The following is a 60,948-nucleotide window of genomic DNA, read 5'->3' as shown; positions in this document are numbered from 1 at the left end:
AGTCTCTAGACCTGATTTTGTGTGTGTGTGTGTGTGTGTGTGTGTGTGAATGGATGAATGGAACAGCTTTGGCTCTGGAAGCACAGCCAAGCAACCAGCCTCAGGCTCTACTCAGGAAGTAACTGCCTGGCCCCAGGAACCCTGTGTCCTAGCTGGACTAGGAAGACAGGCGAGGAGGACCTAAGAGGGATTCAGAGTCCCTAAGGAAGGGAGGTGAGAACTAGGCTGCAATTCTTCAGTTAGAATCTGAGGACAAAGGCAGATGCTGCTGTGACCACTCTGTGACCTTAAGTGGAAAGGTACAACACAGCCACGTGGTGGGTGGTGGTGGTCTATCTGAGCTCCAGAGGTGTCTGTGAATGGCTAACCACACAGTAGGTCCTCAATAAACTGTCTTTATCTTAGCAAAAAAGCCCTTGCTTACATTCTGAGCAGAGAGATCATCAGGGGCATACATACAAAGCTAGTCCTTTCACACAGTGTCATTCATATCTTCTGGAGTCCTTTGCTCCAGCATTCAAAAGTTTCTTAGCAGGGAAAGTCTAGAAGGAGCCTCTGCGAGGCGGCTCCTGTCGCCCCCTCTCCTGGCTGGCCACAGTGAGCAGCTGAAGGACCTGCTCCACTGGAACCTTTCTTTTCCCCTCCCAGGCGACGACGTCCCTCCGACTGATGGGTGTGTCTGTCGGGCGGGAGGTGATTCTTGAACAGCTGCGGGCGCCCGCAGGCGAGTGCCGCGGAGTACAGACGCCAGCATAGGTGACAGCATGGCCTCCCGTGACACACCGCCGGCCACCAGCTACGCCCCGCCCGATGTGCCCTCGGGGGTCGTCGCCTTGTTCCTCACCATCCCCTTTGCCTTCTTTCTTCCGGAGCTGGTGAGTGTGGCTGCCCCCACCTGCGGGGAGGGAGGGGCGGAAATCTCAGTAACCTCTCTGCAAACAGGGATAGGGACCAGGGACCAACAGCTAGCTACAACAGGCTCCCATCTTCCAGCTGTCCACTTGACCCCTGGCTGGGTTCTTCTAGAGCAAATTTTCCTTTCCCAAAGGATGAGGAGCCATCCCCAGGCCACTTTGCCGACTGAGGAGTCCAGCCACCTTCTAGACTACCCAGACCCCAAAGAAAATTCTATTACCTGGTCCCCCCCCTGGCCCCGCGCGCCCCCCCTCTAGCGGTTTGTACTTTCCCAAAGCTCAAAGAACTAGGGAACTCTCTAAAGGGCCGTCTGAAAGAAGGTCTCCCAGTATTTTCTCAAATCACATCAGCTGACTTTGAACTTTGATTTATGTGAGTTCCCTGCCAAAGGGAGCTCAAGACAGCATCGTCTATAAAAACAATCTGAACCGCCCAGGTTACTTTGGAAAACTTGTTGCTGCCCGACTCTGGGATACCACACAGCAGAACTGGGCGCTAATCCCTGCAAACACTCAGTAGTGCAATCAGTAGAAAGCAGGTTGGGTCCTTCGACTGGCTCCTGCTATCATCCACCGCCCCCACGCCCCCCCCTCCCCCCCCCGCCAAGCGTCGCGTAAAATCTAGTTTGTGGGTGAAATTTTCTTCTTAGCCCTGAATTTGACCATGCTGCCTCTGGGCTGGGAGGAAGACTTGGAGAAATGACTGGTTACATAAAATGGGTGTGGCCAGCCCTTTCCCTTCTGGTCTTCGTGGAAGGTTAGGTCCCATTGAGTGACCTTTAGGCAAATTGGTTAAACAACAGCCATTCTTGTCAATCAAGAAAGGGAAGCCAGGCTTGTGGGTCCCACAGGCGGGTGGCCTTGATAGAGACTCCACCTAAGAGGCAGGTTTCTTCCAATGCCAATCCCCACAAACGTGGGCATCCTGCCAGACTAATCACGTCCTGAGCTCTGTGTGCCAGGCCCTGGGTGTGGGCCTCACTTTGGAACAGCCGCATGGATGACAGGGATGGCCCTGGATGACAGGGATGGCCCTGACACATTCTATGGAGCAAATGCTTGTCAGTCACCAATTCATCATCGGAGGCGTGGCTAACTCCCAGGTCCCGCCCAGATGAGGGAGGGGTCCAGGCCTGCCACTCACTGGAAGAAGGTTGGATGAACCAGGCAGGAAAGCAGCCAGGTAGAGAGTTATCACTAGAAGTGCTGTAAGGTGTCCCCACCTGTCCTCCTGGAGCCAGATACCTGGAAAAGTACTTTTCATGGTGTCCTGGGACTTTGAGAGGATGAGATCATTGTCATTTATTTGATTTTCTTGACTTATTTTTAAGTAATTTTAGGTTTCTCCTAAAGCCATGGTGGCAGTGCAGGAAGTCGACTCCTCATTCTGAACCCCACAGGTCTCTCCAAACCAGGAAGTTAACATTAGCACTTTGCCACTGACCATTGTTCTATTTACTCATTTCCCTACTAATATCCTTTCCCTAGCCCAGGATCCAGGTCAAAACTCCCGATTGTGTTGGCTGTCCTTTCCCCTTCAATCGGGGCGGTTCCTCTGCCTCCGTCTCGGTATTCGGGCCAGCTATGATGGACTTTGTTGTAGTTAGCCCTATCCTACGTTTGCTTGCCATAGCTCTAGTTTTAATTTGCAAAACATCTTCATTCACTGATGAAAACTTTAAAAATGCAGAAATGTGTTCACAGACAGAGCTAGTGTATCATATCTGTGTATATGTGTGTGCATGTGAGGGTGTGTGTGAGTCTGTGTGCATATATGTATGAGCATATATGTATATGTGTGTGCATGTGTGCGAGTGTGTATGAGTGTGTATGTGTGTGAGTGTGTGTCTGTATCCCAGTGTATATCTGCATCTGAGTGTGTATGTGTGTGTGCATGTGTTTATGCATGCATATATGTGTGCATGTGTATGTGAGTGTATGCGTGTGAGTGTGTTTATCTGTATCTGTATCTGAGTGTATGTGAGTATGTGTGTGCATGTGTGTGTTGAGTGCATTATTCTGCACATGTTTCTTGTACCTGCTATTAGTATGCTTAGAAGAACTGCAGAATAATATGTGCCTGTATGGAGGGCAGAGAAGGGAGGGAAAAGTTCAGATTTTGATGTCATGGGCAGAAGAAGCTGGAAAGATATTGTGTGTGCTGAATCAGTTTGTCCCGGGCCCTTCTTTGGCTCTGGTGATCTGATGTATTTTCCCTCTGCTGTCCACTGGGGCAGTGTAAAAGCACCATGCCTCCAGGTACCCCTGACCCCTTAGTCTTCTGGTCTGAGACAAAAGGTTATATAGAGTGCATTAGAAAGCAGGGAGGCCAGGACACTTCTGCAGGGCACAGAAAGCAGAACCCATGAACTAGGGTGCAGTGATTCCACAGTGGGGTAGCTCCAGGTGACATAGACACATGGTGTCTACAGTGACCTCTCCTAACCACCATGCGCATGTGAGTATATGTGTGAGTGTATGTGAGTGTGTGTGCATGTGTATGCGTGTGTGGAGCACCACATGGAAACCAAGAGTGGGCAGATTCATTGTCAGACAAGCGCTCCCTTGCTAGCCGTGAGGCACCTTGGAGACGGCTCCAGCTCTTTGTGGTTCTCGAAGATGACAGCAAAGGTAGCTCAGACTCCCAGTAGCCTGCTCTAGTGACCTTTGACCTTACCTACAGCGCTTTATCTCCCAATCTTCAGCATTCAAATTCACATGTAAAATGTTTTATTTTGTGACAGTGACGGTTCTAACAGGAACATGCATTCCCTGTATCTTTCCTTACCAGCATTGTTTTCAAACCGGGAAACTGTGGTTGGGAAGACAAAGCTCCCATTTGTCCCATTTGGAGTAGATTTATCTGAGAGCAACCGAGGTTCAGGACAGTCCCGCCACACCAAAGCCTTCCCCAACCACCCCACTTCCTCACTATTCCAAACAGTCTCTTAGAAATCACATTTTTACACGGTGGTTGTTTTAGTTCTAGAAAGTTATATACAGAAATGTAACTGAGCAGCATACATACAACCTTGGGGAGCCGCTCATCCCGCGAAGTGTGATGTTCACATTTCTGAGTTGTCTGAGCTTGTTCCTTTTTATTGCTGAATGCTCTCCCTGGTAAGGATTTAGCATAATCTGACCCAGCTCGATCGAATGTTTCCTGTTCTAGGCAGTTTCCAATAGAACTGCTATTGGCCTCTTGCTCAGGCTTCTGTTGGGGGCATTTTTACTTCTCTGAGGGGAAATGCTGAAGAGTAACTGGCTAGGCAGAACAGTAGATGTCTATTTTGTTATTATTAAGACGCTAAGAAGTTGTTTTGCAGGGTGGCTGGGAAATGTTTGTCTGTTTTGCGTTTTTACTTCTTTCACTAGCATGGCATGAAACTTTAACACACCCGAGGTTTCATTCAGTGCAGTGGTGAATTGAGATTTCTTATTTGAAAGTACAACTTGACATTAACATCTCAAGGGTGAGGAACCTTTCACTCAGTGGGTTTTAAGATGAGTTGTTTTATAAATGAAGGTCTGAGGGAGTCATCTGAACTTTACCCTTCTCGTTAGTTGACTCTTTAATTAGATTTTTGCCTAATTAAAAAGCATGTGAGAAAATTCTTAGAAGGTCAGCTAGTTAAAAGGGGAGGAGGCCTGGGCTCACTGCTTTATGCTGGGAGCCTTTCCTCCTTCCAGTCCATCCCCACCCTGGGAGGTTCATCTTTATATGTCAACCCAAATTCCAGTTTCACCCTGACTCTAATCTGCTTGATTTTTTTCTATTTAGCCATATTAAAGAGTTTGTTTGAAATGGCATAGCCTAGCTAGAGCCAACCTTGCTGGGACCGAAAGTGACAGGGTGGCCAAGGAAGGATTAGGGGCTTTCCTTAGAGGTTGGGTTTTCTATCCTGGCTGTCCCCTCTCCCCTTCCAAAGGCCCTGGCTCATATAAGCAGCTCAAGCGAAGCCTGTTCCTCACAGACTGACTTTATCACTTCTCCTGTGACCTCAGCTTGAGCTCCAGGCTCTGTTCTATGGTGGCTAAAAACAAGAAGGGAGACTGGGGGATGGATCGGTGGGCAAAATGGCCACTGTGAAAGCATGAAGACCTGAATTCAGATCAATCGTCAGCACTCAAGTAAAAACTGAGAGGAACAGCACCTGCAACCCCAGCACTGAGGGGCATGCATGGAGCTGGGGACTCACCAGCCAGCTACCATAGCCAAAGCATCAGGCTGCAGGTTCAAGGAGAGATTCTTATCTCAAGAGAAAGAAGGAACGAAAGAAAGAAAGAAAGAAGAAAGAAAGAAAGAAAGAAAGAAAGAAAGAAAGAAAGAAAGAAAGAAAGAAAGAAAGAAAGAAAGAAAGAAAGGAAGGAAGGAAGGAAGGAAGGAAGAAAGAAAGAAAGAAAGAAAGAGCAAATGAACCAGGGATATCTCAAAATTAATTCTAAAAAGCCATTGAGGAACATGTCCCTGTGTCAAACATCTGGCTTCCAAATGGATGCACACTAGAATGAACATGTGTAGGTAAACACACACAAACATGCATACACACAAACATGCACGTACACATCATGCACGTACACACACACACACACACACATACACACATCCGAGAGCACCCCAAGGCTATAAAAGCAATACACACACACACACACACACAGCCGAGAGCACCCAAGGCTATAAAAGCAATACAGAGAAGGTAAGCACAGGAAGAGACCACTGTCTCCACCCTCAGGTTAGGGGAACAAAAGCGGAGCAGTGTCTGGTGTTTAAACCCTGAAAGAAGTGCCTGGCTTGCTGATGTCCAGATCCATGCCTAGAGGGGCTCCCGTGAAACAGCCGTCATCCAGCCAGGGGCCACAGGTGCCTAGGGGTGAACCAGATGCTTATGGAAAGAAAGGGACAGGACTGGAAAAGGACACAGAAAGAGCCCACCCCCTGCTTCTCACCAGTCTCTGTCCAACACCCCAGCACCAGACCCTGACAAGGATGTCGCAGGAAGTCCATGTCCTGAAAAAAGATGGAGCAGGAACTGAGCAGAGACACACTGAGAAGCTGCCTGTTCCGTCCTGCCTCCCCCCCTCCTCCCTGCCTACTCGTTGGAAACCTCCAGGTCTGTTCTGGCCACATGACTCAACAAAAGCACCAGCAACTTTCTTTAAATAAATGTTCTGTCTGTCTGTCCAAGCAAGACAGACAGCTGTGGTCAGTTCTGGAAGGTCAGCAGATTCCAGTGACTTCATGTGCATATCAGGCTTGAAGGAGAAAGCCTAGGACCAGGATCAGAGGGCCCAGAATGGAGTCTCACAGGTAAAAAGGGCTAGCCTGGACACTCAATTCATTCCACCATTTCCGGGTTTTTTTTCCCCAAGTAAGGGAGAGTCACGAGAGTTTCCTGAAGGTTGTCCAGGTCGGTGAGTGGAGCAAGGAGGAAGTCCAAGATCTTTGGCCACTGTCCCCAACCGCACTCTGGTCACTGCCTCTGCCAGTCTTCCTTTTCGCCCCCACCCCATCCCTGCCAGCCAGCCTCACACCTGTAACCCCTTGGGTCCTTCCCCATTTGGATTCCAGATTCCCACTGCCTGGCCACAGCAAAAATACCCCCAGATGGGCCCCCAGAGGGAAGTCTCCAGGGCTTCCCATCCAGATGTCTAGACTCCAGACTCTAGAGTCTAGAGCACTGGCTCTCAAGCTGTGGGTCGCAATCCCCTTGGGAATTGAATGACCCTTTCACAGTGGTCACCTAAGACTATCAGAACACACAGAAATTTACATTACAACCCATAACAGTAACAAACTCAGAGTCACGAAATAGCAACGAAAATAATTTTATGGTAAGGCATCGCCACGACCTGAAGAACGGTCTTAAAGAGTCACACGTTCCGAAGGTGGCGAGCCGCCTCTCTGCAGTGTTCAGGTGTTTTCGACAAGCCTGACTAAGCTTCCTGCTGTGGGTGGGCTTTCTGAGCTTTCCTCTTCGGTTCTGCCTCTGGAGGGTTTAGAACCCTCAACCCCTACCCATCTAGATGCCCTCCCTGCCCAAGCAATTTCTCTAAACATCACCTTGAATAACACGGTTTCGTGCCAGGGCTTTGGGTCAGCCTAGGATGGAGAGGGATGTGAGGAATGGCCGAGGAAGAGGCGGCGGGGAGGGAGAGTCCCAACAGAGTGTCCTACCCTCTCTCTGAAAGCGTCAGGGACCAGAGGGGGGGCGCAGATGAGAAGGAAGAGAATGAGCCTTGGTCCTCATCAACTAGGCTCCTGGGCGATGGTCCCCTCACAGCGGGGCCACAGTGGCAGGCGCGGGGTGGTGGTGGTGACAGGGGGCACTGCCTGATAAGCCTTTCCAGAGACCTGTCTTTCTCAGGTAGCTATCCTGCTGGGCATCGGACTTCTGCTCTTTGCTAGGGACGTGAAGACCTCAGGACCCATTCCTGCCTCAGAAACTCAGGGCCCACACAGCAAGCAAGGAAGAGACACAAAGTAGAGGATGGCAGTGAAGGCGTGCCAGGCTTTGGTAGGGTGGCTTCCTGGAGGAGGTGACATTAGTCTGGTCCCTGCCCTGTAAGGTCTGGTCACAGCTGAGCTGAGGTGGTCTCGGGGGCACTAGAGGAATCAGTAGGAAGCCTTGGGGAGCCTGGGTTCCCGGAGACTGTGGGTGCCCAGAGCCACATTGAGGATTTACACAGAGACATGAAATTCATCATAGAGCCTGAGCCAAAGGGAGAGAAGGAATCAGCGTGTGTGTGTGTGTGTGTGTGTGTGTGTGTGTGTGTGTGTGTGAAGCCTACATTTAACGTTCTAAAATCCACAAACGGAGAAGAAAAACAGAAAAACAGCTCCCCCGCCCTACCCCGTTAACACCTAGCGTTTTAATTTTTAAGAACGAGGAAAGAAAGTACCTTTAGCCTTTGGGTAGATAAGAATTTTATTTATCATTCTGTTTTATGTTACATTGTAAATCTGTGCAGTTCGATCAATAAAACTCGGGTCAGTCTGAGTCTGAATGGGAGGGTGTGGCCCAGGAGCAGGAAGCCCCCAGAGCAGGGAGGAAGTGCAGTCCAGTTTGTTCAGAAAGGGCACCAGCTCCAGGTTCCCTGGGCTTGCTGCCAGGTCTGGAGAGCACTTACAGGGCCCTTCTGTGACTGTCCTGTAAGGAGCAGTGGCCCGTGGGGATCCAGCCCACACGTTCTGGCTATCTGGAGAGGCCAGAATAAGACATGGCCTTATAGGAGGCCTGGGCAGTCTGGGCAGGCAATTTCCTGCTAGCCTTAAAGCCACAAAGAAAAAAATGTTTTCCCCATGCATCAGGGTGGAATGACTCAGAATTTGTAAGAGTCCTGGGTGTATTTATTGAACATAGAAGTGCCATGCAATGATTGATGTGTTGGGGTTTGGATAGAGGTAGTTGAGGGAATTCCTTGACTTATCAGAACTGTGTCCCTCCTAGACCCAGAAGCTTCAGAAAGGCTTCCTAGCCAGTTCACAGCACCCTGTGGGAGCTAATGTCTCTGAATTATCCACAGAGGCCGGCAGTAGAAAGCCTGCCCAAGAACACCCAGATACTCTGGAGATGGCCAGCACTGCCTGTGGGCCTCTGGCCTCCACTAAGGGCCATCCCTAGCCAGAGTCTGCATTGAATGCAGTTCTTGTGTTAGTGACTAAGCAAGTCGGTTGAGCATGCTCAGAGGCCTTCCTGGCCATCGCTTTAATCTTTGCTTGCATATTCTGCCATCTTGAGCTAAACACTATCTGCCTCAGCATAATGCATAGACTCTTTTCTTTTTAAATTCTGACCTTAAAATAAGCATGCTCATAAATGGACCCACCCCATATGAATATATGTAAGTCCCCCGGACTAAAATCCCCGGCTTTTTGGCTCAGACGGAGCTTTAGATACGACTCCCAGTGTTCCCCTTGCCTGTTGCACTTGTAACTCTCCACTTTTATATCTTGGCTGTAATGCTTATGGCTTATGGCATTTGACAAGGCAGCATGTATAGAGATGACACAGTCCAGGGCCCCTCCCACTGCTCTGGCTTTCCCTCAGCTGTGTCCCCTTTACCACCCTATGCCTGGCTCATATTTGCCATCCTGGTCCCAGCGTTTCTCCTCCTCCTCCCACCAGCCTCTCTACCCCCAGGCTCAGTGCCATGAAGCAGCCTTGAAGTCCTCCTCACAGGATTACTGCTGCAAAGAGGAGCCATCCAGGGTATACAGGCTGGGGCAGGATACTACAAAAGTCTGTGGCTGAGAGTCAGGGAGGCGTGCCAGAGGATGGTCTTCTTCCACAATAGGCTGTTTTAACACACACACACACACACACACACACACACACACACACACGCGCGCGCACACACACAAAGAGACATTTTCATTGTAACTGCTCTCTCTCTCTCTCTCTGTCTCTCTGTCTCTGTCTCTGTCTCTGTCTCTGTCTCTCTCTCTCTCTCTCTCTCTCTCTCTCTCGTGTGTGTGTGTGTGTGTGTGTGTGTGTGTGTGTGTGCTGAAACAAAAGACTCAGGAAATATTTCCTTTTCCTCGAACACTGAGCTTTCTTTTGGTTTCTTCAGGCTGGTCAATGACCCACTTACATCAAGTCATAACCTACAAACAGGTCCATATTTGAAAGCTCTGGTGGAGCCGGGCACTTGGGAGGCAGAGGCAGGTTGATCTCTGAGCTTGAGGCCAGCCTGGTCTACAGAGCAAGTTCCAGTACAACCAGGGTTACACAGAGAAACCCTGTCTTGAAAACAAACAAAAAAACAAACAAAAAAGTTTAAAAAGGAAGAAAAGAAAGCAAGCTGCCACGGAGGGGGGGAGGTGCTGAGGACTGGGGAGCCCGCCCTGCCTGGATGGGCTCTGCAATCAGGGGTCTGAAGAGAGGGCTCAGCACTTAGGAATTTGCGTTGCTCTTGCAGAGACCCTGAATTCTGTTCCCAGTACACACACTGGGCAGCTCACAACTGTCTATAACTCCAGTGCCAGGATATTTCACACCTTCTTTTGGACCCCTTGGTCCCATGAACTCACATGTGTGCCTACCTTACCCTCTACACACACAGACACACACACTTACACACACACACACACACACAGCATAATTAAATATAAAATAAGTCTTTTTAATGGGAGATGGGCTGGGTACATAGCTCAGAGCACTGCCTGAATACACAAGGCCCTGCACTCCCTCTCTAGCACTGAGAAAGAAATATTTATATAAATTGTGCCACGGAAGGAATAAGGCATGATGAAAAAAATCCCTATACTGTTCACACTGTTTTACGATCAGCTTAAAATCTCAGAATAATTCTTGCCATTTGCATTTATTAAAATCTCCTTGGAATTGAGGCATTTCAACAGGACGGCACAAATCGTCAAGCAGTGACCACAGCGACAGGAATGCCTGTGTGATCGGTTACCATTCTCCAGGCCTTTTACAGGAGAAGTACTAGACACAGCCCAGGGTCAGTGGCATCTCGTTCTTCTGCTGAAGGAATATTTGCCCATCCTTGTATGCAGCAGTATTGTTCCCCATAGACAAAAGGTGGAAGCAACCCACACAGGAGAGACAACGAACAAAGAGAAATACTCCTGCCTCTGGTGTGTGAGGGGATTTTGCCCTGATGAGCCCACTGCAAGCTCAAACTCTCTTCAGTTGAAATCGCACTGAATACACATCACTTGCGCAGAGTCTAACTTAACAGCACGGGTCCCCAGTTTCCCCAGTTTCCATCCGTGAGATCCCAGCCTTGCTCACATTGCTCCTGGAGGAAAAGAAGACGTAGGACCCACCTCAACACAGAGCACTAGGCTGGAGAGAGACAAAGTTGCAAAACTGAAAGTTTCTCCCGAATGCTTGTCATGTTTGCCTGTTACAAAGTCAAGAAATCATAAGTTTCAAACTCCTCCGAGGCAAGGACTACTTTATGCTGTGGAACACTGGTTGGCCTTAAAACAAAGCAACATTCTGACACATGCTAAACACAAACCTTGGAACCAACCTACTGAGTGGGATCGGTTGCAGAAGAGAAATTCTGCGTGACTTATCTTTATCTGAGGTACCTTGAGTTGTCAGGGGCTCAGGGAAGGGAGAGTAAAGGAAAGCTGCAGAAGGCGGAAACGGGAGGTGAGAGTTTCTGTTTTGTGATGGGGAGCGGGACCTCAGCAATGGCTACACACTATGCATGTGTGTGATTTCGCTGAACTGTATGTCTGTGAAGTGGTTAAGATGGGAATTTTGAGTACTTTAGTGCCATTTTTATACTACGTCTTAACCTAAAGGCTGAGAATCAGCATGTCTTAGTACAATTTTTCAAAAGAGGAAAGGTATACAATGTTCCAAACAACTTTGATTCCATCAGCCTGAACTCGGAGGGACAATAGTTTTGAGGCATCAGAGCGACACAGGGAGCTTTCAGGGCATTGGAGTTCCCACCATGACCGCACCTGAACAAGTCCTGTGTTGGATTCACTCCTTCCTCGATGTTGGTAGCTCTAGGAGCCAGGGCTCAGTTTCACTTCTGACTTTATGAGCCCCACCCATCTTTTGACTTGGTCTTTGCCTCTTAGTTCCTGGGGATTCCAGGTACTCTCTGTTGTCACCTGAGAACCAAGAAAGGGAGGAATCTCATGAAAACAAAGAGGCAGGAAAGACAGGAATGTGGTATTGGCAGGGGGTGAGACCTGCCCTGCTGAAATGTCACCCAGCTATGCAGAGAAACCTGTCACCAGTGTCTCCACCTTCTGCATGCCTCCAATTCTCAGCTCTTTGTCTGTCCCATGATGAACCCACCCCTGGCTTGGAGCCCCACCGTGCAGAGTTGAGGTACGCATATACTTCCCACCTCCTGGGCCATCCATCACTCAGACAGCCTTTCTCTGAACCTCTGGGCACACCACACCAGATCCTGGTCAACACCATCATGTCTGCTACATTGCCTAGAAAAGCAGGTCTCATCCGGGACACTTCAGGACCCTCCTTGTTAGTCTCTTCTTGGTCTTTTAAATTTTTTTGTGTTGCTTGTTTTGGATCATTTTAAACGTGACCATTGTCCCACATTGAAAACTCTGTCCCCTGCTGGTTGTGGTAAGAGGGAGAGAACTTCGTCCTCAAGCCGCCGACCAGTCTCCCTGAAGCTAAGCCAGGGTCCTGGTCTGGAAATACTAGGTTCATTTTAATACTTGGTTCATTTTTTTTTCCTGCTCTGCATAAATCGCAGCCTGCTGGCATGCTGCTATCTGCTGGGACTTGTTCTGTTTTGGGAAATAAGCACCTTTCTTCTATCTGAAGGCTGCAGAAGATCCCATGCTGGTAGGCACAGCTGGTTTGATTGGTGTCCTCTACAAGATCATTTTGGGTCAATCTGTCTTTTCTTTTTTTTCTTTTTTTCTTTTTTCTTTTTTTGGTTTGTCAAGACAGGGTTTCTCTGCATAGCCTTGGCTGTCCTGGAACTCACTCTGTAGACCAGGCTGGCCTCAAACTCAGAAATCCACCTGCCTCTGCCTCCCAAGTGCTGGGATTAAAGGCGTGTGCCACCACTGCCCAGCCAATCTGTCTTTTCTTTTCTGCATCTTTTAAAATCTTGCACCCCTGTACGTTCCTTATTGTGTCCACACCTTCTGTGTGAAGGACAATTTGGAAAGCGAAGTTACTGAGTAAAGCATCTTAATTTAATGTGTTGAGCAGTATTTTCAAAATAGCCGGGTGGTTAGTAACGCAGGTATTCTCCAGGTGTGGTGGTGCAGATTTAATCCCTAGCGCTCCTCAGAGTCCTGTGGGTCTCTGTGAACCTGAGGCCAGCCTGGTTTACATGGTAAGTTCCAGGACAGTTAGGGCTAAGAGCCCTAATGTCGTGGACCAGAGAGCCCCTCCCCTGTTTATGGACACAGAGGCACAGGTAGGTGGCTTGCATACCTCCCTACTGCCCTCCCCCCCACCCCCCCACACACCTAGAGCTGGCTGGGATTCAAACCCAGAGGCGGTGATGCACAGACCTGAATGGGCGAAATAGAAGCAAGTGAAACTGGCTGAGGGATTTTGGTTTCAGTGGCACCATCTGGAGAGCTTCCAACAATGCAGCTTCCCTGGCCACTCTGGGCAGCATCTCTGGGGCCCAGTCCAGACCACTGAGCTGTCTCTAAGTCCACAGAGAGTTCCAGGAACCCACAGGACTCCGTGCTCTGCCCTAAGGTGGTGCCAAGCTTTCCTGAGTTCCTGTTTGGTTTTTGTTTTCTGTTTTGTCTTGCAGTATTGGGAACCGAACCCAGGGTACAGCTGAGGCCAGGCAAAAAGTCCATCATCAAGTCACACCCCTGCCCCCCATGTATATTAAAAGGTCTTTACTGCTGTGCCATACTTGGGTTCTTTTCCTTCATTAATCATTTTCCTTCATTCAAAGACAGCAAGGATGAGCCAAAAGTTCTTTTTTAAGTTCCTTTTTAAAAAAAAAAAAAAACCTCCTGTATTTCAACTTAACTGATGCTAGTACTTGCAGTTATTGTGCCCAGTAGAGGCCTAAAGGGCAGGATTTTTTTTCTTTATATATATATATATATATAAAGAAAAATATATATAATATATATATAAAGAAAAATATATATAATATATATACATACATATTCTGTATCTGTATTAGATGCAACAAGCACCCCTGTACATTTTTACATTCTTTATTGTGTTCATACCTTCTTCATGGTATATATATACATATATTTATATATGTGTATATATATATACATATATATGTATATACATATATAATGTTCAGTCTGCAAACATCACCCACTCCACCCACTCCTTGACATCTCCCAGTGTGTATATATGTAGGTAGGTTGGAGTGCCTATGGAGGTGTGGGTTCCCCCTAGAGCTGGAGTAGCAACAGTACGAGAGGGGCTGGAGAGATGTCTCAGCGGTTTGAGTACTGCTGCTCTTCCAGAGGTTCTGAACAAACAGCAAACACCTGACGGCTCACAGCCATCGGTAACAGGATCTGATGCCTTCTTCTGGTGTGTCTGAAGAGAGCAATGGTGTACTTGTATACATAAAATAAATGAATAAATCTTTAAAAAAAAAAAACAAGCAAACGGTATGTGCTACCCAACATGCTGGGTACTGAACTCAGGTCCTCTGCAAGAGCTGTATTATGCTGTAACTGGCCTTTGCTATTTTCTGGGTTCTTTTTCTCACCCTTTATCCCTGCCCCCCCCCATCTGGTTTCATCCCCTATCACTAGATAGGAGAGAAAGAAGAAGAAGGAGGAGGAGGAGGAGGAGGAGGAGGAGGAGGAGGAGGAGGAGGAGGAGGAGGAGGAGGAGGAGGAGAAGAAGAAGAAGAAGAAGAAGAAGAAGAAGAAGAAGAAGAAGAAGAAGAAGAAGAAGAAGAAGAAGAAGAAGAAGAAGAAGAAGAAGAAGAAAGAGAGAGAGAGAGAGAGAGAGAGAGCCCTGAATCTAATTTCTTGCTTGTGGCTGGTCTTTGCTACTTTGTGGGTTCTTTTTCCCACCCTATACTCTCCCGGTTTCACCCCCTATCACTAGATAGGAAAGGAAGGACAGAGGGGAGAGAGATTCTTGAATCCAATTTCCTTCTTGTTTCTTCTTTAAGCATGATTACTAATAAGCCACAATACCCCTTCCCCCCCCCCCAAAAAAAAACAACCACCAACCCCACCTCTCAGGGCTCTAATTTATACACCCTCTGAAAAGTTCTCAGAATTCCAAATGTCACACAATCACAGAAACTATCTGCCCCTGGCAAAAACCTATGCCCCTGCCAGAGCATGAGGCAAACCATGGCTAGCTACTGCAGTCTGAAGCGGCCCTGCATCCCCACAGCTGGGGTTAAAATGAAAACATATTCTTATAATATATCTGTGGTTTAAAAACAAAAACAAAGCAGAATTCTCACTACAGTATGCATTCTTAACCACTGAGCCACCTTGCCAGCACCCAACAAGTGAGTTATGGTCTAAGATACATGACCAACCTTTTGGTTCAACTCTGTTCTACTTTTCTTTTCTTTTCTTTTCTTTTCTTTTCTTTTCTTTTCTTTTCTTTTCTTTTCTTTTCTTTTCTTTTCTTTTCTTTTCTTTTCTTTTCTTTTCTTTCTTTCCTTTCCTTTCCCTTCCCTTTCTTTTCTTTTCTTTTCTTTTCTTTTCTTTTCTTTTCTTTTTGATAGGGCCTTAACTGCACAGCATGCTATATAGACCAGGTCTTAAACTCAAAGAGGTCCACTAATGCCTACTTCCTGAGCGCTAGCTTGAGCTACCCTGCAGGGCCCTCCAGTCTACCTTAAGGGATGTTTTGAGTTTAGTCCTTGGGAAGTATATCCACGAGCAATGTGCAGTTCTTCAAAGAAAAAGACTCTGCTAAAGTCATATTTGATGTACACTTGCTCTAAACGTCTGACTGCAGCAGATACCCCTCCCCCCCCCCAATGGGGTAAGAAGCACACCACTGAGACATGCCCTGCTCCTCAGAGATTGCAAAGGGGGGCTAAGATAGGGGAACTGTAAGCAGCCAGGAGAATCTGTAAAGTTAAACCTGAGCTTTTAAAAGGAACTTGAAACCCAGTTCCCAACCCAGACTACTTGAGGTAGAGGTGTAGACACAAACAACACTGGTTTTAATTCACCTGGACTTGACCTCTGGCCCCAGGGCCATCTACTGTTTAGAAAGCAGAGGGGGTGTGGACGTAAAAACCAAACAACATTCCTCTGTACGACAGTTATTCAGCAGGGCTATTTAAAAAAAAAAATTCATGTAATTTGAGTAGATTCCCCAGGCTCAGGGGTCTTTGGGTAGAGTGGGAGTGGCCATTCAGAAACAGCTGGAAAACAGACAACAAAGATCCGAATGAGCCGGCCCTCTGGTACTGGGGGCTTGTCAGTAACTGTCCCAGGCTTTTGCTGTGGTTCTAGCAGACCAATTCCAGGCACTTTCTAGGAGCATCTGGATCCCCTGCCCATGGCATGAAATCTGCTTCAGAGGACAGCCACCCAAATGTCCTCTCCTGTGTTCAGGCCCCATTCCATACTGCCTGTGCAAACTCAGGCCTTGGTGCCCTCCAGGGGCACTGGTAGTGTCTAAATTCACAAAGACAATTAATAATGTACACACAACAGTAATGATCAGGGTAGCTGTATATGGCAGGAAAGCAGGGGGGTGGGGGAGTGGGGGATGGGGGGGTGGGAGTGTGGGGGTGTGGTGGGTGGTGGTGATGTGGGGGGGAGCGGGGGAGGGGTGGTCCTTTTCAGCTCTGACAAGGACTAGAAGGACAGAAGTGTGTGGCTGGTGGCCGAGCCTGACACAAGTGGGCTGAACACAGCAAGAGAAAGAACCTGTGGTTCTCTGGTCTCTCGGAGCAAACTAGAGTCGCACAGCAGATTGACTGAGGCAGTGTGAGTGGATAGATCTTTTACAAACTGAAGTTCCTGGTGAGTGTGAAGAAGAGACGATTTTCTTAGAGAGTTTTTTTCAAACCGTGGACCCCAACACTCCTCGCCCGTTTATCTGTTTTGCTCCAGGGCCTTTTCTGGGCTTATAGTCGATAACACAGACCACTCTCTGCCCTCTGAGGTCTGGTGTGTGTCCTGGGGTAAGCACCAGTTTTGCAGGCCCCAGCTGGGCATTCCCACTAACAGCTAGCACTGTCCGGGATTGCCCTGGGCCAGCACCTGCGTGCACTTCCTACGGCCTGTCAGGAAAGACACTTAGCAAGTGCATTGGAGCACCATCTTCTCCCTGTGATATCAGCAAGGGAGGGTTGGGGGTGGGGCAGAGGACAGGCCTCCCACCCCAGATACCCTTTCCCTAGAACAAGATAGATATTTCCTAATAGAACCTAGATCTTCCAAAACCTTTCTTAGAAATTGACTGTTTAAAGTGATTGTTTCCAGTAGACCTAGTGGGCCTTTTAAATTAAAATTGAGAATGTAGAAAACTTTCATGCGCATATGCAATGTCTCTTAACCACATCCACCCTTCACTGCCCTCCTTCTTGTCCCCCTCCCTTCCCACTGGCCATCTTTGCAACCAGTACCCCTTCAACATTTTATCTAGTTCCTTATTTCTGGGTTACCAATTGAGTTTAATTAAGGCTGCTTGCAGAAGCATGTAGGGATTAGTTACATGGGCTACACCCCCGATGATGCCACCCCATCCCCCAGCACCATTGTCTGCTAGTGGCTGCACAGGGAAGAACCGAACATCATGAGTCCTTCCCGCATCCATGACAGAACGCCGATGGGCTGATCGTTTGTGGGTCTTGTGCAGTCATAACCGTTATGAATTCACGAGTGAAATGGCCATGCAGTGTCTGGAAGAGAGCACCCCTCCCCCTCCTTCCAGCTCCTACATCTTTTCCTGTACTCCTCATCTATATTCTTTAGGCCTTGGAGTGGGTAGTGTACATGTCTCATTTAGGGCTGAACACAACAGTCCCTTGTTCTTGGCATCCTAACGAAGGACTTGTGCTTTAAGAGGAGGCCAGGATGCTGGAGCTGGGTCCACCCGAGAAAGCCGGGATTTCACTCCTAGCCTGCGGTTAGCTAGGGAGCTACTTAGCCCCTCTTCTCATTTTCTCCTTAAGAACCTAGGATTCTCCAGAAAGGCAAAAGAACTTTTCTTCAAAGCAACAGTTAGGGAAGTCTTACAAGGGACAGACAGAGTAGCAGTACCTGTGTATCTGTATGCTGGTTAGTTGAAAGCTGAGCTAGTTCCTGAAGGGGGGAGAAGGGTGCTGGGGCAGGTGGAGCCCGAAGGCAGGTGCCTTTCCGCTCAGCTAGACAGATGTGAGTCCAGTCTCTACTGAGGGATTTCCAAAACCAGATATCCAGTGGGCAGGTGCATGTGTGTGGTTGAAAGTCACGGAGAAAAAGGGACAGAGACAAATTCTTGCTATCACAACTCAATGTTGTCCTTAAAAGCACCGTTTAGGGCAGGAGAGATGCTCATGGCTTCTTCAGGAGAGCCTGGGTTTGGTTGTTAGCACCCATAATGACAAGTAAGAGCAGTTCCAGAGGATCCACAGACTTGGCTGTGATCCAGAGAGGTCAGCTTCTTCTGTGTGCACACATACACGTGTTACTGTGCTTATGTGCAGATCAGGGAACAGCTTGAGAGAGTGGGTTTTCTCTGTGGGTTCAGGAGATCGAACTCCAGTTGTCTGAGTTGGCAACATGCTCCGGTGCCCGCTGTCTGACCTTCGGCTGAGCTGTTAGCCAGGGATGCTCTGCCAGGGGTCCCCTCCCCCTGACACACAGCAAGCGAAGCCCTTCTGTGTTTTTCTCTTGCAGGTGTTTGGGTTCTGGGTGTGGACCCTGGTGGCTGCTACGCACGTCGCATACCCCTTGCTGCACGGATGGGTGCTGTATGTCTCCCTCACCTCATTTCTCATCTCCCTGATGTTCCTGATGTCCTACTTGCTTGGGTTTTACAAACGATTTGAGTCCTGGAGAGTCCTGGTAAGAGTTAGGGGGTGGCGCCTTCTGGGCCGGAGTCCTGGGTTTGTAAGGATGATGGGCTTACCTAGGTAGGGAGGGAGAATGAAAGACTGGGGTTAGAGACCCTGGGAAGAGATTCCTATGAAGTGGATGATTCTTATTTCAGTGTATTGATTACTAAGCCCAAGTGAAAACATCTAAATCTTTCCTTGTATTTCCCTCCATTGCCTTCCTTGTTGGGACTGTAGGTACCCACTCTCCTGAAGTTAAGAATATTATCTGGAGCAATAGTTCAGCTGTAAAGGGCACTCATTGCTCTTGCAAAGGTCCCAGGTTTAGTTCCTAGCACCCATATGGATGCTCACTGTAACTTCAGGTCTAAGATATCTGTCACCCACAGACACTCATGCATGTGGTACACAGAAGTAAATAAATAAATATACACATGTATGCATCTGTATTGTAGGCATATATATGTACATATACATATATACATGTCGGCAAAACACTCATACACTTATACTAAAAAAAATATTGTAAGGCTAAGCATGGTGGTTTGTACCTAGAGTTTCCCAGGAACGCAGAAGTCTGAGACAGGAGGATGGATATATTGAACCCAGGTGTTGAAGGCCAGTCTGGACAACAAAGAAATGCCCTGTCTCTTAAAAATAATTCTGGGCTGGAGAAACGACTTAGTAAGTAAAGTGTTGAGGAGCGGGGCGTGAATCCCACAACCCACATAGAGCCCCGTGCGGTAGGTCACACATCTGGAACACCAGTATTCCCACAGTGAAGTAGGCAACAGGCACAGGCACAGGAGAGTGTGGCTCCAAAGGCACACCATGGCGTGTGTGAGCTACTCTTCCCTAGAAGCTGCAAAATGCAGATTGATCCATTACTGCCTTCTCCCAAGAGCTAATGAGCATTTTAGTGGCTGCAGGACATTCCTGTCCAGTTGACAGTGTAGCACAGAAAATCAAAACTAAAATCAAGGGCTAGTTAGATGGCTCAGCAAGTGAAAGAAAGGGCTTGCGGCCAAGCCTGGTGACCTGGGTTCAATCCCTGGAACTCGCATGGTAGAAGGAAAACACCAACTCCCACCAGTTATCCTCTAACTTTTGCATGTGCACTGTGCCCTGATCCCAACATACATACATACATGCATACATACATGTAAAATATATTTTTATGACAACTAAACTCAGAAGCCAGATTCTCCTGACCCTAACATTATCTGAGTCTAAGTTTCCTTCTCTATAAATTGGGAATATTGAAAGCAATCCCATGAAGTCGACTGTGAACATTACAGAAGATAATTGTCCAAGCAGTGACAAGCCCATAGTGGGTCTTCATCAACCTGACACATAATTACCAGTTAGCTGTATAAGGATGGTAAAAGAAGTCACCAAAGCAGGGAAAGGCAGAAGTACATTTCAGCTGGTTTTGGTATTTTTACACTTGTATATATTACAACTTTTTATTTATCCATTCTCGTATGCTCTATGGATAGTCCATTAAAAGCACTGCAAAGAAAGGCTGGGGAAATGGCCTAGCTGGCAAAGCGCTTGATATATAGGCATGAGGACCTGAGTTCATGTCCCCAGCATCTAAAAGAAGCCAAGCCTGGTGCTGCACATCTGTGACTCCAGAACGTGGTGGAGGTGAAGGGTGGAGCTGTGGATTTGCTTCTCAACTGGTCTACCTAGATGTGTCTCAAAAAATAAGATGCTAAGGGACTGGCTGGGGAGGTGGCCCAGTGGTTAAGGGCTTTTACTTCTCTTGCAGAGAATCTGGGTTCAGTTCCCAGCACCTACATCAGATAGCTCACAATTGCTTCTAATTCCAGCTCCAGAGGCCATAGAGGATCCAATGCCCTTTTCTGACCTTCACAAACACTATATGCCAGTATGATACACATACAGACAAGCAGGCACATACATAAAAATTAATTTTAAAGCCTTTAATCCCAGCACTCAGAAGGCAGGCAAATCTCTGTGAATCTGAAGCCAGCCTGGTCGACATAGCCAGTTCCAGGGCAGCTGATCCTGAGAGCTCTTATCTCTATAGTGAAAACTTGTCTCAAAAAAAAAAAAAAGCTAATATAAAAAAGAGAGAGAGAAAGCAATAGAGGAAGACTTCTGAAGCTGACCTCTCTCACACACATACATGTGCATACAGAATACACATGTACACACCCACACACAACACTCTAAAAGAGCAATAGGAGACACACACGTGCATACAAAATATACATGATGAACACACACACACACACACACACACAGAGAGAGAGAGAGAGAGAGAGAGAGAGAGAGAGAGAGAGAGAGAGAGAACACACATGCACTGGGGAACACTGTAACCAAAGAACAGTAGGGAACCAGCCTGCCTGCCTGCCCCACCCCTGCTGTGTCCGTAGAGGGGAGAGTAACTCACTTGAGTATCACTGACCCAGCCTCTGCTCTGCATTCATTCCCAGGACAGCCTGTACCACGGCACCACAGGCATTCTGTACATGAGTGCCGCTGTCCTGCAAGCTCATGCCACCATCATTTCTGAGCACCAGGACCTGAACCACTACTACATCAATGTTGCAGCCTCGGTGAGTGGCTGCAAGGCTACTGGGCAGTGACACAGACAAGCACATATGGAGGGCACTGATGACTTGCAGCCCAGTGCTGTCTTGGGTGTTTTGGACAACAAGAGACTAAAGGAGGGGACAGTGTGTGTGTTTGTGCATGCCTGTGTGTACACAAGTGTGCATGTGTGTCTCTGTGTCTGTGTGTCTGTGTGTGTGCGTGTGTGTGTGCGCGCGCGCACGCGCGCGTAAGCACGAGTGTGTGTCCTAATTTCAAGGGCTACTTCTTGTGTTTGTCCCACTCACCCTTGCTCTCCTCAGCCTTGCAGGGCTTTCTCAGATCTCCATTGAAGTTAAGACATGGAGGCATCTGTATAGTTTAAAGCTGTCGGCCTTTTGCTGGGACCAATACTAGTAGCTAGTTATCCTGACTTCTGCACCGTCCGCCATCCTACAGTCCTGCTACCCCTCCTTCTCTGCCCCCCTTCTCCAGGTTCCCACAGCCTGATTCCAGCTCCCCTCTATCCCTCTTGTCCCCTACAGCGCCTCCCTCCCTCTGTTTTCCTCCACCCCTGCCTGCCTGCCCAGTAGTTCCCAGCACTTCCTGCCCCACCCAGCTCTTTATAATGCATAAAGCCACATTCTTTATTCTTCTGGTAGGCTCGGGAGGGCCACCTTCCCCAAGGCCGCTTGTCTGTGACTTTACTGATCCTTCTAACCTTGTGCTGCCAGCTCCAAGCAATTATTGAAAACACAAAAATATTCTTCTTCATAGCCAGAAAATACAGTATTTGTGGAACACCCCAACACCACAGTCTTCAGAATTTTGTTCTTTCCCCAAATAAACAAAACCACATTTCACTTTTCTTACTTAATCTGCTAAGAGCTCCTGCTGCCTCGCGATGGTGCCTGAATTGCTGGGCACAGGCAACTGTTATGAGTCTTTTTGTTTCAATGACACACATCCAAGGAGATGGCATTACTAGGTAATGGAAGGAGGGCTATGTGGGCCCTGTAAACTGTGGAAGGAGCCTGATGCCCAGGTGGTAGCACCCAGGTAGTGATGGGCTTCTGAACCCACCTCTTTCTCTACTGTGAAATGGAGCCCTCTTGTGGCTGTAAGCTCACCTACCACAAGCTTGGTGACCGACCACACCTTGAGTGTCAAACAGCCTGACCCTTGTCAATGGCTTCCAAAGGCTGTCACACCAAGGCAGGGGCAAAGGCTACATTAGAGGACACTGTCCCCAGAATAGGAACAGGGTACCAGACAAACACCACGGGCCTCTGGAAAGACCACAGCATTTCCCAGCATCCTTTTAGCCTCCTCCATCCCTTTCCTCTTCCACACAGCTCCTGGACTTCCTTAAACTCATACTCCCAGAGATGAGTTTTGGTCGCCTCTCCACCGCTGTTGGCTACCAATCAACCCCCAACCACACAGATACACACAATTTCTCACTCTGGACCTGGGCAGGGTTGTCCACATCTCACATCAGCAAGGTATCTATTTCCTTTTCCCAAACTCCAGCCTATCTTTGTTGAATGTTCTTCTGGCCTTATTCCTGTCTGGACTATATGTATAGGACCTGCTGGCTCAGCTCTTGCTGGAAAATGCAACCTGTCTATCGCAGGTGTTATTTATTTACTTATTTTCTTATTTGTGACAGGGTCTCACAGGCTAGCCTCAAACTTCTCACTCTCTTGACTCAGTTGTCTGGGTGCTAGCATTGAAGTACAACAGGTGCTTCAGAGTTATTGGATGGATGGATGGTTGGATGGATGGATGGATGGATGGTGGGTGGGTGGGTACATGGGTTAATGACGGATGGATAAGTGGGCAGTGGGTGAGTAGATAGATGGGTGGGTGATGGATGAGTGGGTGGGTGGATTAATGGATTGAAGAGTAGATGGAAGGTGGTGGATATATGGATGGATGGATAGATGGATGGATGGATGGATGGACAGATGGGTAGGTAGATGGGTTGATGGTGGATGGATAAGTGGGTGGGTGATGGATGAGTGGGTGGGTGGATTAATGGATAATGAGTGAATGGGTAGGTGAGTGGATGGAACGGAGGTGAGTGGACAAAAGGACACTGAGGCTAGAGTGGCTTCCATCCTAAGGAGAGCCAGTGTATCATTTTAAACTCAATTTTAATTATGGTCATGTTTTCCTGTTGGAACAGAATAGAAGAGGCAGAGTAGACAGCAGATAAACTGAGGCCCCAGAAGTCCTAGAGAGGGATGATGGCATCCAAGACAAAGGAGATGGATGCACCAAGAGCTGCCAGGATAGCAGACTGTGCAGCTGGCTTCATCCTCGACAGTTAGATGGAAGGAGACTGAGAGAGATCCCAGGTTACTGTCACTGGACGCTGGAGGGGATGTGAATCCTGGGGCTGACTGAGCTGAGAGGCTTTAGGGGACCAGCTTGGGTTGTTAAGAGCTTGAGAAGAACCCAAGAGAGTCACAGACAAGGTTCTCCAAGCAGACTTCTGAGCATAGCTGTGGGGATGGCCAAAACAGAGACATATCGAAATGGGCCCAGGGAGACAGCTCAGCATGACCCAGGGCCCAGCTCACGGAGGGAGAAGAGTAGCTTTGAAGCCAGGGAAGGCCCTGGTTGCAGTTGGAGGAAGTCCTCACAATGCCCAAGGAGGAAGCATCCCTAGAGGGTGGAGTAGCCGCCCTGTGCTTACACTGCGCTACCCTGACGCTCCATTTCCTTCCAGTTCTTCGCCTTCCTCACCACGCTGCTCTATATTCTGCACGCCTTCAGCATCTATTACCACTGAAGTGCAGGGAGAACCGAACCCAGTGAGACCCTGGAGGCCGTGTGATTAGCCCTCAAAGCTGGTCTTCCCATTTGCCAACTGGATTATAAATTCACCAAGCCACCCGAGGGGCCAACAGACCATCTCTCTGGAATGATGAAGAGACTCACTTTGAACATTTATGTTCTTTGTGGTGACTATGAGAAAACTATCTCCCTGACCAAAGATGACTGCCCCTCCTTCTCCCCCCAAAGACGACTGACTTTTGATGTTCCCCCAACCGTGAACTCAGCTGAGCTCGGCTTTTCTAGAAAACTAACCCTGAACCCCTCAGACACTGTTTCAAGATGCCTCCCCTGCTGTGTTGCCTGTTAGGATCTTTTTGTTAATGGTGCTCTCTACGATAGGTTTAGAAAACAGTTAATCTTATTTTCTTAGATAGGCGAGGCTCCACAAAGGCTTGACAGTCTACTGGCCCTGCACACACCTTGCTTGTAGCTTGTGCTATGGCCCTGGAGCAGCTGTCGAGATCTGCCTTCCTCCCTCATCACACCCCACTTCCTATATATTAAGGGCCCAAGGAAAATGTACATAAACCCAACGTTGAGGGTAAATTTGTGGAAGAACTAAGCTGCCGGGTTTGGGGAGTCGGAATGGGAAAGATGCACATGCTGTATCCTTCAGAAACTGCAGGGCTTGGTGTGCCTGTGTGGAGCCTCCAGGACCAACCTTGGGAGGACCAGAGGCATCCTTGTCTTTTAGAAAAGACTTCAGCAAAGGAGATTGGAACATCACAACCCTAGATTTATCTTCAGGCTCCTCCCAGAAACCCTGGGGAAGCAGCAGCTGCTCTATTGTTCTAGGGTCTGTGAAAGGACCCAGATGGAGGTCTACACTCATTTCCATGCGCTCTCAACTCTTCCTGGGGACCCTGTGGGTGGGGCCAGACTGCAGGATTCATCATGGAAGGGTGTTTACAGTTTGGAGGCCTTTGGGCTTTTTCCAAGGACAGGCCTTGTGGAAAGAAAAGCAGGAAGTTCAATGAACACGCTCCAGAGTTAGCTGGGCTCTTCGACCCATCACCATCTGGGCGTGTCTCAGCCCCATGCCAAGGGTCCCTGCATGCCAAGGGTCCTCACCCGACAGTCCAACCATCTAATTACCAAAGGGACTTCACTAAATCTAACTTTTCTCCATTTGTGTGTGTGGTGGTGGGGGGCGGGGTGAGACGTGGCGGGGCTGGGACATGGGTTTATGTGTGCAGGCTTAGCTTCGCCACTGTTTACCAGTCACTAATTGCCCCAACATCTTGAAAAGCCACCACTTATCTCTGTTTTTGTAGCCTGGGATCTATCTGTGATCTTCACCATTGAGTAGTTGCTAAATGACCTCGAGCAAATAAAAGATGGTTGGGCAGTGGGAAGTGTGGAGTCTATCCCTCTGATATTGCTGGCCCATGCATTGGGCCATCTTTTTGTTGACTCTATCATGAAATGTCAAAACTACCCCTGGGATGGTTTTAAGCCTTGATAGCTAAGCCCAAGTCATAGTGTTCTATTGCTGTGAAAAGATATCATGACCAAGGCAATGGGAGGAGGGAAGAAGGGAGAGAGGGAGGGGAGAAACTGGTCCTGGCATGGGCTTTTGAAACCTAAAGGCCACCCCAAGTGGTACACCTCCTCCAACAGGGCCACAATTACTCCAACATGGCCACACACCTTCCCACTTGGCTTCCTAGGGTACCACACTCAGGTCCCATCTCACAGTTGGCTTAGGAGGGAATGTAGACTCTGACACTGTCCCCAGTCTGTGTTTCCTGAGCATTAGAGACACAGGGTTTTATAAGTCATACCCAGGTACCCTGCACTGAACAAGCTTTCAGAGACAGCCAGGGAGGAGGAAATAAAATGTTAAAATCTAAAAGGCAACTGTCTCTGGGGCCAGCAGAGGGACTAGAAGGAATCTAAGCTGTTGTGAGGTATTGGTTCCTCCATCCCCAAGTCTATTGACCATCCCGTTTGGAATCTAAGGTGAAACATCTCAGGACAAACAGGGCCCTGCAGGTGGAGGGCCATATGCAGGCTCTTGTTCAACGTGATATACTGTGACTATCACCAATTTCTCTGCAAAATGCACAGCTCAGAACCCAAGACGTGTGTCTTAGGATTTATTACTGTGAAGAGATACCATGACCAAGGCAATGCTTATAAAAACATTTAATCAGGGTTGGATTGCAGTTTTAGAGGTTCACTACATCATGTCAGGAAGCATGGCAGCATGTAGGCAGACATGGGGCTGCATTTCCATTCAAAGGCAACCAGGAGGAGGCTCTTCTACACCGGGCAGAGCAGACCTCAAAGCCCACGCCCCACAGTGCCACACTTCCTTAACAGGGCCACATCTACTAACAGTGAATGCCACTTCCCACGGGCCAAGTACATTCAAACCACCACAGTAAGTGTTGTTAAGCGTCTGACTTAGAACTGGGTGGTGATGGTGCATGTTTTTGACCCTAGGAGGCAGAGGCAGGCAGATCTCTGGGAGTTCGAGGCCAGCCTGGTCTACAGAGTGAGTTCCAGGACAGCCAGGGCTACACTGAGAAACCCTTTCTCAGAAACAAACCAAAAACAAACAAAAAAAGAGGCTTCCTTAGTCACAGCTGGTCCTCTCTGGAGCACATCAATGCCCTGGCCCTTGACTCCCCCTGGTGCCTCTCTGCTCTCTCATATCTTCCATCCACCACTTCCCAGTCGTCAGCTCAGAGAGGGAAAGATGCACTTTGTAAAGGAGGGCTGAGTCCTGCTCCATCTGGAACAGGCTTGTGTGCTAGTACACACAGCTGAGCATGCGGGGGCCCTGCCTGAGTGTCTCTCCCATCTCCTCCCTGCAGCCTGGCATCCTGTTAGCTATGGAGAAGCTGCAGTTTAACTTTGTCCTGCACTTTGCAGAGTGAGCAGCACCCAGTACCTGGTCTGGCCCTGGATAGTTCGTTATAACTAGTTATAAGGAAAGCAGTCCTGCTGAGGAAGCTGGACCCTCCTCACTGCCCAGCCTAGACTCCTGTTCTAGCCACATGGCATAGTAGGGCTGGCTAGTACAAATGCACTGCATGATGGGTAGTACCACGTGAGCCCATTTAAGGAAGTCGCCCAAATCATGGTTCTCAACCTATGTGTCAAGACCCCTTGGGAGGGAGGGTCACATATCAGATATCCTGTATATCTGATATTTACATTATGATTCATTACAGCAGCAAGATTAGTTATGAAGTAGCTAGCAATGAAGTAATCTTATGGTTGGTGTGTGTGTAACCATACCATGAGGAACTATATTCAAAAGTCACAGAATCAGGAAGGTTGAGATCGCTGGCCTAAATGATGACTCTAAGAACCCTCAAATTCAAGAGGCAGGTAGATAAGGAAGCCCCAGGGCCAAGACAACTATCTTCTTAAGAAATGAAGAGTCAAAGAGACATATATGGAGCAGGAGACAGAGACAGCATGGAGTTCTGCTACCCTACCGCAGCTCCGGAAATACCTGGATCATGTCAGAGGTTGGAGATGGCAAAGCATGCATTCTCCTGCAGGGCTGTCAGAGGAAATGGGGCTGACAGTGGAGTTATAAAAGAATGATTCCTCCTGGGCTTGTGGTATTTTGTTGCAAGTAGCCTCAGGATGCTGATACAGCAGGAAAACATTCATGTCTACCATCTGAACTGCGTTCATTTGCTGCTGTTCCCAGATATTTTGATTTCCCATCATCCCGTTTCTTTACTTCTATTTACAGTTGAGCAAAGAAACCTTCCTTTTATCTCCCCTCCTTTTGGTGCCCCCACTTCTCTCTTCCCCTCTCCCCCCTTCATTCTCCCCCCCGCCACACACACACTAACCTCCACACATCAGGATACTGGCTTACAGTTCTCTGGTGAGTGGGTCATAGTTAAAGGATGATTTACCTAGCGACTATCAATAGGAATGAAACAGGAATTCTTGAGCTGAAAGTTTTAACCAAAATGAAACCAACTTCTGAATAATTTAAACAGAAATGAATAGAAAGAAAGAAAATAACCAAAGCAAATAGTTATATCAATTGAGAATATCAAATATCCTTAACAGGCAGGAAAGAGAAAAAGAATGCTGCAAATGGCGTCCACAAAGGCTTGTGTGATAACAGTGCCTGACAATCCAAGCAGAGGTCCAGCTGCCTCCCACTAGTGTGAATTTAGAGCATATACAGGAAGGAAAGAGAAGTCCCTTTCTGAGAAGGTGTCTGATGTGGGGAAGTCTTCACTTCAGGCTCTTAGGGTTCGCATCACTTTTTATAGTTTGGATTTCTTGAGGGGTTTTCTTAGAAAAGCAACAGTTGCCACAAAGGTACCTTTTAAAAGGGTAAATTGGGCTCATCAAAACATAGAGCTTAAAGGGAGTCCTTTAGAGCAGCCAGATAACGCTATATTTTATGGGATTTGTTTATTGTTTAAGGTCTCAGTAGAGACCCTTTCCTCCACGTAACACCCAGAATAACCCATGTGCTCACTGTGCTTAGGGGAGCACGTGACCCTTATGGACTCTGGAAGCATTCGTTAGTATGTGCAGTACATGTGTACATACATGTGTACATCTATGCTAGACAAAAAGGCTGTCTGGGTTGGATGGATCTGAGAGGGGGAACAAGTCAGAATTCTCAGTGAGTCCAACCAATCATGCCTTGTCTGCCAAGGAAGTCAGTGCTAAAGGACCCTCCACAGCTGTGCCTAACTCCTCTTCCAGCACAGAGCTATTTGCAACCACGAAGAATACACCTGTAATTGTGAAGAATTACACTTCACAGTTAAGTTCCTTGACAGTACTGTGAATAAATTGAGTTTAACTCCAGTGTGTGGGGAGACTGCTAAGTTCTTTGTAAGTTCAAGAGAACTTTAATGTAAAATCGTGAGCGTGTAGCACAAAACGTTGTGTTGTATACTTGAACGTTGCTGACACAGATTTATCTAGCTACGTATCTAGTATCTATCCATCTTTCAGACATTGGGTGACCAGCCAATGATAACAAAAGAAAAAATATAAAAACCCTGGGAAATGTTTATGACCCAGGAGTGGAACACTAGCCATCAGGGGTCCTGAGAACCTGCAAGAGGAGCAGCGTAATCAGGGTTACATCTACTCTGTCCAGAGACACAAGACTTAGGGTTCTCCTAAGTGATGAGAAAGAGGGAGGAGCCCCCCCCCCAGAGAGTCACATTTGCATACATGGATCCAGCCCAAGGTCAGAAACCCAGTGGTTGAAGATTTCTTCATTGAGTTTGGACCATCCTCTTGAACAGGATCTGGCACACTTGTTATCAAGGCCTGGGGTTCTCACCTGCAAAGGCAAAAACAGTTGTGACCACAATTCCCTGGTGTACTCTGAAGTGGTAATTAAAAAAAAAAATCTACCCAGGTGATGTCCCTTCCCCAAATCTGCAGGCCCAGTGTCTTTTGTGTTCCCAGAATTCCTTCCCATTGGTGGTTCACTGTGAACCTCGTTGTAAGCAACAGAGGAAAAGCACGCCAGAACTCACTCTTTGCATAAGCAGGGACAACATCACAGTCTTAGGAAGCCAGTTCCTACTTTCACAAATTGAATCTAACGAGATTTCCTCACTATTTCAACCCATTGCTATTTTCTTGATCCCCAGTTGGCAAGAAGATCAACAGTTTTTATGGCTAAGTTATTACCTCCCATACACAGTGTTTGCCCTAATTAACCAGTCTCTCTCAAGATCAGGAATTGTTATACTAAATATTTAATCTCAGTCAGGGTTTTCTGCCCCATCTTTGATTATTCAATTCCCAGATTTAAAAAAAAAAAAAAAACAACACACATAATCTTTATAATAAGCCTTTAAAGCACTAGACCTGGGCAGATATCTACTCTCTGAGATTTTAGTATCAATAACCCCAAGATATGACTTGCCAGGTTCTGTCTGGGCCTCTCTGGCTCTGGTCAGACCTCATGGCTTGTTCTCACAATCATTTACCCCACGGTATTTTCTCCTCTCTCCACCTTCTCTTTTCTCCCTCTTGGTCCTCCTCAGACCTCAAGTTCAGGAACGAAGACCTCACCTACCTCTCTTCTGCCCAGCAATAGGCGGCTGTTGGCATCTTTATTCAACCGATAATTTTAAGTTAAGGAGCAAGGTTATATAGCACCACTTGGTATAAGTGAGTATTCTCTTGTCCCAGAGGCAACCAGATCTTGGGGGCCAGTATTAGCATTACAATACAAAACAACAGAGCAAACCTCAACGAAGAATGCTTCCAGGGCCAGCACAATTCAACAGCCTGCCTTTTCTTTCTTTCATTCAAATCTGGTTAGCACAGTGGTGTGTTAGACATTTCAAAGTTGCTTCTTGCTAAGAGCCACCTACAATCTCTAGTTCACCCAGTGTTTCAATCTCCATAGAACCTTTAAACATTAAGGTCTGAAAAGTGACTTGGCTTAACATATAAGTGTGAAGTGCTAAAGAGCACTTTCACGAGGTGGTTAGTAAGGTGGGATGCACCACAGTATCACACGAGAGACTCCGTAGCACTGAGCCACGTATCTGAAAGCAAGAGAGAATGCGGAAGCCAGCATCAAGCAGATGCATACTTTCAGGGGTTTTTTTGTTTTGTTTTGTGTTTGTTTTTCTTTTTGGTTTTTTCAAGACAGGGTTTCTTTGTGTAGTCCTGGCTGTCCTGGACCTCACTCTGTAGACCAGGCTGGCCTCCACCTCAGAAATACACTCCCCCCATTCCCTCCCTTCTACCTCCCAAGTGCTGGGATTACAGGCGTGCACCACCACTGCCCGGCTTGGGTTTTTGTTTTGTTCTGGTACTTTCTATGTTGCTCAGTGCTCCGAGCTGCAGGTACCTCTCCCCCAGCGCTGACTTACTTCGTTATTATATTCCAGTCTGTGAAGCCTGTGAGGCTGACCCAGATGTGGTGGGGAAACACAGCTACACAAGGCTTTGCCAAAACACAAAGCAATGTTGGCTTAGTTGGTAGTGTCACTGTCGCAGGCTGAAGACTGGTTGACACAAATGATAATAGGGATTGTGTTTTCGCACAGCTTTTCCAAGTGTGGAGGCAGAGGTAACTTACCTGGCCTACTTTGCATGACATTCTCTTTAGCTTGTGTGTCTGAGCAAGATGTCAAAGGGACCACATCTTCACAGAGATTTTCTACATCACCAACCAGTGGTAGCTTGGCCGGTGTAGCAGGTTTTATCCTGTGTGATTAACACTAAAGTGGTGAGGACATCTTCTCGGTACAAACCAGCTGTGACTTGGTGTGATTATGTCTGTGTAGCAGGTTTCATCCTGTATGGTTTATCCTAATTCTGCACAAGGACTATCAGGGGCCTCAGCCCAGGTAGGTGAGGATCTACACTCCCGGACTCTCTGGAAAGCGTCTGTCAGCTTTTCCAGCTCTTCTGGGAGGATAACTCTCTCAGCAAATTCTTCCTCTTTTTTCCTAAAGAGAGAAAAAGATTCAGGCTAACACTTCATGTCTCAGAAGACGAGCCCTTTTAGTTTGGAGGTGTCCAAAGGGTAATCTATTGGGTTATTATTTCCCTAACCCAGAAGTCTTGCTTTCCCTGATACTCCTGGAGTCAGGGAGGACAGCCCTCTCCATCCTCTACTGAGCTGTCTTCAAAAACAAAGTCCCAATCTTCTTGGTGCCCTACTGCACTTTTTAAAAATATTTTTCCGTGTGAATTTGTACATGTCTGTATATATGTGTCTGTGTGTATATATATGAATACTTAGGTGTGTGTGTGTGTGTTGTAATAGGTGTATACATGTGTTCAGAACTTAGAAGTCAACTTCTGGGGTCAATGTTTGGATGTGGTCCATTTTCTTTTATGTTTTCTCACTGGTCTGGAATTCACACATTTGGATAGTCTGGTTAACTTGCAGCCCCCTAGGATCAGCCTGACTCTACCACCTCAGTGCTGAGATTACAAGCAGAGTCCACCCTCCTGGCTTTTGTCATTATTATTTTTATATAGGGGGTTTTGAGGCTAGGACTCAAGACTTGTTTCCTCCACACTCTGTTTTCAGACTGAGTCACCTCTCCATCCCGGTACTTCATTCTTTACTGAAATCTCAGCACACCTTGTCTGCCCCCCATACCTTGTCATTCACAGTTCCACGCAGAGTCTATGCCTACATGTATAGCCTGAGTCCTAAACAAGCTAAATGGTCAGTCAAGTCCAGAGTTACACCTGCTGTTGGAGCCTCCGAAATGCTCCTGATGATTGTGTCAACACAGTGACATTTAAAACAATGCAATCAAGTTACAAACTCCCTTCCCTCGCTAGGTGTCTTAGAGATGGACGGCTAAGGGCTGCTTAGCTCTCTAACAGTCATCATGGGCACGTAGAACAGACCAGAAAACAATCAGAGGATAGTGTGTTGGTGCCCTACTGTGTGTTTTCCTCCCTGTGTGGGAGCACTGCAGGGCCCTGGATGTTCTCCACAAACTTCAACTTTTCTAGATACGACTCGGTGAATATACAGCCAGAAAGATCAAATACGACAATCAAACTGCCTTACCTATAACCACATGCCAGCCAAACTTCCCAACCCTGTGAGCTCAAGAACTGTAGGTTCTGGTGAGAATTTTCATGGCAGTCAGTTTTCTTGCTCTGGTTACAGCAAACAGCAGAAAACAGACTTTCTGTCGCTCTTGGACAAACAACTAAATCTGGTTAATGCCTCTACCAGCACAATAGCACTTTCCTTGTTTTGTTTTGTTTTTTAAGTTACTGACCTCTAACTGGAGAACATCATCCTAAGTGAGGTAACCCAGTCTCAAAAGAACACTCATGGTATGTACTCACTGATAAATGGATATTAGCCTAGAAGCTTGGAATACCCAAAACACAATGCACATATCAAATGATGCCCAAGAAGAAGGAAGGAGTAACCCTGGGTCCTGGAAAAGCTCAGTGCAGCAGTGTTGGGGAATACCAGGACAGGGAAATGGGAAGAGGTGGACTGGGGAACAGGGGGAGGGAAGAGGGCTTATGGGACTTTCGGGAGGGGGGACCCAGGAAAGGGAAACTCACTTGAAATATAAATAAGGAATATATCGAATAAAAAAAAAAGCAATAAAAAAAACTTACTGACCTCTGCCCCTTCCATAAACTAACATATTAAAACCATAGAGTCACACTACCTTCCCAGGACACAGCCTAATAAATGAAGGCACACCCTCCACCCCATTCCCCACCCCACCCTCTTCCCCCACCCACCCCCACCCCCATTCCCATGCTGTTATCTCTGGCTCTATGTGGCCCGTACCTCTGGTGTATTTTTTTTCCCAAAAGTCCAAAATGAATAACTTAGCTCCAGGAATGGGCTGTGTTCTTTAAACTCTGCCAGACAAAACAGAAACTGAGTTAGGAGAGTTCAGACATTGCTTAAGGAAGAACTGAGTCGGGAGCAGCAGTAGCATCTCACACACACACACATGAATTTAACCCGGGCCTTGCATCCCGCTCTGTATTGCACTGGAGAGGCAGCCTCAGCTCTTCCATCTCATTCCTAATGCTGGATCTCCAAGGCCTGAACATCTCAGTTACTCTGTGCTGCTCTGAAAACTTTTAGATGGGCCACAGTGAAACTGAAGACCCATTGTCAGGGCACACCCCTCCCTGCCCCTGGGGATGACAAGGAGGGCTTTTATTCATGGCTCCTGGACAGGTTTTCAGTGAAGAGACTAAGGAAAAGAGTCAGAAACAATGCACAGAGAGCATCCACACTTCCCTGAGATGCTGAGGTGACGTGGCCCGTGTGAAGGGAGCTAGAGGTGACTGGAGAGAGGCGTGTCCCGAAGGTCCTTTGTTGCCTGAGCCTTTCTCCAGAGCCAAGCACATGGCTATAAACACCACATGCCAAAGGACAGGCGAGGTGACCCCCATGCTGTGGCCTGTCCTCTAAGGAGGCCGAGGATGGCAGGAGCACACTACCAGTACCTCGAGGAAAAAAGCCACACTTCCAAACTTCCACAAAAGAAAACAGGGGCTTTGGTCTGTTTTCTGCACTCTCAAATCACAATATGGAGTTTTTTTACTTTCCTTTAGTAAAAGAAATACTGCACCCAGAGAATCTTAGGTAATTTCTGGAGACACTGGTGGCTATCAGAGCAAGAGGAAGAGTGGTACTGTCACCTTGTAGGAAGACACCAGGGATTCCGCTGTCCTCCTACAAGACTCAGCTTGGTCCTAGAGACAAGAAGTATTCACTAGTATAGACGGAACACAGGAGAGGAGCATATGATTGAAAACAATGCGGTGCACCATGACATGCATATACCCGTGTGTAGAGGAACACACTAGGAACTGATAAATGTATATATCTTTTGGGGTATGGGTAGATAAATTTATACCATGGTTTTAGCCAATCTTGCTCCTTTATCTTAACTCTATCAAATGTGTAAATTATCTCTTCTAAAATACAATAATACAGACCACCAAAGGATGACCATGGTCTTGAAAGACTGTCTTTAAAGTGCAGAACACCACCAAATGGAAATATGAAAAGGACCTGTGTTGGAAAAGGAGTCCCAAAGCAGCACTCGCAAAACCTAGGATGCGTCACTGCACACTTCAGAGCGCACAGCTGGTCTCTAAGCCCTGGCCTTGCCCCCTCCTCTGGAGAACAGGAAGGTGACGGGATTACCCTGCACACACAGCTCTGCAAAATCAAATCGTGCCCTGGGAACCCCTCTTGAGCCCCTGAGATCCTTACAGCCACACCCAATCTTGAGGACCTGGTATACTAAAAACCAGTCTAGACCTGACAAGACCTGTGTGGCCATGTCCTTCCTCATAGCATTGTTCTGGGGCTTTCGGTGCTGTTCCCTGGTCCTAACTGCTAACCAAAAAATGAAGAGCTCAGGCAAAGTTATGAGCCGCCCAGAACTCAGTGGTCCACTGGTGTGTCAGGTGGCTTGTATAATTATAACCAGGGGGGAAGGAAGCCCCTCTCCTGCCTCATTCAATGTGCTTTGGAATGAGAAGTGAGGAGCCCGTGCTCTGCCAGATGCCAGCAGTCACCGTGCTGTTGACCACTTTAGCAGAGAAACAATAAAAATACTCATTGTCACATTACATGCCCTGTTTAGCTACCAACCTTTCTACCATCTGGGCTATGTGGGCAGAGGCAACAGCCCCACCGCCTCCTGTTCTCCATGACTTTAAATGGCAAGGACAATGCATGTGTAGCAGCTGCCAGGAGCCGTGACTAGCCCAGACGATGCTGTAAAGTTCCCTACTTCTAATAACGATGAGATAGGTGCATAAGCACACAGGACAAGTGGGGTGTCAGTCACAGGAAACGGAAGCTGCAGGCGTCTCCCACGAGGTATTTGTTATATGAGGAGCAGCCAGCCATCTTCTGTGTCAGCTCCTCAGGGATGATGTGATTTCCTGGACGGTTAGAATTGGGCTGCATCCCTGAGCAGGCTTGGCGCCAGCGCCACTCTTGTAGTGGGAGACTGACATCTTGATGATCAGGTGTGTGGAACAGCTCCTTCTGGAATAGAGAACAGATTATGTCAAAGCCAGGACCCTGTTATCTCACCACTACCTTAGGAAGAAATCAGAGAAAATAGCATATGCTTTGGGGCAGATCAAATACATTCTCTCTTCTACCATCAAGAAAACCCAAACCACAGTGCTAGGACTGGTCTACTCAAAAGTCAACCGTCGTTCCACAGTCCAATGCTATAAGCAATGTAACCATAGTTAGCATTCAAGTCAGCCGCTCTCTCTGTGTTGTTAGGAAGCCTGCCTACAGTACCATGAGATTAGGAAACAACTTATCTTCCATTATTTCTGAGCACCGACTTCCATTTACCCATATCCCTGTACTCATTGTACCATCATAAAGATTGCTATACTACTTTATATTTGATTTCTTTTTAACCTGAAAATAATAGTTTCTGTAAATTATTTTTTCCGATTTGAGCAAAAGGTAGCTAAAGGAGTCATTCTGGATAAAAACCCCTAACTCCGCTCACCGAAACATTATCTTTTTTTTCCTTTTTGAAAAGCATGTTCTTTTATTGAAAAAAAGAAGTAAAAAATCTTATAACAAAATTGAAGATTTACATGGAAAATATTTCTGATAAAATAGATATATGGAAAAAACACGTTAAAATTGACAATTTTCATGGAAAATTAAAGAGTAAAGTGGTAGACATAAAAAAACATTGCTAAATTAATTGGAAAAGGAAGTAGAAACATTTTATGATAGATTTGAAGATTTATGTGGAAAATATTGCTGATAAAATTGTAGAAAAATGTAGAGAAACATGTTAAAATTGGAGATTATCATGAAAAATAGTGCAGATAAAATGGTAGACCTAAAAAAAATTACTAAATTAATTGAAAGAGGAATTGCAAACATTTTCTGATAGAATCAAAAATTTACATGAAAAATATTTGTTAGTCTGTTTTCTATGGTATCTTCAGCACCTGAGATTCTTCTATCCCTTGCATTCTGTTGTTGATGCTTCTTACATCTATGACTCCTGAATTTTTTCCAAGGTTTTCTATCTCCAGAGATGTCTCACTTTGTGATTTCTTTGTTTCTACTTCCATTTTTAGATCCTGGGTGGTTTTGTTCAGTTCCTTCACTTGATTGTGTTTTCCTATAATTCTTTAAGGAATTTTTGTGTTTCCTCTTTAAGGGCTACTGCCTGTTGACCCATGTTCTCCTGTATTTCTTTAAGGAGTTATTTAAGTTCTTCTTGAAGCCCTCTATCAGCATCATGAGATAAGATTTTTAAATCCAACTCTTGCTTTTCAGTTTGTTGGAGTATCCGGGACTTGCTGTGGTGGAAGAACTGGGTTCTGATGTTGCCAAGTAGCCTTGGTTTCTGTTGGTAGGGTTCTTGTGCTTGCCTTTCGCCATTTGGTAATCTCTGATGTTAGCTGGTCTTGCTGTCTCTGGCTGGAGCCCTCCTATGGGCCTGTAAGCCTGTAATCCTAGGAGACCAACTCTTTTCTAGCAGGGTTTGTGCACAGAAGGCTGTGGAGCCAACCTGGCTCCCTGGTGCAAATGGCAGCAGAAAGACTTTGGTCCCAGCTGCTCCCCTGATCTCGTGCTAGTGAGCTCCTAGCTGTTCCCCTCCAGAGAGAAGGTGGAGATCTCACCTCTGTGCTCAGAAGTGAAAGCCCTGCTGGGAGATCATTCTCTCCTGGAGGGTGGTGCACAGAAGGCAGTGGAGCTGCCTGGATCCCTGGTGCAAATGGTGGTGAGAAGACTTCCATCCCAGCTGCTCCACTGATTGTATGCCCTGTGCGCTCCTAGCTGATCCCCTCCAGAGAGAAGGTGAAGATCTCACCTCTGCGCTCAGAAGTGAAAGCCCTGCTGGGAGATCACTCTTTCCTGGCAGGCTGTGCACAGAAGGCAGTGGAGCTGCCCAGCTGCAAATGGCAGGAAGACTTCTGTCCTAGCTGCTCCACCACACTGGGACCTATCTTTTTATTTTTTTAAGATTAATTTTTTTTATGTATGCGAGCACACTGTTGGTGTCCTCGGACACGCATCAGAACCTATTACAGATGGTCCTGAGCCACCATGTGGTTGTTGGGAATTGAATTCAGGACCTCTGGAAGAGCGGTCAGCGCTCCTAGCCACTGAGCCATCTCTCCAGCCCCTGAAACACTATTTTTCAATCCATAGGTTTCATAGCTCAAGAGCATCAGCGCTTCACTAGCTGAGTAGGAGTAAATAAATGGTAGTTACCTCAGATGGGGTGGAAGCTCTGTAGTGTACACTCATTGGATCCCAAACTCCAATAACTGCACAACCTTCCTGGAGAGTGGCAGCTGCAAAAGAAAGGTTAGATGCCTTCCAAAGGCAGGATTGGGTGGGCACTATAAAGAGCCACCTCAGCCCCACGTGACTGGGAGCTGGCAGGTCCCCCTTTCTCTGGGCTCTTATGCTAAGGAGATCATCTCAGTGTTTCTTAGAAGTGTTCATTAATAAAACTATTTAGCTGTCCTAATAGAGTAGCATCAGTACATATTAAATAGACAGATAATGTCCTTGGCAAGACCTGAAGGAGAGGCCTCAGAGAACAATTCAAGTTCACATGAATGAAAGTGTTTCAGTTCATCTGACTGGAGACCTCGTGGAAGTTTCCAAGGGCTTTAGAGGATGGAAGGAGGAGAGGGAAGAGCTCTCCGTGACTCACTGACTACACCTTGTGTGGTCCAAGTCCGCTCTTTGATGTCTCTTGGTTTCCTGGCTTCCTTGGGCTGGGTTGGATCAGGTCTGAAGATTCATATCTCTCTTCTGCTCACACTTATCTTCGTGAGCTTTTGCTCTCACAGGCTTCGTGGCAATTCTTCTGGCCATACTTTGGTCCCTGGAGCTGCACAGACATCCCGCTACCTCAATTTTCCATACAAGAAAAACATTAAGGTGCTTTCTCCTCTCCTCTCTTTGTCGTCTTCTTTTTTGAGACAGGGCCTTACTCTGTAACTCAGCCTGATCTAGAACTTTACTACTTAAGCATCCAACTGAAGGCCAACTCTCCTGCCTAAGACTCTCAAGTGATTTGCTAGGATCAGATGTGGGAGCCGCTGTGCCTGCCTGCTTTCTTCTTATGTGTGTGAAGCTGGTGTGACAGTTAGGGTGGTTTAGCGGCCTCAGCAAACAGCCAGTATAGAATCTTGGACCTCGAACATTCTCTGCTCTGCTCAGGGTTCAAGGGTGGCAAAATGGAGGCAGAGATAGTTAGAAAAAGAAGACATTAGGGGAGCAGAGGGGTGTATAGCCTCTGGGAAAAGAGATTCCTGAAGGTGTTAGCTATTTTTGGCTTTGCTTTTTTTTTTCCTCTTAGAAGTATGTCAACAGTTCTGAGGAGCTGCAGAGTGGACCCTGGGTTTTGTACTCAGTAGGCAAGTGTTTGCTTTGTATTTGAAAAATGGATAGTCCAGTGTTCACTGTAGCATGTCCAGAAACTGCTAGGAATTCCTCACACTGAAGGAAAAATCTTAATATGTTTCCTTATTTTGTTTTATGTTACATCTCTTATGTCAGTCATGTCTGCAGAACACAAAGAACTTCAATGGATCCTGTAGGCATGGTATACATTTCATATTTAGCAGCCTACCAAAGCAATAATAAAGATAATGATGTTTAGTTTTCTCTTTTAAAAATATTTTAAACAATTTTATGCTTCCTTAATTAAGATTTAAAAAAAAAAACAAGTTCAAACTTAACCAATTTTGACAAAACAGTACCATGCCAGGCTGTCACCAACTCTAACAACTGCTAATTGAAATTTTTTTCTTTTTAAAATTTCAAATTTATTTATTTGAATGTCCATGGGTGTTTTGCCTGCATATGTGTCTATGCAGCACAGATGCACAATGCCCTCAGAGGTCAGAAGGTGGTGCCAGATCCCCTAAAACTAGAGTTATATGTAGCTACTGGGAACTGAACCTGGGTCCTCTAGAAGAGCACCCAGTGCTCTTACTGGCTGAGCCACTTCTCCAGACCCTGTATTTTTTTTTTTTTAAAGAACAATGATAATCAATCCTGTTAGCTGTGTTCCTAAAGACTTTTTCTGGAGTGCTGGAGGACCCTGGGCCTGGTGCTCATTAGGCTCGACTCCAGGGCTACATCAGCAACAAAAAGGCTTTACATAAAGATCTTCTCAGCTTGAGTAGATATGGGCAAAACACTAAGAGAAATGTCCCTGATTCACAGAAAACCTGAAATGTCTTTATCTGTCATCTAGCCAGATGCCATCAGGGCCTAAGGCAAAAAGACCCAAGAAGGCTGATACATTGCTGGACAAAATACTGGAGAGACAAGGAAAGGTGTGTCTGGGCTGACCTACGGAGAGATTTCAAAACTATTGCTTTGAACCAGTGGTGAGGCACAGCATCATCATGGAAAGGAGATCGATCATAAGAGACAGGAAAGGACACAAACCCAACTTCAAAGCTGCAGCACCAGTGGAAAAGGACCCTCCTAGTTTCTATTTCTTTCCCATTACATTATGACTCTGTAAATACATTAGTTCATCAAGTAGATCAGACCCCTCATGACCTCTGCCCATCGGAAGCTGTGGTGGTTTAAATAGGAAGGGTCCCTATGAGCTCACGTATTTGAATGCTTAGTTATCAGGGAGTAGCACTGCTTAGAAGGATTAGGAGGTGTGGCCTTGACACACTTGAAGAAGCTTGTCACTGGGGTGGGGTTGGATGGGCTTGGAGGTTTCAAAAGCCCAAAACCAGGCCTAGAGACTCTCTCTTCCTGCTGCCTGCAGGTCCAGATGTAGAGTTCTCAGCTCCTTCTCCAGCACCATGTCTGCCTGCATGCTTCTTGCCATGCTGATTGATAATGAACTAAACCTCAGAAACTAAGCCAGCCCCAATTAAATGCTTTCGTTTATAAGAGTGGTGGTGCACACCATTAATCCCAGAACTCAGGAGGCAGAGGTAGATGCGTCTCTGAGTTGGAGGCCAGCATGGTCTACAGGACAGCCAGGGCTACACAGAGAAACCCTGTCAGAAAGAAAGAAAGAAAGAAAGAAAGAAAGAAAGAAAGAAAGAAAGAAAGAAAGAAAGGCAGGAAGGCAGGAAGAGAAAAAAAGAAAGACACGGGAGGAAGGTATCATGGTGGGTTACACGAGGTGTTTGCAGCCCATTGGAAAGGAAGGAAGGCAAGGTAGGAACTCAAGACAGAAGCACTGCTTACTAGTATCTTGTTCCTCACGCCTTTCTCAGCTCTCTCTCTCTCTCTCTCTCTCTCTCTCTCTCTCTCTCTCTCTCTCATTTATTTACTTATGTTTTTCTTTTTCAAGGCAGGGTTTCTCTGTGTAGCCCTGGCTATCCTAGAACTCCCTCTGTAGACCAGGCTGGCCTCGAACTTAGAGATCTGTCTGCCTTTGCCTCCCAGAGTGCTGGGATTAAAGGTGTGCGCCCATGCCGGGCATGGTGGCGCATGCCTGCAATCCCAGCACTTGGGAGGCAGAGGCAGGCAGATTTCTGAGTTCGAGGTCAGCCTGGTTCTACATAGTGAGTTCCAGGACAGCCAGGGCTATACAGAGAAACCCTGTCTCAAAAAAAACCAAAAACACCCCCCCCCAAAAAAAACCAAAAAAAAAAAAAAACCAAAAAACAAAAAACCAAAAAAAAACAACAACAACAAAAACCAAAAACAAACAAACAAAAAAGAAACCAAAAAAAGGTGTGCGCCACCACCACCTGGCTCAGCTTGCTTTCTTATACAACCAAGGACTATCTACCCAGTTATGGCACTGCCCACAGTAAGCTTGCTCCTCCTATGTCAGTCATTAATCAAGAAAGTGCCCACAGTCTTGCCTACAAGACATCTGACAGAAGTATTTTCCCAATTGAGATTCCCCTTCCCATTTGTGTCAAGTTGGCAAAAACAAGCAAATTACCCAGCACAGCGGCTTCCATACTTATTATGAAATAGGAAGTTTTCTGTGATTGTGTATAGAAGATTCATCAATGTAGAAGTATGGCATAACATGTGAGCAAGTTTTAAAGACATTTTAGCTCAGCATCAGACTTCAGATAACTCACTTCTATGTTAAGCATTCATAACACAAGGTTTACCACACACACACACACACACACACACCAAACCTCCTGAAAACCAGACCAATCTCTATATTCTCATATAACTCAAGATAACTCACAGTTTCCTCAGGCAAGGGTGGAAGTCAAACCAAGAGCGACCAGAGTGAGGTGAGCTGGCTACCTTTCTGTTCCGAGGATAAAGCACTGAAGATAACCACCTTATAACGAGTGAAGGTTTATTCTGCTCACAGAGTTGGAGGTTTCCGTTCAGAGTCAGTTGATCCTGCTGCTTTTGGGGACTGTGGTAAGGATGAACATTGTGGCAAGATCCTCACCTCGTGGCCTGGACAAAGAGGAGAGCCAGAGAATCTGGAGTGTAGTTGAGTAGGTAGGATGCTTGCTTAGCATGTCAGAAGCCCTGGATTCAATCTCCAGCACCCTATATAACTGGGTGCTGTGTTGTATGCCTCAATCTGTGGGAGCTGATGCTAAGTCCAGGCAAATAGTATCCTAATTGAACTAAATCATAACACAGCCAGTTGGTGTCCCAGGAATTGGAGAATTCGATAGTGGGGTAAGGGTGGCTTGGGGTCGGGGAACGTCATGATCTGGGAGCAGAGTGAGGCACTGAGGCAGCCGCAGAGAGGACATAGGACTCCATTCCTGAGTCACCACCTCACTCTTAGGGAGAAGGGATCTCAGAGGTCCCTCAACGTACAATGGGGTTATCCCCTAATAAACGTGTGGTGCCTGGAAATGCTATACTTGTCAATGTACTTTCTTGACACCCCAGCTTAACCTAACTCAATGTGTCCAGCACACTTACACCAGCCTGCAACACCCCACAGTCCACATAATCCTCTAACAGAAATCCCACTTCACAGGTAAGTCAGTGAGCAAACTCATGCAGTACTGTGCACTGTAGGGTGCTGTTTGCTTAGTTATGTGCATTGTAGGGTACTGGTTGTTTATCCCAACAACAGCAACAATAGCATAGCTGACCATGGCTCACACTGTGTCATATGTTCCAATCCATCTCAAAGAAAAGATTTGTAACGACATAAGCATGATTTCTACTGAATGCATGTTGCTTTCCTCCATCGTGAAGTTTATGAGTGGTATCCCTAACACCTGTGAGACAAAATAAACCCTCTGTCACCACAGAGACAAAAATAACCACTATTGTCTTCAATGCCCAGCCACCACGGATCTCCCCACTGTAGTGTTTTGCTGTGCACAAACTAAAAAGTGGAGTGTCACCACAACATCACTGTCAGGTAAGATTCGAAGGCCCATGGAAGACACAGGTGTGGTGGTACATGCCTGTAATCTCAGCACGTGGACGGTGGAGGAAGGAAGATTGATCAGCAAGTCAAGGTCATTCTCAACTACATACCAAGATCAAGATCAAGGAGAACTACAGGAGGCCCGGCCTCAAAAAAGAAAGAAAAGAGAGCCTATAGATTATTATCATTATGACTTGCTTTATTGAAGCAGGCAGGAACTCACTAGGGGATGTCCCTTCAGCCATGCACAGGTTTCAGAATTAAGACTCCCGTGAAGGTCGACCTAAGGTCAACCCCAGTGAAGCACAAGCTGGTCTTTAGAGCTTGGGTCAGTTACTAGATATATCCACTAGGCGGCATGCAGGCTCCACTATGATTCGGGAAATCGCAGTCCAATGCAGGCACTACCTTCAGAGCTCAAGAGTTGAGTGCTCCCCACCTCCCCCCTCAGAACTCTGGGGAATCTTGCCAGTCAGTGCTGCCTCTGACACTGGAAGCTTTGCCTATGCACATGGGGAAACTGAGGTCACAGACAAAAGGTGAACTTGCGTTGGCAAAGGTTGGATCAGGGCTGATAGAGAAGAGATGGGTGTCACATGGAGATCCCTTCTGCTGTGTCCCTTGTCACTGAGGGCTGCTGGTGGCTAAGGCCATGACATAGGGGAAAGGCCAACTCCACACAGAAGTCTGTGACTTCAGACTCAAGTCCCTTCTAGGCCACTCATCTGCTCCTTTGCACTCAAAGGACATGAAATCTGGACTCATGTGCTTGAACTAGACAGAAGTGCATGCTGGGAGTGCAAGGGTGGGGGTCTCTCCAGGAAAGCCGAGGAATGAGCGTAGGTGAAGTCCTGGGCTTATGGAGTGAGAACCACAGCATATTGTTAAAAATTAACTGTTCCTTCTGTTCTTTATTATGCCCAGTTTCCAGAACCTTCCAGAGGCATCCTGGCCTGCTTCCACTCCCCACCCTAGCTCTGCAATGCCTCACACAGTTGCATTAGTGCTTCCAGCTGTGTTACCTGGTCCTACTCATGTCTGAAATTAAGGCCCTGGATCTGAGGAGGGGCCACTGTCAGAAACACGGACATCACAGGCCATGTACAGGGTCATGTCTTTGCTTGCACTACCCATTATAGGAGGAGCAGTGGACAATGAGAAGAGGTAACCAGAGCCTCTTGGGGGCTTGAGTACTTCTCAAGATCCTGTGACTTTGACGTCTTTAAGAGTTAAGAGCTGCCCTTCTGAATGTTTTGCTTTTATTAAAATTGAACCCAGCTGGGCAGTGGTGGCTCACACCTTCAATCCCAGAGCTTGGGAGAGGCAGGTGGATCTTCATGAGTCTGAGACCAGCCTTGTCTACAAAGTGAGTTCTAAGACATCGAGGACTACACAGAAAACCCTGTCTCAAATAAAAAAATAAAAAAATAAAAAAGGCGGGCGCTTGCTGTGCAGGACAGCTGCAGTCCAGCCACCTCTCGGTTAGGAAATGAAATGACTGTCAGAGCTGAATCAGCCCTCCTCTGAACCCCTTCTCCCTTGTCACTGGGATCTCAGAGTCTCCAAGGGAAAAAATAAAAAGGGCTTCTGGATGAAGGGCTGCCACCACCCCAAAGTCCTGTCAGCTCAGGGACTGAGCTCAAGGACCCCTGGGGTCTGCCTGATGACCTGGGGCTTTGGCAGGCAGCCTTGGGAAAAGGCTCAAGAGACCTTCTCTTATTGCGGGGGGAAGTCTACATCTTTGCAGGGAACTTGGGGGGGGGGGCTTGGTGTGGGATTCTATTTGAAGTGTGGCATAGTGCAACAGCGGGACCTGAGATCCATCTCAGACACTCTCGATAGACAGCTGCCGAGCACCTGCTCTGTGCCAGGCTGGGCCCTGAATAGCAGAATGAATAAGAAATGATCTCGCCTGGCAGTGGTGGCACATGCTTGCACTCCCAGCACTTGGGAGGCAGAAGCAGGGGGATTTCTGAGTTTGAGGCCAGCCTGGTCTACAGAGTGAGTTCCAGGACAGCCAGGGCTACACAGAGAAACCCTATCTCGAAAAAACAAAACAAAAAACAAAACAAAAAACCCCAACCAAACAAACAAAACCAAACAAGAAATGATCTCTGGCCTTGAGGAGCTTACAGACACCAGAAAAGGCAGACCAGGAGGAAGTGCTGGGAAGAGGCCCAATGAGGTTGCTCAAAGACAAGATCCACACACCAGCGTGGGCCTGAGGCCACCCCCAGTCTTTGTTCATCCTCTGCACACACTCGTTCATTGAGCTGGCTTGCCTCCGGCTTGCGGTTTAACTTGAAAATGTGGAAATGCGGAGTTTCTCATTAGAGCCTAGTGTCACAGAGAGGAAAGTTTTTGTCAGAGATGATGTGCTGGAGCTATAACGTGGAATTTTACTTTGAAGCTCTGTTCATTTCTTTTCATGTCACAAGCGCACCAAACAAATCAAGAAAAGTCACCTTTATTTTGGGCGGTGACAATCTACAAAACCTGTGTATTCACAAACACAGACAGGCAGGTGAGTGTACACCCGGGAAGAGTCTGAGATGCTGCTCGGTCTGGCCTAACACAATCCCTTACAACCTGTCCTGCTGGAGAAAGGTTCAAAGCAACAGGACCGCTGGGTCCGCTGGGTCCGCTGGGTCCGCTGAAGGTGGCCAGAGAAAACCAAGGCTATTAATAACACCCTGTGGGGGTTTGAAAGAGAGTGGCTGCCATCTATTGGAATGCTTTGTCACCAGGGAGTGGGACTCTTTGGGGAATAGGAGGTGTGGCCTTGTTGGAGGAGATGTGTCACTGGAGGTGGGCTTGGAGGTTGCAAAGGCCCAAGTATCCCTCCCCCCTCCCCTCTCCCCTTCCCTCCCTTATCCCTCCCCTTCCCTCCCTCTCTCCCCCTTCTTCCCCCCCCTCTCAGAATGTAAAGCTCTCAGCTATTGCTTCAGTACCGTGCCCACCATGCCTACCTTCGCGTCACGTCATGTCCCTGCCATGATGATAATGACCTCTAATGCTCAGGAACTATAAGCAAGCCCCCAGTTAATGCTTTTCTTTGTAAGAGTCGCCATCACCATGGTATCTCTGTACAGCAATAGAACAGCAACTAACACCCTCCCCTCAAGCATTTCGGAAGAAAGCAGGCTTGTTAGTTACTTTTCTGCTGCTGTGACAACATATTTAAAGAGAGCAACTTAAGGACAGTTTTATGCTGGCTTGCAGTATGGTGCCCCCACTGGGAAGGCCTAGAGGCAGGAACCTGAGGCAGCTCACTGTAGTCATAGAGTTAGGAGGCACGGTAGATGCCAGGCCTCAGCCTGCTCTCACTTTTTTTTTTATTCCGTCCAGGACCCCAACCTACAGAAGGATGTCTCCACAGTTAGGAAAGGTCTGCCCATCCTGGTTAACCAAGTCTCCCAGGCAGGCCCAGAGATTCAGGCTCCTGGGTGACTGTAGTTGCGGTCAGGTTGACAATTACCATTTACCCTCATGGCAAGGCAAACAAGACTCACCCTGGCTAGATTTGGAGAGAACCATTGTCTGCAAAGCTCCGGGCTTCCCAGGACACCCGCACCTCCTGCTCATGAACTCACAAGGCAAGGGGTCCTTGGCTGGAATCAAGCCAGAGAATCCTGCAACCCTGGGAACTATTTATTGGACTAAAACCTGCTTACATCACCTACAGTTATGGTTTAACTTAAACATTTGCCTTTCTTGTCACAAAACAGAATTGAAATAATGTTCTTGAAGTCAGCTCACACAAGTATAAATGGTATCTTTTATATGTACTGTATAGATAATATATATATATGTATATATATATATTATAATATATATGTTACATATGGGCATATTTTTCTTTGTCCTGTGGCTCTGAAGGACCAACTTCATGGAGGTCAGAGACCCTATCCTAGGCAATTCTTGACCTTTCATTATGAAGACTAGATGATAAAATGTGGATCAAGATCTCAGCAAAAGCTGGGCATGGTGGCACACACCTGCGATCCCAGCACCAGCATCCAGGAAACTGAAGCAGACAGGTTATACATTGTCAGACAACTTGGGTTGCATAGCAAGACTCTGTCTCAAGCAAGGACAAGAACAAGAACAAGAACAACAAAAGAGGCACACAAGGGAAGCTCCTTGTGTTTTATTTCCCCCCTTTGGACACATTGTGGATGTGTTTTGTGGACTCACAATATAATGGTGTGTGTGCACATTGGGCTGAGTAGGGTAACTACATGGATCACAGCGGGAAAATTCACTGTACTATCTATTTAATAACAATAAAATTTAAAGCATAAGAGAGGCACCAAATGGAAAAATAGCATCAAACAGTCTTCCTCAAACACTGGATGAGAAACTCGATTAGTCTCTGTGCCATACTGGGTCAGGTAAGTGTGTATTCTTGGGCTGACTACAATCTCTGACTAAGGCTGCTGGACCATCCCTGTGGGCATCACCCACTGGACTGGCAGGTAGCTGGGTACAATGATCACAGCACTTGGGAGGCTGAGGGAGGCGATTGCAAGTGTTGGACCTATCTATGGCTATGTAGTGAAACCTTGTCTTGTGAAGCCAAAGCAAAGTCAGGGCATGGTATGCATGTCTTTAATTCCAGCACTAGGGAGGCAGAAGCTGGCTGCATGGTGAGGTCACTGTCAGAAAGAAAGAAAGAAAGAAAGAAAGAAAGAAAGAAAGAAAGAAAGAAAGAAAGAAAGAAAGAAAGAAAGAAAGAAAGAAAGAAAGAGAGGTTCTAAAGGCTGAAAAGAAGACTTAACCACTAATAGTGTGCACTGTTCTTGCAAAGGATCTGCGTTTACTTCCAGAACCCACATTGGGCAGGGTACAACTGTCTATAATTCTAGCTCCAGGGGATCCAATGCCCTCTGCTGGTCTTTGGTGACACCCACATAACATGAGACGTATATAGTCACACAGATACACATAAATAGAAATTAAAAATAAAGCAGGGAAAGATAGTTTAAAAGAAATCTGCTGATTTGGGGGACAAAGTGTCTCCCCGTCAGGTGCACATGCCAATCTCAGGGTTATGTACATGATCAGGAATGTCTAGGAATTAGTGTGTTTTAAAGACGAAGTCTTTATCCCTAGCTGTCCCTGAACTTACAAGGTAGCTGAGGCTGACTTTGAACATCGGGTACTTCTGCCTCCAGCTCACGTGACTGAAACTAACCTGGGTTTAGAATCACCTGAGAAGCAAACTTCTGTGAGTGCCTATCCACGAGGGCTTTTCCAGGGGCTTTTGAGTGACATGGAAAGTCCCACCTTGCACGTGAGCAGTAGCGTTCCATGGATTGGGGCCCAGGACTGGACAACACACACACACACACACACACACACACAAGCTGAGCCCCAGCATTCACCTCCTCTCTCTGCTTTCTGACTGAGGACTTATGTGACCAGCCACTTCACCCTCCTGCTCCCTTACCTTCCCCACCATGATGGGAGAAACTCTCACATTTCAAACCAAAACAAACTCCTTTTCCCTTCAGTCCTTTGCATCAGATGCTCTGTCCCAGCAACAGGAAAAGTGACTGTCTTAGTTAGGGTTTTACTTCTGTAAAAAGACACCATGACCAAGGCAACTCTTGTAAGGACAACATTTCACTGGGGCTGCCTTACAGGTTTAGAGGGTTAGTCCACCATCATCCAGGTGGGAACATGGCAGCATCCAGGCAGGCGTGGTGCAGCAGGAGCTGAGAGTTTTACATCTTCATCTGAAGGCTGCTAGCAGAATACTGACTTACAGGCAGCTAGAATGAGGGCCTTAAAGCCTACACCCACAGTGACACACCTACTCCAACAAGGCCACACCCTCCACTAGTGCCACTCCCTGGGCCAAGCATATACCAACCATCACAGCGACTAATAAGAAAGTGATGGGGAAGTGACAGAGGGCTTTTGAGCACAGGCGTGTAACTGCACCATTTGGATTATGGATTTATGTTGGGATGTAAGTCTCTAGCAGTGCTGAAACGTTTGAAAGAATGTAAAGATCACTTTACATATAGCACAAGACATAGGGACTTACTATGTCTTTAATGGCAGACCCTTGACATGTTTAAGACAGAAAACAAACTTGCCAAAGGCAAGTTTCAAAGGCAGTTCAGGATGTTGGAAGATGATAACTAAGCTGTCAATGGAAACCAGATATTAATAAAAAAGGCTCATTAAAAGTCATTGTTGGCTGCACATTAGCAACGAGGAGTCCATAAATAAAAGGGAGAAAACAACTCTTAGTACAAGCACCAAAACCAATAAGGTTCTTAGTGATAAATCCTATAACAAGGCACGTGGAAACCATGCCCTGAGAGACATCGAAAGAACCCACCTGGGCATGGTGGCCAGTATTCCTAGTATTTGGAAAAATGGACACAGGAGGATTAGGAGTTCAAGACTATCCTTGGCCACAGCAACACTGAGTCCATCCTGGGATGCCACAGACCTTACCTCAAAGGAATGGGTAGGGGCAGGGGCTGGAGAGGTGACTCAGTGGTTAAGAGCACCAAAGACCAAAGTTTACTTCTTAGAAGCCATATCTCTATCTCAGACATCAGGAGCTCTGACAGAGTCTGCCAGTCTCTAAGAACATTTGAACACAAGTGAACACATGCCCCCCTTTCCTAAGTGCCCCCCAGTGTCCATGCCGAAATCTATATTGAAGTTCTCCCTTAATAAACTCCAACTCCACTCCAACAAACCGCAAGGATTAGCTTAGCCATTTTGGATCTTTTGCATTTCCATGTGACTTTTGCATTAACCTAAAATACATGATTACATTACATTTAACCATGGAGAAGTTGGTGGAGTTTTGTTACTCTGTAGATAGAGCTTGAGAAATTTTGCCTTTTAATAGTAGAGCTGCTATGGTTCTTCTGTCTACCAAAAAATAATCTTTATTTTGTTTAAGATTTTCTCTGTGTGTGCTGGGGACCGAACTCTGGTCCTTAGGCTTGGCTGTAAGCACCTTTTCTCACTGTCTCCAGGAAAACATCTTTGGAGAATGAAAAGAGGAATCTGGTTGTATATCTCAACATAAAGCTTAATCCAATTATTTGAGCTGATCCTGGGGTAATCCCAACATTTGCAAGACTGAGGCAGGAGGATCAAGACTTCAAAGCCAACCTAGTCTATAAAGAAGACTCTGATTAAAAAATCAACAAATAAGAAAACACACGGGTGCAGGCAGACAAGGAGACCAGAAGAGGGTGTCCCATCCCCCAGGTTACAGTTTCAAGACCCTGTGAGCGGCCTTACTGTAGAGCTGGGACTCGAACTCAGGACCTCTGCAAGAACAGTACATGCTCTTTATCCATGAATCATCTCTCCAGCTCCCTCACTCCCTCTCTCTCTCCCTCTCCCTCCCTCCTTTTCTCTTTCTCTCCCTCTCCCTCCCTACTCTCTCTCTCTCTCTCCCCCCACTCTCTGTAATGAGAGGAAGGCACTCCCCACTTGCAGCCTGTTGACCATAGTGGTTGGCCCCTTCGTCCTGCCTGAGAGTTCCTGCCTGCTGCAGGACTGAATGGGTGTGAGCAGCAGACCTTTCTTTCTCCCATTCTCACATTGCCCCCACATCTGTGGTAGAGGAGGCATGGTTGACAGAGATGGCTGTAATCCTGAGGTGGGGTGGGGGTGGGGGTGGGGATGGGGACAGGCACTCCTTGCTCCCAAGGACTCTGGCTGGCAAGCACACCTTGCTCTTTTTGTTTTTGTTTTTGTTTCTGTTTTTCTACTCCTTTAGGCCATGCATACTTATGACTCTTTTACCTTAGGCCTTCTCCCTTCAAGTGAGAATTGATTGACCTTTTAGGTACCGAGCAGGCTGTCCCTCTGTTTTCTCATGGCCGCTGCCCCTGCCCTGTTCCACATGCAAGAGGGCATTGGAGCCCCTGAAACTAGAGTCACAGGTGTTAACATGGTGCTTGGACCCAAATCCCCACCACCACCCATCTCTAAGAGTAGCAAGAGATCCTAACTGCAGAGCCGTTTCCCCAGCCACCAACAGCTTGCGTTTGTACAACTCTTGCTCTCTGTTTAAAACTACATCTCACGTCTGGACCCCGAAAGCAGACTTGGGGGACATTGGACTTCTGCGTTCGATTTCCCAGTGATGATATACATTGAATAAATCTCTTTTCTCTACTTTTTAACTATTTCTTATCTCAGTGATTGGCATACTGGGGACAGGTAGGCAAGAAACTTCCAGAAGCCCAGGCTCTGACCCTAAACTCCATTAACAATAATGTCTTTTAGAGGACAATGGCCTGTCCCACCTTATACTTTACTTTTGATGTAAAGTAACTCCCAACAGCAAACCAAAGATGATCAAAGTTCTTCTCTAGGGGCTGTTCTGGTGAGGCTGACCTGAGTTAGGTGTGGCCAGGGCCTCTGCAGTGGGAGGGGGGGGGCAGGGCTTGTCTTTCATCCTAGGAGAGAGGTGAGAAGGTAGCCAGATTTAAGAGAACATCTCTCTTAGTTGATGTGGTGCATATTCTTTCAATCCCAGCCCTTGGGGGGCAGAAGCAGGAGGAATTGTGAATTTAAAGCTAACCTGGTCTATATAGTGAGTTTCAAGCAAGCCAGGGCTACAATAGTGAGACCCTGACTTCAAAACAAAACAAAACAAAAATAAAAGGGCTCATCTCTGAGGAATGATATCTTTGTTCTCTTCAGAAGAGACTGCCGTTTTGGAGAAGCCTGCTTGTCAGTTGACAGAGAGATATCTAACAAGGAGTTTCTAATAAGGAGAGGAGCTGCTATAGGGCATTAGTAGTAACTTAAAGGTTTTTCTTAGCTAATAGAGTTGTCAGTCCCAGAAGCTGGGACTAGGTTTGTGCCTTTCAAGGAAGGCAGTAGAGTTTGACTGGCTTCCTGCTCAAAAAGTAGACAACACGATATAATTAGGGAACCCACCCCTGCTAGCTCGAATTCCTCCTCCCAAGCAGGCAATCACACAACCCTGGGCCATCTATCTCTAGGGTTATTCTAGCCCAAGCCAAGCCCATGGCAGAAACAGCTGCTCGCCCAACGGAGTAGGCTGTGTTGGAGGCATGAAACGGAACCCAGAGAGCTGAGTGGCTGTCTTCATTCTTTGTCTCTCGGCCTCGGGAAGAGTTTGTCCCCAGAAAATGCTTATGTCAGCCCACAAGAGGTCAGAGACCTTCAAAATATGTGGAAACTCAGTGTCATCTGAGGATCTTGTCTCAGACCTGACCTCTCCCGGCCCCTGCTCATGCCTCAGCCCTGAGAACATAAAAGCCTTCTGGGGTCTGGAAAATCCCGAGCTGGGTTTCAGGTAGAAAGGAGTTCCAGAATTGGTTCCGAGTCTGGTGGGAGAAGCATAAATAAAGATGAAGTCCAGGCAATAAGGAAGGCTCAGAATTCTCCCTGCAGAAGGTGCGGGCTGGGAAGAGAAGACTTTAGAAGAATTCCCCCAAGTCCCTGAGAGACTGCAGCAGAGCAAGAGGTTAGGATGCAGTCCACAGTAGGTTTTTATTATCTCTAGGAAAGAAAAAAGCTGAGCATAAGGAATTTCAGGTAACTTTCCAGGTTGAATGAAAGTGTTATACTTCAAACTGCCGTTAGGGGGCACAGTTTTCCTTCAATCAGGCAGTACTGAGGCCTCACAGTGTCCTAAAAGAAGAGCAGGCAGAGGTGGGTGGTGGCACACACCCTGAATCCCAGCACCCAGGAGGCAGAGGCAGGTGGATCTCTGTGAGTTTGAGGCAAGCCTGAACTACAGAGTGAGTTCCAGGACAGCCAAGATTACAGAGAGGAAACCCTGTCATGAAACAACAACAATAAGGAAGGAAGGAAGGAAGGAAGGAAGGAAGGAAGGAAGGAAGGAAGGAAGGAAGGAAGGAAAGAAGGAAGGAAAGAAGGAATGAAGGAGGGAGGGAGGGGGAGGGAGGGAAGGAAGGAGGGAGGGAAGAAAGGAAGGAGGAAGGGAAAGAAGAAGGGAGAGAGGGAAGGAAGGAGGGAAGGAGGAAAGGAAGGAGGGAAGGAAGGAAAAGAAAGTCATATGGCCCAGGTGTTCAGATCCTTGGCATCTATACAAAGAGCCCTACACCATAGACATATCTGTGTCTACACAAAGAGCCCTATACCATAGACATATCTGTGTCTACACAAAGAGCCCTATACCATAGACATATCTGTGTCTACACAAAGAGCCCTATACCATAGACATATCTGTGTCTACTACTGTACTATTCACAGTTGCAAGAAAATAGATCCAGTCTCAACACCCATCAACAAAGAAACAGATAATGAAAATGTGGCATATGTACAAAACAGAATTTTACTTGGCTGGTCAAGAAAAAGAAAATTATAAAATCTGTAATAAAGTAGTTGCAACTAGAAAGAATTATATTGTCAAGTGACCCTGTCTCAGATGGGTTCTATGTTCTCTCTCCTATGTGAATTCTAACTTTTCACATGTGCATGTGTATAAAAAGAGATGTGTGGGGCTGGAGAGATGGCTCAGTGGTTAAGAGCACTGACTGCTCTTCCAGAGGTCCTGAGTTCAATTCCCACAAACCACATGATGGCTCACAACCATCTGTAATGGGATCTGATGCACTCTTCTGGTGTATCTGAAGACAGCTACAGTGTACTCATGTAAATAAAATAAATAAATATTTTTTTAAAAAGAGAGAGATATGTGTGTGTATGTGTGTAATAAGAGATGTAGACTATAAAAATAGTTAGGGGACCATGAGAGGAGAAGGCAAAGGTCACATGTGACAAGAGAAGCGAAAGAAGGTTACTGAGGTGTAGAAGGCATAAGGGTACAGGGAGGGTGTGGTGCATGGATGCAGAGAGGGTGTAGTGCATGGATGCAGGGAGGGTGTGGTGCATGGGATGCAGGGAGGGTGTGGTACATGGGGGTGCAGGGAGGGTGTGGTGCATAGATGCAGGGAGGGTGTGGTGCATGGGGGTGCAGGGAGAGTGTGGAAGACATGGAAAGAGAAACAACGAAACAAATTATGTTTGAAAAGGCAGTTATGAAATTTAACTCTTTGTAATCCAATAAACAAGTTTTTAACTAAAAAATAGAATCAAATGTTTGTCCTCAGTGTTTGAGACTTCAATAGTTCTAATCCTCGAGATGCATCCTGTAAGGTTTCTGTTCATATGGAGTTGGGCTTTCTGTGTAAAAGAAAATAGAAGGTAGACATGGTTTCTCTGAGTAACACATCTGGATACCCCTCCAGAAATGCCTTCTGAGGGTGGGCCTAGCATCTTCCTTGATACAGGACATCCAAGCTCAGATACAGCCGTGGAAGCAAAGATAGGATTATAGCATCACAGCTTTGAGACCGTGACAGTGGGCATGAGTCCTCCTCCCTCTTTTTCTTTTTTTTAATAGTTCTGGAGATTGAAGCCAGGACCTTATGAATGCTGGACAAATGCCCTACCATTAAGCTGTACCTCGACACTCCTTATTGAGACATGGTCTTGCTAAGTTGCCCATGAAGGCCTTGAACCCCTGGTCCTTCCACCTCTTGTGCTGGGTATTTAGGATTACAGGCACGAGCCATCAGCTGCCTTGACAGCTCCAGTTTGCTGGCATTTTGAGCCTGCAATTGCCGTCCAATGGCTTTGTTGTGTCCTCCATCAAAAGATACTTTAAGCTCAGTAAGACAATCCGGGATATGGGTAGGATGGTGAAACTGTGATCGATGACTTGCAGGGTGCCACTGGGGACTGCTCTTAGCTGCTAACTGGGCCCAGACCACTGTGACAGTGCTGGGGGAAAGACTCCAGTTTCCACTATAGCCCATTTTCCAGCTCATGGTTTGGCTAATGATTTCTGAGTCCCTGGTGTGGGAATATGCAAAGTGAGCAGAATTGATCAATTATGCTAATTAGACAGTTTGGGTAGGGTGAGCAGCTCAGGGCCACTCACAAGGCACTTTCTGAACCAAGCATTCTGGGATGCTTCTAAGTTAGGGCTCCTGTGGCTCTCTGGGGCAGAACCCTGCCTCATTCCAGGGATCCCACTAGAAAAAGACATTGTTATCCTGGATGTAGAGAAATAGTACCTGGTCTCCTTACCATTGTGGCTATACATGGGAGCTGGCAGCCTACTGTGACCTTCCTTTCTGTTCCCAGTCATGGTGTGACTGTCCCTGCAGAGATCAGAACAAGAGCTTCCACTAGTCAAAGGAGAAAGAATAGAAATGGCTTCAGGCCTGGAGGAACCTCCTAAAGTGAGCAGGGGAGCTGGTGTGTCCTTTAACATATACCCCATGCAGGGGCTCAAAGTGCACAAACACATGATGACATAAGAGTCTGTACTAGCTGGTTTTGTGTGTCAACTTGACACAAACTGGAGTTATCACAGAGAAGGAGCCTCCCTTGAGGAAAGGCCTCCATGAGATCCAGCTGCAAGGCATTTTCTCAATTAGTGATCCAGTTGGGGAGAGCCTAGCCCATTGTGGGTGGTCCTATACCTGGGCTGGTAGTCTTGGGTTCTATAAGAAAGCAAGCTGAGCAAGCCAGTAAGAAACATCCCTCCATGGCCTCTGCATCGGCTCCTGCTTCCTGACCTGCTTGAGTTCCAGTCCTGACTTCCTTTGATGATGAACTGCAATGTGGACATGTAAGCTGAATAAACCCTTTCCTCCCCAACTTGCATCTTGGTCATGATGTTTTGTGCAGGAATAGAAACTCTAAGAGTCCCAGGGTGCATGAACGCTGGTAATGCTAAGGTCATTTTCTGCCCTTTGTTTTTTATATGTGTATATGTACACACATAGTATGTAGGTATGCTATATATGTGGGCATGCATGTGTACAATCGTGTGCCCAAGCATGAGGCCTAAAAAGCCACCCTCCACCCAGTGTCTTTTTCTGTTGTTCTCCACCTCATTCTTTGAGACAGTGTCTCTCTCTGGCCTGTAAGGAAGCCCTCAGGATTCACCTGTCTCTGCACCCCACCCAAAAGCACTAGAGTTGCACCGTATGCCACCACTTCTACATAGGTGCTGGAGATATACACGCCAGTAGCAAGGACTTTACCCCCTGAGCTATGTCCCTGCATCTTAGAGTTGACTTGTGCAAGGCACAAAGGGTCCTCAACACATTTTATCTTGTTAACCCAGAAATGGCCTGTGGGAGACAGATTATTATCAGTATTTATAGACAAAAGAAACTGAAACAGAGACAGTAAATAATCTGTCTAAGCAGAGAATTAATGACCGCCAGAATCTTGAGTTCATTTTGTCACCTGAGGGTGCTTGAGTGACTCCTAATAAATGAGTGTCTGTTTTGGACTCAACATGAAACATGACAAGGGCAGTGGCCATGAGAAAACAGTGGGACGGCCAGCTTGGTGCCTCAATGGTCAATTCTTCCTTATGGGGAGAAAGCCTAAGGCAAGAGGGTTACAACCATGCATGGTCTAAAGGAGTCCAAAAACAAAACAAAACAAAACAAAAAACAAAACAAAACAAAAAAACCCCAAAGAGCAAGGTGTGCTTTCTAGCTGGAGCCTCTGGGACCAAAAGATGCCTGTCCCCACCCCCACCCCACCTCAGGATTACAGCCATCTCTGTCAACCACGCCTCCTGTACTACAGAGGTCGGGGCTATGTGAGAATGGGAGAAAGAAAGGTCTACTGCTCACACCCATTCAGTCCTGCAGCAGGCAAGAACTCTCAGGCAGGACGAAGGGGCCAACCACCATGGTCAGCAGGCTGCAAGTGGGGAGCACTTCCTTTCATCATCAGGCCTACCTGGCTAGGTGTTAGGTGGAGCCCAGAAGGAATGCTGACATTGAAGCAGAAATAGAGTTGTGGTGATCTTTAGCTACTTCCTGCTGACTTTGGAATGTCTGCGGAACCTAAGAAAATGGGGACGGGATGTTGGTCCAGTCTTAGGAGAGTTGGCTGTTTCCTTGCCGTCCAGGGTCTGTGGAACCATCCGTGGGTAGGAAGGAGCAGGTCCAGTAGAAGCCACTGTGTGTGAGAGTAGATTGGAGCATCTGTGGGTTGCTTCTCTAGAGCTGTCCTAGATGTAGATTTTGAGTAAATGCCTGGACTTGATGCTGAAACACACACACACATATATATTAAAGGCATAAAATAAAGTTAAGTAAGTATGGGAGAAATTTTTTTCTTACAGGTAGGGTGTGGGAGATGGATCTGAGAGGAATTAGATAGAGGAGTAGTGGGTAAACATGATCAAAATATGTTGTATAAAATCATTTTTCAAAAATTTTGAAGATTTACTTCACCTGAAAAAAAAAGCTTTCCTATACCCTACTGTACCGTCTCATTGATGATTTGATGAATGCCCACTGTGTTGCTTCTGATTTCAGCATGGCGTTCCCATTGGACACGGACTTCCTGTTTCTGGTGACTCTCCTCTACTAATTAAATTGGACTCAGGTTCCATATAAGGAACAACTGATTGGGTAGGAATAGTGGGCAGGAGAAAGGGGAGCAGATATGTCCCAGGGAACCAGGCAAGGCCAGGATCCTGGACTTTTTTCTTCTTCTTGAGTTTGGGAGAGGAAGTGATTTGGGCAGGTGGTGGGTTCTGGAATGTTGATACAGAGGTAGGGGTGGGTCTGAGTCACACTTGTAATACCATAACCAGCTCTTCCCTCAGGCAAACTCCCCAGACAGGTTGGGTTGGTCAGTTGAAGGGCTACTGTCACCCTCCTGGGCTGGGTTTGTTTTTTATACACCCATGAGGAGCAGCACCTCTCTCGGGGAGCCTTCTCCATCATCCAGGTAGGGCGGTGGTGAGGTCCCTCCCTTCCTTTCAAAGACCAGCTACTCTGAATCATAGGCCAACACCCCACCCAGACCAGGGAAAAGAATATTTCTTCCTCTTCCTCAGTTCAAAGGACAAAGGCACGAACGCTTTGTGTCAGGGTAGCAGGTTTAGGAACCCAGCAGTGCCCAGCTGTGACACCTGAGCATCACTGGGCTTCCCCAAAGCCCATCTGTATGCGAATTTTTTTTTTATTCCTACTTTCCTTCCCTTGTGCCCTTCTGTCTGGGTCCCTTGGTTTTGAGTATGTGCCCTTTTGCTGAAACCCTGGACCAGGACCCAGCTGAGCACACACATCCTATGCACCCCCCAGCAATTTGTCAGCTTAGCTTGTCTGAGGCTTCACCGAGACTTCTGATCTCATGATGTTCCTGATCTCTAGGGTCAAAATAAGGGACCTCTATGCTGGTACCATCTCTTTTCTCTGCCCCATCCTTGTTTCTTTTTTTATTTTTCCTTCCTTCTTTCCTCCTTCATTTCTTCTTTCCTTTCTTTAAGAAAGAGTCTCAGATAGCCCAGGCTAGCTCCAAAATCAATATGCCTGAGAATAACATAGGATGACCTTGAACTCCTGATCTTCCAGCCTCTGGATTAAAGGTGTATGCTATTATACCTAATTTATTGAGCTATATCCCCAGCATGTGCCTGCCAATCTCCCAATGTCTTTAGTTCTATTCCAAGTCCATCAGTACTGGCTAGCCATCCCAGGGACTGAAGAAGCACTGGCACATGACACCACTCGGATCCATCAGAGGAGCCCGCACTGGCCTTGGAAAGGGCTTCAAGATCAACCACACACACATATACTCTGATGAGAGGCAAGAGGGATAGCTTCACCATCCGTCTTAGTTATTGTTTTTCACACTGGGAAGAGACACCATGACTGCGGCAACTCTTACAGTTTAATTGGGGAAAACATTTAATTAGGACTGTATTACAGTTCAGAGATTTAGTCCATTATCTTCCATGGCAGGAAGCATGGTGGCACACACAAGCAGACATGGTGCTGGAGAAGGAACTGAGAACTTTATATCTGGATTGGCAGGCACACATCTGGCTTGAGCATCTGAGAACTCAAAGCCCACCCTCAGTGACACACTTCCTCCAACAAGACCACACCTACTCCAACAAGGCCACACCTCTCAATAGTGCCAGTCCCTATGAGTCTATGGGGACCACGTCCATTCAAACCACCATATCATCATTGCCACCACAGTCCCCACAGTCACCTGCCTATCCAGCCTGGCTCCCGGGGCTCCCATAGCTTAAATATGGTGCTTGAGGAATTTCCTTGAGGCTGATTGAATGGACATGTCACTCCGTGGGTATAAAAGATTGGATAACTGGGGCTGAAGAGTACCGTCTGCTCTTCCAGAGGTCCTGAGTTCAATTCCCAGCAGCCACATGGTAGCTCACAACCATCTGCAAATGGGATCTGATGCCCTCTTCTGGTGTGTCTGAAGACAGCAACACTGTACTCACATACATTAATTAATTAATTAATTAATTAATTAATTAATTAAAAAAAGGTTGGAGAACTACTCTGATCTTTATGTGAGTTCTAGGAAACAATCTGTAAAAATGAAAATAGTTGCTCCAAATGGGAAGAATCAGGGAGTGTTAATCAAACATTCTTTTTTTTCTATTTCTCTAAGTATAAATCTAGTTTTGTCTTAAAAAAAGAAAACAGGAATGCTAAGTAAATCCACAGTTGGAGAGCACCCACTGCTGCAGTGAGTGGCATGATGTACAGAGGTTTCTTCTTCCTCCCCAGTCCTTCTCTGTGTGTATCTCCTCTGCCAACCTTGGGGTAGGGTGGCCCATGGAGGTAGACTCAGGGAGAAGCGTGAGTTTCAGAAAAATCCAAAACCTAGGTCATTCTAGGAGCACCTGCTGAACTTTAGCATTTACCCAGCAAGTGCCTCACCCTGTGCAGCCAAGGTGATCTGAGGGCCACTGCAAATGCTCCCTCAACAAAAGGGACCCCAACACTGAGGTGTCAAGAGGGTTTGACAAACTTTGGCTGCCCAGCAAAAGTTTCTTGAGGTCCCTACCTAGGGCAAAGGGGCGAGGCTCCGTCTGAGAAGGGAGGAAGTGAAGTTTCTTTTTGAAGGGTTGAACAGGTGGAGACAATGTGTGCATGTGCCCTGCCGATTCCCCCCAAGCCTGGTTCTTTCCTGCTCTGCCCTAGAACCTCCCTCCCTCACACTGCCAACAAGGATTAAAGGCTCTCTGCCTCCTGTTTCTCTAGCCACCGCTTTCCTCTCTCCTTCCTCAGGGCTCATCTGATTCAGTAAGTCCTCACAGGCTTCTTACCCTCCCTGCCTGCAGCAGTTGGCCAGGATTCACGTTCTGTGGTGCCCCAGGCTCTCATGGCTGGGTATATTCTACCTGCTCCCTCCAATCTCACTGCCTCCTTTTATGAGCTCTGAGTCCTGTAGTGGAAGGTGGTAGCACTGTTCCACCCCAAAGAAATGGCCAGAGGCCTGTAGTATTTGGCTCCCATGTGAAGAAGGAAGTCTTTCCCCTACTTGGCGAACTGCTGCCTGCCAACACTTCCTCTCGAGAGTCGCCCAAACCTAGGCCTGGATAGGCTCTGCTAATGGATACATGTGGGACTTGCTGCACTCTGCACCCCACACTAAATACTACTACACGGCGTGTCTGACTGATACCTATCTCCTGCATCACATGGCAAGCTCAAAAAACACAAAGGTCTACCTTGCTCCATGGGCTCCCTGTGGGCAGCACCAACTGATTTGGGCCTGAGGAGGTTTTGAGAGTAGGGTCTGTATTTAGTTTGTTGCCACACCTGCAGGACAGACCCAGAGATTCCACTACAGAGTATTCAGAAACAGCCCCCCGCTGTGCAGGCAGCCCCCAACTCACTCAGCCTTGTTGTAGGAGGACTGGTGGCGTGTCACCTGTGCCATGTGCTGTGATCTGAATGCTTGTCCTGTCCTTTATTTGCGTGTTGAAGCTTGGCTGCCCCCCCCCCCCCAGGTGACAGTAACAGGAGGTGAGAAGGCTGACACCACCCTTCATGGTTTGCTCTACAGTGACCAGGAAGTACTTTGTGTGGACCCACCCTGAAGAAGGTGGCAGCCAGGTATCTGTCAGCATTCATGCCATATACCTTTTGGAATCTATTCTCCAAAGGAATAGGGACTTTACTCAAATGCCCTCCACCCTTCGTGCAGATTCTGACTCACCCAGACACTGCCTACCCCGCCTTAGGAGCCTGGTGAAATGGTTTTCTGAGTGGCGGAGGACCATGTCTATCTGGTACTAGAAAACGTGGGCATAGAAGAAGCTAGGCAAGGAAAAAAATGGGTGAAGCCCTTTGTCCTTGGAAGCACAGCACCTCCTGAGTCTATCAACAGATGGTCTTCTGAGAACCAGCCATAACTTCCAGTCTTCATTGTGGATTTTGTACAGCATCTCAAGAAGCAGTAGGGACAGAGCCTTCCGGACCCAATATGCCTAGTTACCCACCATGTGGCCTGGCCGTGTTCTCACACACTGTGGGTCTGGGTGG

At 47.0% G+C, this 60,948-nt stretch overlaps 1 protein-coding gene across 1 annotated transcript; it reads left to right on the top strand.

Annotated features, from left to right (window-relative positions):
- The first annotated feature begins 724 nt into the window (after positions 1-724).
- Positions 725-25,129, top strand: Mall (mal, T cell differentiation protein like). Its single transcript, XM_052183562.1, has 4 exons — positions 725-875; positions 18,208-18,375; positions 20,831-20,953; positions 23,665-25,129. The coding sequence occupies exons 1-4, from the start codon at positions 765-767 to the stop codon at positions 23,725-23,727; spliced, it is 465 nt and encodes a 154-aa protein (XP_052039522.1). The 5' UTR covers positions 725-764; the 3' UTR covers positions 23,728-25,129.
- Positions 25,130-60,948: the final 35,819 nt, after the last annotated feature.

Source organism: Apodemus sylvaticus, chromosome 5 (assembly GCF_947179515.1).
Source record: "Apodemus sylvaticus chromosome 5, mApoSyl1.1, whole genome shotgun sequence".
Classification (NCBI taxonomy): domain Eukaryota; kingdom Metazoa; phylum Chordata; class Mammalia; order Rodentia; family Muridae; genus Apodemus; species Apodemus sylvaticus.
This window is presented reverse-complemented; position numbering and strand designations above follow the sequence as displayed.

Bases quoted from the DNA above. Each gene is read 5' to 3' on its own strand.
- Mall (XM_052183562.1), top strand. From the start codon at position 765: ATGGCCTCCCGTGACACACCGCCGGCCACCAGCTACGCCCCGCCCGAT. The intron at 876-18,207 runs GTGAGTGTGGCT...TTTCTCTTGCAG, and splicing joins CCTTCTTTCTTCCGGAGCTG to GTGTTTGGGTTCTGGGTGTG. The intron at 18,376-20,830 runs GTAAGAGTTAGG...ATTCATTCCCAG, and splicing joins TTGAGTCCTGGAGAGTCCTG to GACAGCCTGTACCACGGCAC.